We start from the raw sequence: 72,089 nt of genomic DNA, 5'->3' as shown, positions 1-72,089 counted from the left end.
AAGCCTGGTTTTCAATACTTGGAGCTTGTTTGATGGTTTTAAAAGGTCTAGTGACACTTGTAATGATCCCATAACAATCCTAGACTTGTTTGGCATGATCAAATTGATCCAAGAAACCTATATAAAGGCCATGAACTTGGGTTCTTGATTGCTCATTCACTTGTTAACTTCACAACCCACTTCTTGGAGGTTCCTGGAGCTCAAGCATCTTTCCTAGTGATCATTAGTTGTGCTTAGGACTATTGTAAGTATGCTTAACCTCCTTTAATTCAGTTTAGCTTAGTTTTTTTAGCGCTTAGTCAAACCGTCGTAATTAAGGTTTGACTTCGTCATTAATCTTAATTACTCCAGTCAAATTTCATTTTGAAAGTACCTATGAGTTGGTAATTATGTGGGCATTAAACCCTTAAAAGGTCACCCTCTGATTCCCACTCTAATTAGGTCAATTGTCGAGTCAAACTTGATTATAAAAAGTCAACAGAAAGCTAAATTTCAAATAAATGCATAATTAGCAATGTAGAAGCTATGCAACCTGTTTTGACAATAATATAACTTGGTAATTAATGTAAGAACATGTCTAAACATGTTCAACTCGACAATTTTCAGTTTAGGCTCGGTTTGGAGCCGAAAGTCGCATAGTTTGACTTATACTTTGACTTTCAGGTCTGACCCGTTTGAGCATGGTTTAGGAATGACTTAGAGCTTTAATAGGACCAAGCTGTCTATAAGTATAACCCTCTGTGATTATACAACTTGGTTCATTATTTATCCAATTTATATGCATGTTTCCGTTAATCACCTAAATGTTGACTATTATGCCCATATGACCCTAAATCATGAATTTTGAAAATGTAAAGAAGTAGAAACCTTAGGTACTGATTTATAAACTCGTACCTAGAATTTGACATCAGTTTGAGGTCTAGATTAAGAGTTACGCTCAATAGCGTAATTAGAAAGCTTTTTAGTAATTAAATGGCGTAATTAGCATATAGCCTATCTAAACCCAATTTTTGATACCAAACTTTTTACCCACTGATATAAAACAATATTTTGGGATTTTTGGAGATTTTTATTTATTTTTAGGCTGATCATAACCTAGAGTTCTAAGCTTATTTCGGTAATTGTCGGTTTTACCCTTTTAAGCTATAAAATGAGTTTTACCAAACCTTTTGACACCAAACCTTTTTCTACTGATCTAATATGATAAATAGAATATTTTAAGCCTTCTGGAATAGTAAAAATATCAGCTTTCCTTTAAGAACCCGGAAATAGCTCAAAATCGTCATTTTAAGCGTTTTTAAGCGTTTTAAACGCATAGTATGTATTAAAACCATATTAGATATATAAGACTTGATACCTTCTGATGTTTTAAGTAAATTTCTATACTTTATCAGTAAGTAAAAGTTTTGAAGTCAGATTTCCAGTTTTGACCTTTAAACCTTAGGTGAAATTACCAAAATGCCCTTAAGATGCATAGTTTGGTTTTAAGTGATAAATTTCACATATAAGTTATACCCTACTGATATAACTTAGTAAATTAAGTACTTTTACTAATTACATCAGACCCGAAACTCAGAATTATATTTAAACTCTTTTACCACCTTTTAAATGACAAAAAAATACCCTTTCGAGGCGTAATTTGAGTTTAAAATCATTTTGGGCATAATAGAAGACATCCTACTGATGTCACAACATACTTGAAGCATATTAACTTATGGAACATGTTCATGACTCTTATGATTACCCGTTAAGCATGTTTCGCGTTCGGATCGGTCTATGAAACTATTTGGATATATTAGCCGAAACGGATCAAACCATATCGTTTTTGCCTCAAAATCCAGAATGTGTTTAAGTTACCCATATTAAACAAGTATACAATCTTGTCGGGTCAAAACCACATTCTAAACCGGTCTCCGCTTTATCATGCGTTGAACCGTGTATTCCTTTTGAAAACTAACCGGTCTAAGTCTAAGCTTAATTAAAGACCCGTTAGGATTCTAATAGGTTATTAGAAACCTTCATTCCAGATTAGGAGCCCAGTAAAAGCTACGTGCACTTGTTGTATTTGATTTATACTTTGCTCAGGTAAATACTCTTAACTTATTTTCCCTATACGGGCTTGGGATACGGTACTATAAAAGTACCACTTGGTCGGGTGTATGTAGTCATTTAAATCGTATTGTGATTGATGTATTTACATAACCTTTTTAATATGTATTATTTGGTGTATAGCCCTTGGGGGTTAAATGACCATGTCTCGGATATCCTTGGCATCATTCAAAGAAATGGCCACGACCTAAGCACGGGGTGTAGGCGTACACCTGACAGATGCATTATGTAAAAACTAGTATCCCACTATAAGGAATCGACCTTGTGGGCATTATACCTGTGGCGTGTCAGTTAACTTAAGTCCGGCCTTGCAACCGGCCCTAATGGACGACAAATGAGTAAAACTGTATACAAGATTATTTTGAATAATTGTCCCAAGTTATAAAATATTTTTGCCGAAGTGCATTCAAATCAATTTTCAATCTCTTTTCAAAATGAGTCAGTTAAGTTGTATTTACCAGTGTAAACTGACGTATTTTCCAAAAAGGCTAAGTGCAGGTACTAGACGAAATAGGCTGGCTACTCCAGGCATCATTACTCAAGTCTCGCAAGCTTTAGATGTCAAAGTCTGTTGAACAGTTTCCTTTTTATTTGATCCGCCTGTGAATCTGTTTCGACTGTTTTGTGATACTTAAATATTACAATCTATTCAGTTGAAATAAATCTATCTTTTGCTTTCGCTGTGCATTTATATGTTGTGTTGTTTGACTATGATGATATCAATTACGTCACGATACTCCCCACCGGGCCCACCGGTGACACGTGGAAATTAGGGGTGTGACAGTATAAGGCCAGATTAGTGGCCAAAGGGTTTAAGAAAAGAGAAGGAATAGATTTTGGTGAAACTTTTTCACCTGTTGTGAAGATGGTAACTGTCAAAATTATTTTGAAACTAATTGTTAATAATAATTGGCTGTTGTATCAAATGGATATAAATAATGCCTTTCTATATGGTACCTTAATTGAGGATGTGTTTATGACTTTGCCTCAAGGTTATTTTACAAATGATAATACTAAAGTGTGCAAATTAGTTAAATCTTTGTACGGTCTAAAACAAGCTCCTAGACAGTGGAATGAGAAGTTAACTGCTGTGTTAGTGTCAATGGGGTTTGTTCAAAGTGTTTGTGATTATTCCTTGTTTGTGCTGTCTAAACAAGATGTGTTTATATTTCTTTTAGTCTATGTTGATGACATAGTTGTGACTGGAAATAATAAAGCTGAAATAGAAAAAATTAAAACATGTTTGAAGGAAAGTTTTCAAATTAAGGATCTTGGCATACTTAGATATTTTCTAGGTATTGAGGTGTTATATTCTGGTGGTTGTATTTGTTTATCACAGAGAAAATATTGTCTTGAATTGTTGACGAATTTGGGTATTTGAGGTGTAAACCTGTTACTACACCAATTGAGCAAAGTTTTCTTGTGACTAATAAATGTGATAAAGAACAAAAATACTTGGAAAATATAAATGGTTTTCAAAGATTAATTGGGAAATTGATATATTTGTCATTAACAAGGCCAGACATAAGTTATGATGTCCAGTTTCTAAGTCAGTATATGCATAGTCCCTGCCAAGTTCATCTAGATATAGCACTGAGGTTGTTAAGGTACTTAAAGTTATCACCTGGAAAGGGTGATAACTTTAAGAAGTCTAATAGTATGAATCTGTCAGGGTTTGTTGACTCTTACTGGGACAAATGTCTTAAAACCAAGAAATCAGTCACTGGTTTTGGTATTTTTCTTGGTGATACACTTGTTTCTTGGAAAAGTAAGAAACAAAGTCTAATATCAAGATCAACTGCAGAAGCTGAGTACAGAGATATGTGCTCAGCTACCTACAAAATAATGTGGATTTTGAATGTTTTAACCGAGTTGAAAGTTTCATATAATCTGCCGGTTAAATTATACTGTGATAGCAAGTCTGCAATTTCTATCTCTCAAAATCCTGTATTTTATGAATCTACTAAACATTTCGAGATCGATTTACATTTTCTAAGAGAAAAAATTGCAGCTTGTATCATAGAACCTGAAAAGGTTCGTTCGGATATGCAGATTGCAGACATATTCACATAGGGTTTTAGTGTGAGTCAACATCAAACTCTAAGTGAAAGTCTTGGAATGTTAGACATGTTTGCCGCAAGAATTATGGGGGCATGTCAAAATAAAATGCAACAAGTTAATTCATGTTGCAAACATAACTTGTGTAATGTGTTATAAAGTTGTTACATTTTCTGTTACACTGTTATTTCATGGAGGGTGTTAAGTGTACAGGTGTTGGAAAGTGAAGGTTCTGGGTGCAATTTCCTGAGGACTAAAGTGGAAGTTCGGGAGTCTTGAAGGGTGAAAGTGAAAGTATCTTTCACTTTCGTATATAAGAGCTTATCTTGTGTATTTTGTCATTATTCGGTTTCCATATCATTCTGTTGTCTCTCTCATTGAGCGATTAGGGTTTGTGTTCAGGTTAAAAATATAAAATTACATTTATTCAACCCATGTAAAGCACGGGTTTCTAACCTAGTATATAAATAAATTATTTATAAGTTGTGGAGATTATGTATTTTTATGAATATATCCATAAATTATTTAATTCATATTTTATGAACACATATAAGGAAATATATATTTATATATTATTATATAAATAAATGAGGAAGTATGAGAACTTGTCACGTGACATTTAGTTGAATCGTGAATTAGATTGGCCCAAACTATCTACACATTTGGTGTGTAGATAGCCAAACCCAAAAAGGTGTTTTTGTCCTATATGCACACCCTACAGTGTCGAGTTGTGGTTAAAGCGCGACGTTTTGGTCCGGTTAACCAGACAAAAACTGACGGGTGTCTGACGGGTCTGTTGACCGGACCAAAACGCCAAGCTTTGGCCATGTTTTGGTCCTGTCAACCAGACAAAAAACTGACCGGGTGTCAGTCTTTTGTCTGGTTAACGCGGCCAAAGCTCGGCGTTTTGGTCCGGTCAACAGACCCATCAGACACCTGTCAGTCTTTATCTGGTTAACCGGACCAAAACGTCGCGCTTTAGCCACAGCTCGACACTGCAGGGTGTGCATATAGGACCAAAAAACACCTTTTTGGTGTGCCAATAGGCAAATGAGTGTGTGAATAGGTACACCCATTAGATTTTAGATTAGATTTGGTCACCTAAAAACTTGAATTTTTATCTATTTTTTGTTTAAAATTATTATTATTATTATTATTATTATTATTATTATTATTATTATTATTATTATTATTATTATTATTATTATTATTATTATTATAAAACAAATGTTTATCCTTATTTAAATATTTATTTTTATCTAATAATTTTGTTTAAAATTATTACTATTATTATTTAGTATGAGAGATAAATAGGAAAATAAGGTGAGGAAGCACCAAAAAGTGACACGTGTATAAAAAAGATTTTCATTTATCAATATAGGAAGATTACTTTTTAGAGATTAAATATATGTCAAATAACACAAATTTACTAATATTTATAACAAAATACGTGAAAATGATATTCATTCTTTAATATGATAGGCATAGAAATTATGTTTTATTATTATTTAAGTCAAACTAGGCGCGAGTTGACCTACTAGATCCAATTCTGGCCGAGGTTTACCGCATTTGACCGACTCTGAGTAATTAGGCGGAATCGAAGAAAATCGGCTCAGTTATAGCGACTACTCAAAGAGTACCTGGGCTTAAAAACCTTATTTTACAACCATGCTTATCAGTCATCTCAATTTAGTAATTTACTCTACTCTTAGTTAATTTTCCATGCTATAATATAACATCCTCTGTTTTTATATCATTGTATGGGTTCTAATTTACCGTTTTATAAATTTAAATCCATTTTTCCCCTTTAAACAGTGTCCACACTTTTGTGCTTGGAAGTCACCAATTGCGACCATCATCCTTGTTAGCCCTCATCCAATCAATCATTTATGTTTGAAATCAAGCTACCAATTGTTGACTACAGCCATTTATCGTTTGATAAATATTTTAGTAAACTTCTATTTTACTCTATGTGGTTTTGTTATTTTAATGGTTTTGCTCCAATCTTTTAAAAATAACTATTTTACTCTCTGATCTATGAACCCTATCATGATTTCACTCCCCGCCCCAAACAACATCCATTTTAAATGTTAAAATTGTCACATGGATAACACATGATGGACAATTATAACCATAATTAGACCAATACATAGACTGAAACCTGACAGTTTTTAACGTTTAAAATGGATTTCGTTTGGGGCAGGGAGTGAAATCGTGACAAGCTTCATAGACCAGGGAGTAAAATGGCTATTTTTAAAGGATTTGGACAAAATCATTAAAACGATCAAACCATAGGAAGCCAAATGGAAGTTTACTCTAAATATTTAAAGTTTTTTTGGTTGGTTAATGATTTTTTAGTCTTATAATATTTTAATGATGTACAATATTAAATCGAATATGGTTCTTTTCATTTCTAAAATTAAGTAGATTTTTTTCTCGTCAAGTTACGACGAAACGAAGCAAATGATAATGTAAAACAAACTGTAATTGAACATAAAGCATGTTGTTTAGAAAGCCAAACCGTTAGTATCAGTTCAATTTATCATCATATCATTTTACGATACCAAATAAATACTTTATTTTTTAATACAAGTTAGTTTTAATAAAACTTATACTGATCGATGGTAAAAATTAAGCACAGCTACGTAATTAAGTTTTAGAAAAAAAATTAACGAACATAAGTTATTAAAGAAATATCAAATTAATTGATAAAAAAGACGTTTAAAAAAAGAAAAAAGAATTATTAAAAACAAAAATAAATGATAAATGAAATATGGTTTTAGAAAAGGAAAAGAGTAAATTGCCAGTTTAGTCCCTGATGTTTGACCAAAATTACCACTTTAGTCCAAATAGTTTTTTTTCTTGTCATTTTAGTTAAAATAGTTTTGTTTTCTGTCATTTTAGTCCCTGATTTTTGTCATTTTTTTCCATTTTCATCCAACCTACTAACTCTATTCAAAAAATTTAGTTAACTTGGGTGAATTTGGCCAAACCACACTTTTCTTTATTTTTTGCAGGTGCGATAGTATGGGGATGGTGTTGTGTCGGTTTACAGTGAAGATGATGGTGGTGGTTGTTGGTTTTACGATGATGGCGATGGTGTTGGTTGATGACGTAGGTGGCGGAAAAGTGGTCGGTGGTGGTGGAAATGGTGGGTGGTGATGGTGGTGGGGTGGGGGGTGACGGTGCAGGTAGGTGGTGGCGATGATAGAAGGTTGTGATGGAGTGGGTGGTGGGAGGTAGTGGTGATGGTCGATGAAAATGGCAAAAAATGACAAAAGTCAGTGACTAAAATGGCAGAAAACAAAATTATTTGGACTAAAATGGCAAGAAAAAAACTATTTGGACTAAAGTGACAATTTTGGTTAAACCTCAGGAACTAATATGGCAATTTACTCAAAGAAAAAAATGAAAATAAGTTAAATGCTAAAAGTAAATAGGAAAAAAATAAAAATAGATTAAAAGCTAAGAGTAAATATTAAAAATAATATATTGATATAATAATAAAAAGCTATATATTATTTTAAATTTAAATTTACTATTTATGGTCCTTCGAAAACTATATATATAAAAGTAAACAGGAAAAAATGAAAATATGTTAAAAGTCAAAAATAAGTATTAAAAATAATATACTGATATAATAAATTATTAAAAAGCAATATATTATTTTATATTTAAATTTACTATTTATGCCCTTCAAAAACTATATATATATAAAGTAAAGAGGAAAAAATGAAAATATGTTAAAAGTTAAAAATAAATATTAAAAATAATATATTGATATAATAAATTATTAAAAAGCTATATATTATTTTAAATTTAAATTTACTATTCATGGTCTTTCAAACCTATATATATATATATATATATATATATATAAAATATGTTAAATATTAAAAATAAATATTAAAATTAATTATTGACTTAATAAATTATTGAAAAACTATATATTATTTTAAATTTACTATTCATAGTACATCGAAAACTATATATATAAAATAAAATGCTTTTTCTTGACTATGACAAGACATAGTGAAAATTAAATACAATAATAATATATTTTAAATACTAACTAGTGTCAAATCATCCTTACTTCTCCCGATTTGATGCTATATGCCTCAAAGGAAGTCCTAATAAGCTTGAATCAAGTTCTCGCATGATCTATACACTGAACGAGGCAAGAACTTTACCCAAACTACCCTTCTAACCCCCTTCCAGACAGTTAACGCGCTTTATATAGACCGTAAAGACACGAATGAGTGAATCAACAAAACATGAAGAGATGATTGAATAAAGTTCACTTTCAATATAAAAAACTAGTTACTAAAGTCATAAATAAATACCCAAATAAAAAGTTACCAAAGCTTGGAAATCAAAAGTAATTATAAATAACTTGTTCTCACCAAGTGATGTAAGCGATTAGCCAAGCATGGCCTTTGTTTGACAAAAACTCTTACTATCAATTTTGGATCCCGAGATTACTACACAAACACTAAGGATGGATGATGAATGAATGTGGTGGATGATGGTAATAGTGGTGGTGGAGTGGTGGCATGTGTGAGAGAAGTGGTTTGCCAAGGGATGAGTTGCAAGTGAGCCAAGCACCTTCTTTTACAATTGAAAACGGTGAGTTTACACGACCCCGTGTCCTTCTCCTTCTCTATTTTCATTTAATGCTTTTGTCAGTCCAACTGCACACACGGCCCCGTGTGTCAACGGCACGACCCCATGGCCCTTTTACTTGTTATACGAACCCAGATTTGCAAATCTGAGAGTTGACCAAGGCCTGTGTCCCTTGTCGTGTTCTGTTTGTCTTTATCGTCAGGGAATCTTGAGTGGGGCACAACCTCGTACTTGGGTTCTGGATTGTTGTTTTTGTTCTTGGGGTGAAGCTTGGAGGGTCGATATAGTGTATCAACTTTCCTTCTTCTGTATTTATGTTGGTTTTCGCCGTTAATTTGTTCCTTTTGTTCGTTTAAGCTCCCAATATTAATACTAAAAAAGGTTGTTTTTATACCTTATTTGATACATTTTATATGTTGTATCTTGCGTATATAAAAAATCTTCGAAGCCAATGGGTTATATGTCATAGCAACGGTGATAACACCAGCACGTATATAGAAAAACTTATGCCTCCAGTCATGAAGACTTCACAGTGGCTCAAGCCCTATGGCTTTATCCCAGTGCGTGAAGAAGTACCAACTTGTTCTTACAGTCAATTTGTAAAAGACATCAAACATCCCCTATGTTTGGTTGATCCGCCGCGTTTTACAACAAAACTCAAAGTGAGTCATCTGCAACACCCCCATAGGGTTCATTTAGGATATGTGCGCCTTGTAATGGACCAACAAATTGGCGATAAAAAATTGTATAGGCAATCGGAAGTTCCGACGAGACAAAACTCCGAATATAATGCTATATTACCGGTTGGAGGCTTCGACGTCGTCCTCCCCTCGCCGGGATACTCAACCTCCCACTCCTCTGGGAATCTCAAACTTTGACCAAGTACATCGAGATCCTTAAAATAGGGATTTGATCAACAATAAGAGGTGGTGTCGTCCGGCGGCTACCTTTCTTAACTTCCGGTGCAGGATTCAAAGATGAAGCCATCTGATCAAAGAGAAAACTAGAAAGAAAACGATGAGGATCTTGGAGTTGAGATGAGAATGTGGAGAAATTGAGAAGTAATTTAAAACGATGTGGAAAAGGAAGCCCTTCCTCCTCCTTTTATACTCATTGCATTTGATGTGACGGGGAAACATACATACTTAAGTGCCACAAAGGCCTAATCGATGGATGCTATGTCAGGCGGGGAACGAAAAGGTTGGCTGAAGCGGGGCAAGTGACCCACACGCGCTTGCAAAAAGTGAAAAAGCATGCTGACGAGACGAGCGTCATGTCGCAGTACAATGTCATGCATCACATCAGTCTCACCCAACCTTATCCTAAAGGAGTTTTTAAAAAAAATTCAAACAAGCACCCGCTGCCCGCAAATAAACCACCCGCAACAAATGGATGCATAAACAAACAAGTGGATATCATGGTGGGTATCCACCCGCACAACATCACGTGGAAAATACCAAAACAAGAAAATTAGTCCTGCACTCCACCCGCACCTCTGCAAGCACAAAATAAATATTGGATTGGGGGAACTTGAAGAGATATGGTCCCAGACCCCCCGCAGGTCCGGCAAAACCCATAAAACGATCAGCTAATCTTGACAAGTCATCCGCAGGCCCCATCCGCCACGTGGAGATATGCTAGCACGAAGGAGACAAATAGTATAAGAGGAAAACGACGTGTAGCTAATGGCAGTCTCTAGATTGTTGTACACGGATACCAGGTGATCACGCTAGTGGTTATCACATAGGAGACGTGAGGTATAGGAGACAGCGACAATTGACCAATCACACGTCGCAGATTCACATCCTCCTAAACCTCCACCAATAGTTGATGTAGAAGAGACAACAAGGACATCCTAAAAGCGACATGAGGCCAATGAGAGCCCGCAGACACATACCCAGCTTTGCAAACAGTAGTTGTACGCATATAGAGGACCAAATGGATATACCTGTTATCGATGTCTCTTCCAATCATTTCTCATCCTTCCGACTATAAATACTACACTCCAGCAAGATGAAAGCATTCTATGCTCTCTACTCTCAGTCTTACTTATCATTTACTCTCTCAAGAGTTATATTTATTCTCACGACGGAGTGTGGTTATGAGAAGAACCCCCCACATCTCCTTCTAGTAACGAGTCTCATGGTGTTCTTAGTTTTGCAGATTCGTTAGCGTTACAGAGCTTGTGAAGATCGGGTCTCTTCATGTAACACCCCGTGTTTCGAAAGTCAAAGTCAACATTGAAGTCAAAGGAAGAAAAGATTGCTAATTGCGATCTGCCACTCCTTGCTCAACTGTCGTTTTGACTTCTTTGACTTGTAGATAGTCTATTTAATTGTTTACGTTAGTTGTATTATGTGGAGTACTTGTTACTAATCGATGGTTTTAATCGCATGCTTTATCGCTTTACCGCTTATCGCAATCGCACTCGCAACCCGAATTATGTGTTCTGGATATTGTTTTACGTGTGTGTGTTACTTATGTGTTACTTGTGCGTGTTTATTTATGTTATAATGTGGTGATTAATCGAAATGCAATCGAAACGCTATCGCAATCGAATCGCAAATGCTAAACGTAAGATAGAATCATCCTAAATACCTGATGATTGTATGTTAGATATAGTAGTTGGGACTAAAAGTAATTTAATGAGAAACCCTATCGCATCGCAACGCTCGACACGCGAATCGAAACCGCAAAACTCGTCGCGCCAAACACTCCAATCGAGTGGTCAGCCGATCGAGCTGCCACCCGATCAGACTGCCACCCGATCGACCAGCCACTTCCCCCACTTTCCTTTTTGGGAAACCCTATAAATACCTCCTGTCACATCAACACTTCACCTTTTGCGCTCTCTGTCCGACCAGCTTGCTCTTTGCCTCATTTCTTCACATTTCTCCAGATTCTTGTAAGTATTCAACCTAAATATTGTACTTTCTTGATCTACATGCACTCCTATACCTTTCTATCTTTTGAATCTTAACTTTTAATCGTGAAATCACTAGAGGTGTTCTAGGATGATGTCATCATGGTGTTCTTCTGAACTTCATGTTTTGGCTTCAATCCACCAAGAACAACTTCGATCTGAATGATCTCCACATGAATAGACAAAGATCTTGCATAGATCTGAACAAATTCAAAGTAAAAAGGATTGAAAGATGGTTTTCTGACTTTCTTTCAACTCTTTTACACTCAATGCACTCAAAAGCGATATAAACGGAACTTGTTCTGATCTCCTACTCGTTCTTAGTGTTGGTTGGTTTAAGATCTGGATTCTATCCACGAGAATACTGATTTCAAGTTAAACATGAACTACCATCACAAACCAGTGAATGGGTCGGGTCTGGGTGATTCCTGTCCGACCGGGTCACAAGGGTTTTAACAAAGGTATGTTGTTTAGCACGTTATCACATTGCCTCGAGAAAACCATAAACTATCACAACAACCAAGTGTAAGACGATCAGGTCGACCAGGACGGACTGCCGTCCGATCAGATTACCGCTTGATCGGGTTTCCACCCGATCGGATTGCACCTTGGGTCCCACACTCAACTTTTATTTCCACATTTGGAGTTTGAACATTGAATGGATTGCCATCCGATCGGATTACCAATCGACTATGTGATGTTTAAACTTCAACACTTAAACAATTTCCAACAGGTTCAATACAAACGGATTGTCACCCGATCGGATTGCAATCCGATCGAGTGACAAACTGCTGTGAACTTGTTCTCACTAAGTGTCCACCAATCGGATTGTCGCCCGAACGAATGGTCGTTCGATCGACCGACCTGAAAGGTAGAGATACCTCTCAGTTTTCAAAATGCTACAACAAAAACTTCAAAAGACAAGCCATCATACACAAACACATCCTTCCCAAACGAGGTAACAAGCCAATCGAATGGTCACCCGATCGGATGACCATCCGAAGGATTGTCACCCGATCGACCGGCCACCCGATCGGATTGCCACCCAATCGGATTGTCGTCCGATCCATTGACACTCTACACCGATTTACGTATCGCTTATCGTTATACTATCGTTCTGATCAGGCTAAGCTTACTCTAGCACTCCCTTCAATCCATCATCGCTGTGAGTATACTCGAACCCTTTTTGCTTTATGCACTTTTGGGTGTTACATACGTTACTTATTCTAAATCACATCAAACACACTACGCAATTACTTTAAACGCTAACCGTTACTGCATGTTATACGTGACTCAATGAATGCTTGTTTGTTAAGTATACACATGGATTGCTGTCTACCTTCCTTAGCAACGATAGTACTATAGTTTGGACTCAGCACCTGTTCATTCAGGGGTTGTTAAGGACAATTAATTACATCGGTCACAGTGGTGATCATGCATTACGAACTGCCTTAGGCAGCCGACCCGCAGTCATTGGTATTGATAGGATCATGTCGATAACTTACGTGCTTCATTTCACACTGTGTACGTGCTGGTTATGCGTAACGATTTCGAATACTATTATGCTATATCAAACTCGTATGCTCACCTTTACACTATGTGTATTGACTTTTACTTTAACGTATGTGGCAGGTGCTTAAGATGTTTAATTGCTTGGATTCCTGTTAAATCGAGGCTAGGAAAGAATCTAGAAACACAGACAATTTACTTTTATTTGTTTAAATCTGAGTTGTCGGAACATGTTTATGTTTGAAGAATAACTCTGTCTATAATAAATTTATTATCTTATGGGTCATGGTATGGGACATGATATTTAAAACTATTCGGTAATTTAGTCGTTATGGAATTTCTTTGAACAATCTGTTTCGCTCAGTGCCGCGCTCCGATGTTTCCGCCATCGGTTGGGGTGTGACAGATTGGTATCAGAGCCATAACTATAGGAAATTAGGCCAGACTCGACCTAGTCCGGGTCGACGTCTTAGAAACGACCTAGTCTATAGTTTAGGTACCAACGGACCGACTTGTGCGAATCCTGTAAGGGTTCTGCACGAGCTTACTTGTTGTTTCTCGCTCGCCATCACGCTACACTATCACAACTTCCTTTCCTAAGGTAGTCGCACTGCACTATTTTGGACAAGTGATTGGATTGAGATTAGGTGTGAAAACCGCAATTCTCGATTAAATCGCTTGTTCGACCCGCTTATTATCTATAAAACACGAGAATTTGCGTTGAATCAGGAGTGAAATCCACACTTTAATGCAGATTTTCTTTTCTATTTTATCAAAATAGGAACGAAGTTGTTAAGTTAGGGGTTTAACCCGAACCTTGACGACTTGTTCCGCATCTATTTTGGTTTTACAAAACTCTCACCAAAGTCTCAGTGGATTCCAAGGACTCGAGTGCTTGATCAACCGAAAGGATGGGTGCCATTCACCGCATGACGGTGATAGAGCACAGTCTATTAGGTCAACAAGGATTTTTGGTACATCCTTGTGAATAGTCGAACCACTTTGGGTAGTCGATGTCTACACAGCCACAGACAATCCATCCTCGATTTTTATGTGTTTCGATTCTGAGCCTGCAACTGCCGACTCTGATACTCGTCGATTTTATGTGTGTATTTACCTGTTTATATGTTTCGATTTTTGGTGATTTATTCGATTTTCGCTATTCGCTTGATTAACACACACGAACTGCACTGCACATTTACCTCTAAACGCCGACGAATCGCTGCTATTTATGGATGTTCGCTATGCTATACTATACGCTATGTACTCGCAGATGCTATTCTCGAACGCACGACCTTGAATGATAGGTTTCTGTATTCTGACTGCCTCTATGTGCTTCTATGTGTTCTATGTACTTATGTGCTTGTGTGCTTATGTGCTTCTGTGATTATATGTGCTTACGTGATTCTTTGACTTATGTGTTGAATGCCTAGACGTGTTCCTAAGCTTTAGTAATACTAGGCGTGTGAGGTGAGATTCGATTTTATTGTGTCTGAGTCCTGTGACGATGTTTGTTGCAGACAATGTCGTCAACTGGATCCCTACACTCTCGCGCCATGAAACGAAAGCAAGCTGACAAGCGACTCGCCTCTCTCGTCGCTATCCAAATCGCTAAAGTGCTTCCCCAGATCGTCAGCGAGCTCAACTTGAACGCCAGCAAATCATCTGAGGGGTCTCGAACAGATGCACCGAAGACTGTTTTTAGTTTCAAGCAGTTCAAAGCTTGTGGTCCAAAAGAGTTTACTGGCGAAGATGGCCCTACGGCTATGTTCCAATGGTTTGACTCTATCGAAGTCACTCTGCGCCAGAGTGGTTGTCCTGAAAATCTTCGTACTCTGAACGCTACCGACGTCTTCCAGTCCCGCGCATTAGACTGGTGGACGACCGAGAGGAACAAACGCGGGAATGACGCAGCCTATGAGCTGACGTGGGAAGAGTTGAAAGCCATTATGCTGGACGAATTCTGCCCTCTCCATGAACGCCAAAAGCTGGAGGACGAATTTTTGCATATCAAGCAGAAGGATGGAGAGAACGCAGCTCTGACTGCTCGCTTCAAGCAACTCAGTATCATCTGTCCCGACCAAGTCAAGACCCCCAACATAACAATCAAGAAGTACATCCGGGCTCTGCCGGATTGTGTGGCAGATTTTGTGCAAGCTCCAAGACCAGCAACAATCGAGGAGACCTATCTGCTTGCCGCTGAAATCAATGACAAACGTGTTAAGGCTGGTGTCTGGGACAAAGCCTCAAAATCTCTACACCAAGCTACCACCGCCACATCTGCTGAAACCACTGCTGCCCCACCATCATCATCATCCAAGTCCTCTCGTCGCAAGAGGAAGAATGCCAAGAAAAACTGTGTTGTTACTACCGCCGCTCCCCTCCAAGCAGTTCCAGCTCAGCAACCGCTGCACCAACAACACCGCCAAGCTGCACCAGTTACCTATGCGCCGCCTGCAAAGCGCAAGTATACTGGTCCTCATCCTGCCTGCCCGACATGCACTTATCATCACCCGGTGTGTATAGCCTGCAGATATTGTGTGCATTGCAATATGTATGGCCACTTCACCGCCAATTATCGAACCGGTCCCCGTAACACCGCAGCTCCTGCCCCTGCTAAACAAGCTCTTCTTACTGCCCCGCAGGGTCAACAAGCAGCTCCAGCACCCGCAATTCATGCCAGAGCTTGCTTCGCATGTGGCAATCCTAACCATTTCGCCAACATGTGCCCAAACAGGGTGGTCAAGCAGGAGCCCCAGCAGCAGCAGCAGCAGTAACAACAGCAGCAACAACAACAACAAGCACCACGCAGACGCACCTTCAACATCAATGTCCGCCAAGCTCAAGCCAACAACAATGTGGTTAATGGTACGTTCCTTGTGAATGGTATATATGCATCGTGTTTATTTGATACTGGAGCCGATAACTGTTTTGTATCGTTGGAATTCGAAAAGCTCCTTAACCGTATGCGCTCCCATCTACCCTCGTCATTTGATGTCGAAGTCGCCACCGGAAGAACCGTCGCCGTTAATTGTGTTCTTCGTGATTGTACTCTCGATCTCAACAATCACATCTTTCCGATCGATCTTATTCTAATGCAGCTCGGAAGTTTTGATATCATAGTAGGCATGGATTTTCTTCGTGAGAATAGTGCTGAAGTTGTGTGTTTCGATAAGATGATCCGCTTCTCGCTCTCAAATGGTGATTTATTGTGTGTTTATGGTGAAACTGCTTCGAAAGGTCTCAAGCTCATGTCATGTGTCCAAGCTAGCAAGTATCTCCTCAAGGAATACAAAGCTTTCTTGGCTAACATTGTAGTAGCGGAGAAGGAAATGAAAGGTAACCCGGGAGTTAAGGATGTCCCCGTTGTGTGTGAATTTCCGAATGTGTTCCCTGATGATCTTCCTGACCTTCCTCCGAGTCGTGATATCGATTTTCGTATCGACCTCATTCCTGGAGCAAACCCTGTTGCTAAAGCGCCTTACCGTCTTTCTCCTTCTGAAACGCCTGAACTCTCAAGTCAGCTCCAGGAATTACTTGATAAAGGCTTCATTCGCCCTAGCACCTCTCCGTGGGGCGCACCAGTCCTTTTCGTCAAAAAGAAGGATGGGTCGTTCAGGATGTGCATCGACTACAGGGAATTGAATAAGCTAACCATCAAGAATCGCTATCCCCTGCCTCGAATCGATGATTTATTTGATCAATTGCAAGGTGCCTCATGTTTTTCGAAGATCGACCTACGCTCAGCCTATCACCAATTACGCATTCAAGAGGATGACATACCCAAAACCGCTTTTCGCACCCGTTACGGCCACTATGAGTTCGTTGTTATGCCTTTTGGTTTAACCAACGCACCCGCGGTTTTCATGGATCTGATGAATCGCGTGTGTAAACCATTTCTTGACTGCTTCGTCATCGTGTTCATCGATGATATCCTGATCTATTCCAAGTCGAAAGCCGAACACGCGCAACATCGACGTTTGGTTCTCGAGCTACTCCAAGGAAATCGACTCTACGCCAAGTTCTCCAAGTGTGAATTCTGGCTAGAGGAGGTTCAATTCCTCGGTCACATTGTTAATAGTCAAAGTATTTGTGTCGATCCCGCGAAGATTGAAGCAGTTAAGAGTTGGGTTACGCCTAAGAACCCGTCTGAAGTCCGTTCTTTTCTCGGATTAGCGGGCTATTATCTTCGATTTATCGCAGGATTCTCAAAAATCGCTGTGCAGCTTACCTCTCTCACGCATAAAGACAGATCCTTTGTTTGGGGAACTGAACAGGAGTCTGCCTTCCAAACCCTCAAGCATATGCCTTGCAATGCTCCCGTACTTGCTTTACTCGACGGAAATGATGACTTTATTGTCTATTGCGATGCCTCGAACCTTGGTCTTGGTTGTGTTCTCATGCAACGGGACAAGGTTATCGCTTACGCGTCTCGTCAGCTCAAGATCCACGAGAAGAACTATACAACCCATGACCTTGAGCTAGGCGCAGTTGTTTTTGCGTTAAAGATCTGGCGACACTACCTTTACGGTACAAAGTGTACGGTCTTCACCGACCATAGGAGCCTACAACACATCTTCAACCAGAAAGAACTTAATATGCGTCAACGTCGATGGGTGGATCTTCTCAACGATTATGACTGTGAGATTCGTTATCATCCCGGCAAAGCAAATGTCGTTGCCGACGCCCTCAGCAGACGAAGCTATTTGCATAGCGCTCGTAATATTCCCGCGCAGCATCATCTCGAGTCTCTCATTCGCGAAGCCCAACATGCATGTTTTACCAATCGTACTTTGAAGAAAGAAAGGATTAATCACGATGGAGCCCAGTTAGTAAATAAGTTGAATGGGATATTCCACTATTTGGACCAAATTTGGATCCCTAAGCGGACCGATTTACGACAGATTTTAATGGACGAAGCCCACAAATCCCGATATTCTATTCACCCCGGTGCCGATAAAATGTACCAGTACCTTCGCTACAAGTATTGGTGACGGGGCATGAAGAAAGATATCGCTCTCTATGTTGGAAGGTGCCTGACTTGCTCTAAAGTCAAGGCCGAGCACCAAAGACCCTCTGGCTTGCTAGAACAACCCGTGATCCCCATGTGGAAATGGGAAAGCATAGCCATGGACTTCATAACCAAACTCCCACGTACAGCCGCAGGTCACGATAGCATCTGGGTTATCGTCGATCGCTTGACCAAATCTGCTCACTTCATGCCAATACGAGAAGACTACAAGGTGGAAAGATTAGCCCGAATCTACACAAACGAAGTTATCTATCGGCACGGTACGCCTCGCGATATCATCTCTGATCGCGATGGTCGGTTTACTTCGCGTTTGTGGGAAACGTTTCAAGCTGCTCTCTGTACTACGCTTAATCTAAGTGTCGCATTCCATCCCCAAACCGATGGTCAGACTGAAAGAACGATCCATACTTTGGAAGACATGCTTCGCTCGTGTGTCATAGACTTCGGTGGTAATTGGGACGCATACCTGCCTCTAGTCGAATTCTCGTATAATAACAGTTATCATTCCAGCGTTCAAATGGCACCGTTTGAGGCCTTATACGGAAGAAGATGTCGGTCGCCTATTGTTAGGCACGAGATCGGTCACTCGCAATTAACCGGTCCCGAACTATTACAAGAAACAACTGACAAAATCCTCCAAATAAGAGACAACCTGCTGAAAGCTCGGAGTCGTCAGAAAAGTTATGCCGATAGACGACGCAAGCCCCTTGAATTTGACGTTGGCGACCATGTACTCCTAAAGGTATCACCTGGGAAGGGTGTGGTCAGATTCGGAAAGAAAGGAAAGCTTGCGCCTCGGTTTGTTGGACCCTTTAAGATTCTGGAAAGGATCGGAAAAGTGGCCTACAGACTCGAACTACCGGAGGAACTTAACAACGTTCACCTGACTTTCCATGTGTCCAACCTCCGAAAGTGTCTTGCTGAGCATGATATCCAAGTTCCTCTTGAGGATCTTCAAGTAAACGAAACACTACACTTCATGGAGAAGCCTATCGAGATCATGGACCGCCAAACCAAGCAGCTCAGACGCTCGCGTATTCCCATTGTGAAGGTTCGATGGGAAGGCAAACTAGGCGTAGAGTTCACTTGGGAACTCGAAAGCGACATGAAGGCGAAGTACCCGCAGTTGTTTGTTACGGCTGAAGCCTAATTTCGGGACGAAATTCCCTAAACAAGGGGAGGCTGTAACACCCCGTGTTTCGAAAGTCAAAGTAAAAGTCAACATTGAAGTCAAAGGAAGAAAAGATTGCTAATTGCGATCTGTCACTCCTTACTCAACTGCTATTTTGACTTCTTTGACTTGTAGATAGTCTATTTAATTGTTTACGTGAGTTGTATTATGTGGAGTACTTGTTACTAATCGATGGTTTTAACCGCTATTTATCGCATGCTTTATCGTTTTACCGCTTATCGCAATCGCACTCGCAACCCGAATTGTGCGTTCTGGATATTGTTTTACGTGTGTGTGTTACTTATGTGTTACTTGTGCGTGTTTATTTATGTTATAATGTGGTGATTAATCGAAACGCAATCGCAATCGAATCGCAAACGCTAAACGCAAGATAGAATCATCCTAATACCTGATGATTATATGTTAGATATAGTAGTTGGGATTAAAAGTAATTTAATGAGAAACCCTATTGCATCGCAACGCTCGACACGCGAATCGAAACCGCAAAACTCGTCGCGCCAAACACTTCAATCGAGTGGTCAGCCGATCGAGCTGCCACCCAATCGGACTGCCACCCGATCGACCAGCCACTTCCCCCACTTTTCTTTTTGAGAAACCCTATAAATACCTCCTGTCACATCAACACTTCACCTTTTGCACTCTCTGTCCGACCAGCTCGCTCTTTGCCTCATTTCTTCAGATTTCTCCCGATTCTTGTAAGTATTCAACCTAAATCTTGTACTTTCTTGATCTACACGCACTCCTACACCTTTGTATCTTTTGAATCTTAACTTTTAACCGTGAAATCACTAGATTTGAGGTGTTCTAGGATGATGTCATCATGGTGTTCTTATGAACTTCATGTTTTGGCTTCAATCCACCAAGAACAACTTAGATCTGAACGATCTCCACATGAATAGACAAAGATCTTGCATAGATCTGAACAAATTCAAGGTAAAAAGGATTGAAAGATGGTTTTCTGACTTTCTTTCAACTCTTTTACACTCAATGCACTCAAAACCGATAGAAACGGAACTTGTTCTGATCTCCTACTCGTTCTTACTGTTGGTTGGTTCAAGATCTGGATTCTATCCACGAGAATACTGATTTCGGGTTAAACATGAACTACCGTCACAAACCAGTGAATGGGTCGGGTCTGGGTGATTCCTGTCCGACCAGGTCACAAGGGTTTTAACAAAGTTCTGTTGTTTAGCACGTTATCACATTGCCTCGAGAAAACCGCAAACTATCACAACAACCAAGTGTAAGATGATCAGGTCGACCAGGAAGGACTGCCGTCCGATCGGATTGGCGTTCGATCGGGTTGCCACCCGATCGGATTGCACCTTGGTTCCCACACTCAACTTTTATTTCCACATTTGGAGTTTGAACATTGAACGGATTGCCATCCGATCGGATTACCACTCGACTATGTGATGTTTAAACTTCAACACTTAAACAATTTCCAACAGGTTCAATTCAAACGGATCGTCACCCGATCGGATTGCAATCTGATCGAGTGACAAACTGCTGTGAACATGTTTTCACTAAGTGTCCACCAATCGGATTGTTGCCCGATCGAACGGTCGTTCGATCGACCGACCTGAAAGGTAGAGATACCTTTCTGTTTTCAAAATGCTACAACAAAAACTTCAAAAGACAAGCCATCATACACAAACACATCCTTCCCAAACGAGGTAACAAGCCAATCGAATGGTCACCCGATCGGATGACCATCCGAACGGGTTGTCACCCGATCGACCGGCCACCCGATCGGATTGCCACCCGATCGGATTGCCGTCCGATCCATTGACACTCTACACCGATTTACGTATCGCTTATCGTTATGCTATCGTTCTGATCAGGCTAAGCTTACTCTAGCGCTCCCTTCAATCCATCATCGATGTGAGTATACTTGAACCCTTTTTGCTTTATGCACTTTTGGGTGTTACATACGTTACTTATTCTAAATCACATTGATCACACTACGCAATTACTTTAAACGCTAACCGTTACTGCATGTTGTAGGATCGTTTGCTGACCCGAACGAGTCGTTCAGAGGTTGTCTCTTGCGTTTCAGATGCGGAATAATAAGAAATGCAAGTAGATATAGCTTGTTCTTCCTCCTAACTGCTTGTTTTATTGATTTGAAACGTTTTACAGCGCAATCGTCACACCGGCAGAGCTTCGGCGTGGAATCCGACAATCACTATATGAGGTCCGCTCAAACGACCCTATATATAGGCAGTTGGGCCCGCTTATGTGTCATATGACCATAAGAGCGGACCAGGCAAGTCCACATAAGCGGACCAACATGCCAAATGAGCGAACCTAGATCCTTATGTCCCTATGAGCGGACCTAGTACATGAAACACATACAGACTCCTGTTTTCTCGTATTACGTGCCCTATACTATACAATACGATATAGACCCGATCCTAGACACCTAGACGCAATCAACAGATGTAGTGCACTAACAGACTCCCCCTCAGATGTTGATGGAGTCGCAAATACACCCTGACAACGAAACTGTGTCTTCACATCTTTAGTCTAGATCAGTCTCTGGGCTTTCTCCTTTTTTTCAATCTTCAGACTCCCCCTCTCGATTTACTGGCATTCTTTTGTTCTTCAGTAACATCTTCAGGATCGTTGTCTGGCTTTAAAACACTCTAGTTCTCTTGATCAGATCTCTTGATTCCTTAAGTTCATCAGCATCAACAATAAACGTGATCTTCAGGATCAGAATCTGACTCTACTCATTCTTTCAGGATTAATTTCCAGAATAAAAACTTGACTCTCTTCCATCAGATATCTTCAGATATCGAAACCTGGCCACCTGCACAATCTCAACCCCAAAATAAGACTTCTTTCATACCAACACTTGACTCCCCTCAAATGCACTAAACAAACATATAACTGCAACAACTCAGACTCTCTCTCAAATATCTATGATGAACCACTTGAAGAAGGTTAGATCTAACGAAAACAGTTAGATTTACACGAACACTCCCCCTCAAATGTTGCTCATCATGTTTAGCACTCGGAATTTTGAAAATCAGTTTTCCAACATCAGTTGTCGAAAATCTTTATGACTTTTTCAAATAGCTAAAACACACTAAAATCTTTTTGGATTTTTCAAAGAAAAGAAATAAAATGCAAAGAATGAAATATTTACAAACATATTTTTGTGAGTTCGTGTAAGAGGATCATATCATTTTTGAGATAAATCACCAACACCGTTAAGCTTGATTTCATTTTAAGCTTTAAACAATTTACCTAGATTGTCAGTATATTTGTCCACTTAAATTCTCACACAGATTTCAATCGATTCGAGATACGATATTAATGTTTTAGAGACTTAAACTTAATTGTGTATCACTCCACTTGAATATACTCCTGTATCCAGATCCCACATATTCAGTCTTACAGGTGAGTATACCACAACTGATATCTGTAACGGGGTGGATGCGAAACCGTGAGAGCTCAGGTCAGAACTTCCGTTCAGCAGAGAGATGACGGCTCGACTTTTGGTGGGTCCCCTTTAGAGGATCTTTTAAATTTCAACAGCAGCGACTATCAATTTTATTGTTTCATCAGCATGCTGAGGGCGAAGCTTATGTTTCAAAGCTTTAGCAGAAAGTATTATCCGGGGACTAGGTCAGAACTTCCATTCAGCAGAAGTCCCGGGATAATACCCCAGATATCACTGAGTATAAAGACCTAGTATCTCAGAATATGGGACCTTTCAAACAAGATTTCGGGGGTTACCCATATATTCAAGAATAGTTACCCACGAATTAAGCAAATTTGAATTTAGGTTTATATCTCGTTCCAACTTACTAAATGTGCGAAAATCTACTGACACATCCGTAGTAAGATTTTTTATCACATTTTAACTTTACATTTCTTTAGCGTGTTGTGATAGTTCACTGATGTACTATCATTTCCTCTTTTCACAACGAAACTCATTTTTGAATTTTATCATGTTTTTGGCTTTTTCAAATTTTCAAATGTTTTTGGATTTTCTTAAATTTCTTACTCCCCCTAAAATGCAAACACATTTCAAAGAAAATTTGACAACTAAGACTCTTGACCCACTTGAAAAACATAGAAAACAATACAAACTGTACAGAAACTTGACAACTGACACTGAATCACATCAAATCGCCATTCACTTGACACAAACAATCAGAACTCCCCCTATCGCAAACCATTTTCTCATTTAGATTTCAAAACACTTAAGTTTGTTTAAATCGAAATGAATTTTCCGGAAAATGAGTTTGTGTTGATAAAAACCACTTGTAGATTTATCAATTTTAAGAACGGGGATGTGGTTCATCATCTTGTCTATCTTATACCCATATGTAGTAAATCAAGTACAACTTAATGTCCCTGATTTACCATATGCAATCAAGCAATCTCTAAACCAACTGAAAAAAAATAACCACTTGTAAAAACACCCAATACCACTTGTAGGAATGTTACGTCTACAATACCACGTGTAGGATGCCGATTCCTGCTTCGCACTTACTTACCTGGAAGCTCCGGCGTAGTCCTTCAACCTGCAAACATTAAACACATTTCAAAATCTTTCAAACAAATTAGAAAGATGCCGATTCCTGATCCACGATATAAACTTGGGATCTCCGGCATAGTCCTTCGACTATCATGGGAAGCAGACTTCCATCCAAGTCTTTTCAGACTTGATGGCTTTCAACTCTTGAGCCGTAGGGTTGTATGTTGCCTTTTTAGTCGCGTAAAAATCTTTTACCCCTTTAGCTCTCCCACTCAACATTTTCCCAAAAATCTTTTTAACATTCCCGTTGAATGTTTTCTCAACATCAAATTCATCCTTTTCTTTATAAAACTGATTCGAAATCTCAGTTTTTCCAACTTTCTTTTTCACTTCCGCAAACTTCAATGATGGAAACTCCTCATCATTCACAAAAATCTTCTTCTCAACCTGTGGCTCTTCTGGCTTTGTGGAACCAGATTCATCGCCGACATTCACTTCACCTTTCTTCGCAACCCACACCTGGTTGTCTTTTCCTTTCTTCTCATATTTGTTCTTCTTTGAACATTCACCAACCTCAAATTTTGAATCCTCAAAAATTTTAGGTCTATTGGTTGGTGTGTCAACATCCACAACTTTCTCTTTCAACTTCTGAGAAATTCCCTGTTTTGATTTGTCACTATTCGAACAATTCCATGCAATGTGACCAGCTTCATTGCATCTATAACAGGTTCTAGTCTCTCTTTGATAACAAATATCAGCTCCATTCTTCTTTCTCTTAGCAAGAAACTCTTTATTAGACTGTCTCCAGAACGGTTTCTGCTGTTCCTCCTCAGCACTTCCACCTGACACAAATTCAGATTTTGTTTTAAAATTTTTCATATTTTTATCATTTTCTGGTAGAACAAAACCAAGACCTTTCTTTTTGTAGCTACAATTCTGGTTAGGTCTCTTTTGAAAACCAGGACTAGAATTGTTGCTTTTTTCTTATTTAAACGTTGCTGAACTCTAGACGTGTATTTTTTAGATTTTTCAAAACTTTTCAAAACTTTTAATTCTGGAATATTAATTTCTATTAGTTTGAAAGTTTTGTTTATTAGTTCCGTTTTAATACTCATTATCGGGAACTCTTTATTGTAATATAATTTGTCCGAACCATTCAAAGTATATACAACTTCGAATGTTTCATCATTCAAATCTGCCTTTGACAATAAAAATTCTTTACTATAAGACCGTTTTTCCGACGAATTTTGACTGTTGACTCACGACTTTGACTTTCCAGACTCTGATTTCGACTCAGACTCCTCATCAGTATCCAACACCTGATCGACCACCTTTTTGATTAATTCAGACTCATGATCAGTATCAGACGAGGTATATGTGACATCAATGTTATCTGGTAAAACGTCAGTTGTGTCGGTTTTAAGCTTTATATTGACTGCTTTTTCCAATTGCTCCTCATTTGGTCTTCTAGGTGAATAACCATCCCAAATCGGAGGTGGACATTTGTTGTAACTAACAGTCGATTTCTTACCACAGTCTTTCTTGTCTTTTAGCTTCTCATCTTTGAAAGCTTCCATACCTGCAACAGTTGGGTAAATACGATCAATGAGATAATCAGAACTAGAATAACTTTGCAATAAGCGTCTAATTCTCTTATTCTCTATCTTTTCTGTCTCCAACTCTTGCTTCCACTTAGCACTCTCTTCGATGTAGAAGTTTATTGCTTTTTGTTTTGTCATTAAAACTGCATTCAACATCGTCAGTGCTTGTTCTCTCTCTGAGTTTGTCTTTTGGAGACCAGTTACTGTTTTGTTCAAAACATCGTAGGATTCTTTCACATAGTTGAGATTGAACAGTAACTGCTCCTTCTTCTTCTCATACTCAGCTATGATGTCGTCTTTAGCAGCACAATCCTTGCAAGCTTCCAAGCATTTCTCACACGGCTTGACGACCTCAACAATCTTTTTAACTTCAATTGTTTTAACAACTTCTACCACTTTTTCAACTTCAATCACCTTTTCTTCTTCTTTCACAATCTCAGTAATCTTCTCAGCAACATTCTCAGCGTTTTGAATATCACCTTCAGATTCAGATTGTTGTTCTTTAGCAGCTCATTTCTCCTTTAGTTTCTCCATTCTTTCTGCAAAATAGAAATGAAAACTTTCAGGAGAAAGATGAGTTTTTGCAATATTTATGTGTTCTTCTTCCTCATCATCACTGCTGCTGTGATCAGGTGATTGATTAAACTGTACAGATTTATCAGAATCACCATCTGATACATCAGAATCAGACAGTGTTTTATCAAAAACAACTTCTTTTTCTTGAACATTTTCATTTTGTACACTGTTATCAGAACTCTGTAAATCTTCATCAGAACTCTGTAAACCTTCATCTGTACTTTCTAACACTTCCCCAGACCTTTCTGAAAGTTTATCAGTACTGTCTGAACTTTCATCAGATGACACAGACTTTTCATCTTCACTTTTCACAGTCTCTCCAATAGATTTCATCCAAGTAGCGAACAAATCTGGCTCTCGGACAATCTTGGCAATGAAGGCTTTGAACTCTCCCTTCTCATCCACAAACATATCCCAACTGAAACCTTCTGGTAGTTTCTCATCATCTTGATCAATAATGCGTGCTGCTGTGGCTTCAGATGATATGTAATCACTCCAGCTGAAATCTACCAAACATGCTCTCTTGGGATCTTCAATCTTTCTTCCATGAGCCGTCTGTGGTTCTTGAGATTGACCAACTTGTTGATAGAAAGCTTTGCGATAGTAATCATCTTTCCCGAATGGATTCTGTGCTCCGCTAGCTTCTCTTCCTTTGCACTCCCGCTTGAAATGGCCTTTCTCCCTGCATCGAAAACAAGTAACTTTAGATTTATCAAAACCTAAAGTAGATACATGTGCATCAAGAAAGTCATTTCTCCCGGTAATGGTTTTGAACTTCTCAGCTCGTCGAAGAACACTAGCAAGACACCATTTAATATCCATGAGTTCCATTTCTTCGGCGTCTATCTGATCGTAATCCTCTTTGGTAAGCATAGGATTTCCGATCCGACCAGCAACAAGACCCTCATAGGATAACAGAACTGAACCCAGAAGTGCCATGTGGTCTTTAGCAGTGTCTTCAGAGAAGCTTTGACCTTCTGGAAGATTAAGAGCTATGTTACATTGAATTATGTATCCATTTCCGGTTTTTGTACTCTGAGACTGAAAACTCGTGTTAGTTTCTTTCGGATTCACACTTGGAAACGATGAACACCCGCTTCTGCTCTTGTTCGAATCCTGATCAGCTTTTTCAGATGAATCACCAGCACTGAATGCAGTTTGAATCTTCGGACTTCTTTCAGATTCAGTAACTGGAACACTACCCCGGTAGTACATCTTCACGTCCTGTTGACCACTCGGACTGTTCATTCTCGCGATCTTTTGCTGTTCAAGATCCTGACTCTCAATTTTCTCAATGAACTGTGAAATAGTCAGCCCGTCATACACACCAGTATTCTTTAAAATCATCAAATACGTTCCCCACTCTTTCTGAGGTAACGCGTTAGCCAATTTATCCACCCATTCCTCACGACCTTTCTCAACTCCCAACATCGATAGTGATCGCACCAAGTGACAGTATCTCTCGATTAGCTTTTTAGTATCCTCTCCCGGCAAACTGCTAAACAAATCAAACTCTTTCTTTAATAAAGCTTTCTTGCTCTTGATCATGTTTTCGCTTCCCTCGAATTTAACCCTAAGAGCATCCCATATCGACTTAGCAGTTTTGTCATGCTGTAACAAGATGAATATATCTTCTTTTATCGCCTGCTGCAACAAACTGATCATCATCTTCTCAGCTCTATACATTGCTCGTTCTTGATCGGTAAATTCGGATATCTCTTTAACAACTTGCAAATCTGTTCGAGGCAATGTGTACTTCTTCAGTATGCATTCCCATGATCTGAGATGATTTGCCTGAACCCAGTTTTCAAACCGATCCTTCCACCCATAATACTCCTCTATGCTCATCAATCTAGGAGGCTTTTGAGTCGTTCCCGTCTCATTTTCTAAATTCATTGCTTGAGCAATTGCGGCTGGAGTAGTCGATGTAGCAAAAGCATTGTAAAACTCGGAATCCATATTAACTTGGCACGTTTTTCAAAGCAAGTCACAGAAAAGCGAACCAGACGTTTACAAGAGCGAACCGTACTCTGGAGCGAACCCCTTTTGATTCTGAAAGTTGACTAAAAAGCGAACCTGAATTGTACACTCGGGCAAACCAAATGGTACTTTGGAGCGGACCTGTCTTGACAGATAAGCGGACCTGGAGTGGACTCTGGAGCGAACCAACAACACCAATTTGGAGCGAACCAGGTGAAACTTGTACCAAAAAGCGAAACAACCTCGATCAGAAAAGCGATTCCGACTGTAACCTAAGAGCGAATCTCGATGACGTCAGTACGAGCGAACCATATAACGAACATGATTTGACCCATTTTTAAGCTGTATTTTGTCCTGAAACTTTCAAGGGTTTGCCTTTGTATGATAATACACAATCTGTGAGCTTTTGAATGAAAATTGACCGTGAAATCTCCCGGAAATGAGAAAAGAAGGTGTAGAAGTGAGAAGAAATGATGAAAAACAGCTACAATCTGCAGAAAACCTCCTCCCAAGCTCTGATACCACTTGTAGGATCGCTTACTGACCCGAACGAGTCGTTCAGAGGTTGTCTCTTGCGTTTCAGATGCGAAATAATAAGAAATTCAAGTAGATATAGCTTGTTCTTCCTCCTAACTGCTTGTTTTATTGATTTGAAACGTTTTACAGCGCAATCCTCACACCGGCAGAGCTTCGGCGTGGAATCCGACAATCACTATATGAGGTCCGCTCAAACGACCCTATATATAGGCAGTTGGGTCCGCTTATGTGTCATATGACCATAAGAGCGGACCAGGCAAGTCCACATAAGCGGACCAACATGCCAAATGAGCGAACCTAGATCCTTATGTCCCTATGAGCGGACCTAGTACATGAAACACATACAGACTCCTGTTTTCTCGTATTACGTGCCCTATACTATACAATACGATATAAGACCCTATCCTAGACACCTAGACGCAATCAACAGATGTAGTGCACTAACACATGTTATACGTGACTCAATGAATGCTTGTTTGTTATGTTTCCACATGGATTGCTGTCTACCTGCCTTAGCAACGATAGTACTATAGTTTGGACTTAGCACATGTTCACTCAGGGGTTGTTAAGGACAATTAATTACATCGGTCACAGTGGTGATCATGCATTACGAACTGCCTTGGGCAGTCAACCCGCAGTCATTGGTATTGATAGGATCATGTCGATAACTTACGTGCTTCATTTCACACTGTGTACGTGCTGGTTATGCGTAACGATTTCGAACTCTATTATGCTATATCAAACTCGTATGCTCACCATTACACTATGTGTATTGACTTTTACTTTAACGTATGTGGCAGGTGCTTAAGATGTTTAATTGCTTGGATTGTTGTGAAATCGAGGCTAGGAAAGAGTCTAGAAACAAAGACAATTTACTTTTATTTGTTTAAATCTGAGTTGTCGGAACATGTTTATGTTTGAAGAATAACTTTGTCTGTAATAACTTTATTATCTTATAGGTCATGGTATGGGACATGATATTTAAAACTATTCGGTAATTTAGTCGTTATGGAATTTCTTTGAACAATCTGTTTCGCCCAGTGCCACGCCCCGATGTTTCCGCCATCGGTTAGGGTGTGACCCTTCATACCCGGTTAAGCATTTGTCTAGACTACCCGATTATATTGGTGTTTCTTTAGTAACATTAAGAGATAAGAAGAAAACTCAAAACACACTACTTAAACTTACTCTACACCTTTAGTACAAACTGATGATTCTAAGTCAATTATCTGAAATTGAAAATATGAAACAAAACATAGAAATGTGAAATGTTGTCACAAGACAACAAAACATTCATGAAAAATAAACAATTTAAAACAACGTCATCATCTTTAGATCGATAAGAATACCCAAAACATCACAAATCATTTTGCATCTCGTGATTCAACTGACAAGATTACCACAATCAAAATCAGCCATTTTAAGGAAAATACTAGGAGTGTAGCTAGAAAACCATACTTTCCTAAACAAACTCATCATCTTCCCATTGCTCTGTTGAATATACCCAACACAATATGCAACACTAATAAGACTAAAACTCCTCCATCTCCTTTCTTTCCCATATTTCTCCAAACCCTTTTTAATCCTCTCAAATTCATCATCTTCTTCACTCGCTTTCTTCAAAAACACCTCCCCGAGGCACCTACCTAGCACCACCGCATCTTCTAACGCTGCACACCCGCCTTGACCAATGTCAGGAGTCATTGGATGAAGCGCGTCCCCGGCTACACAAACGTTATCTTTCACTATATTGCCAAATAAGACATTCCATGGAGATCTGAACTTCAATTTTGCACACGATATGTTACTTAACTTTGTTCTTTCCACCACATCTTGTGCTTCTTGAGGCATCTTGTGGATACGGCTCAATACAAATTGCTTCACTTTTATTGGGTTTACTTTCCAGTCTTCTTCATCTATAACAGATGTTAAATATGCAAATTCAGTATTTTTTTCAAAGGATGTCTTTTGTTAGATTTTCAATAATTCTCTCTAATATTTTTGTTCAGATCATACAAGTTTTCCACTAATTGTTCATTTTTGTCAAACGAAAGAGGTTCCGAGGAACCCCCCAAAAAACCTCCAGGATCCGCCCCTGGTTCCCAATGATATTTCAATTAATATATTCAACTAATTATATATAGGGTTAAGTAAAATATTAGCGATTATTTTGTATTTATAAATTAAGGGGAACAAGCCACAACTAACATATTTATTTATTAATAGATTTTAACAATTTTTTATGACCTATAACATATTATTTATAAAAGAAAAAAAATGTATAGGTCGGTTTTAATCTCGGTTTGGTTATTAATTTTGTTATTCATGCACATGTAATCATAACCAAATCATAACAGTCTAGTTTTAAAGTTACAGTTATTCAGTTTTTATGCTCACATATACTTTATGTAAGATGAAAAATTTTAATGGCTTACAGGATGGAACTTGAGACGGAATGAACGTGCAAAACCAGTACACAGTGTTTTCATCAACAGGAAGAGAACCGAAGCGCACTCCGCCTCCAAACTTCACATGGAATATTGGATCAGAACACGAACCATCAGGGAACTCCACCAAACCCCGAATAGCCAATCTCCCATCACTAATTGGTCTCTCAAGACCTAACCATTTTGCCACAACTGATTTAACTCCATCACACCCTATCAACACCTACGTAGACGTTTATAACTTATATTAGAGATTAGTGGTTGGCGAAAGTAAAACCAGCTACATACCTTGGTTTTAAGAATTGAACCATCGGCTAGGCGTACCAGCTTATAGCGGCCGAGTTCATCAATGGTTGCAACCTTGGAAGAGTACCTAATGGTGTCTGGTGGCAACTCGTTTACTATTGCCTCTAGTAAATCCTTTCTCTTAACACATCGGCTTTCATAACCCTCGCTAGAATCAAAATTTAGTTGTTACTTTATCAATTTAGTTGTTAATTGTCCTATTACCTATTGCATTTTATCATATTTATCTTATTACCTATTGCATTTTATCATATTTATCATAACAATCCTATTACCTATTGCATTAATCACCAACGCTCCTCACGCCGGTGAAGATCCTTCCACCCCTTCCCCCACGGCGCCCTCCACGCCATACATGGGCCGGTGTGCCTGGCGTGGAGTGGCTTCCACGCCCACTTCGTGTAGTCTTAGTCACAACAGAAGTTTCGGCTATCTTTTCCAACAGAAATATTTTGCAACGAAATTCAATGACCAAAGGTTTGGTCTTAGCGATTGATTTAGCAGACAGGGACCATTTTCGCCACACAGTTGGTCTTATTTTAATTTTTCCTTGAATGATATTTTCAAAAAAAAAAAAAAAAAAAAAAAAAAAAAAAAAAAAAAAAACCATTACAAACGTTTTTACAACGGAATCGTTTTTTTATTTATTTCATCATGTTTCTTTTATTTAAAAACTTACCAACGGCTTAGTTATTTTTATATTATTTTAAATTAGCGATCACTTTATGTTCTTTTGCTAATTTACGACAATCTATTTTTGTAACTGTTTTTGTTGGTAGCTTTTAAATTTTAAAATGAAACTTCTATATCTATATAAGAAGTGTAAATAAATATTTAGTATGAAGGATATTATATATAGTATCTTAAAAAACAAAATTGGTGGCTTTTTACGTCATCCCACCCCAACTTTCAAACTTGTGACCACCACTCCTTTGAATTTTCACAACACCACCATCATCTTTCAAACTTGGCCAATACCACCTTTTACTTTGCTTTTCCACCATCACCCCTCAGTTTTTACACATTTACACCACCACCCCTCTACTTTTACATTTCCACCACTACTCCTTCATCTTTTACATATTTCCGCCACCACCCTTTTACTTTTACACTCCTTTTTTAGACTTTGTGTTTTTACCCTTTGCTCTATTACTTCATTTTTATACCCGCTCAACTTTGAAAAACTGGAACTGTAAGTCTGTAACCCCTAGACTACTACTCCTACTTTTGCAATGCCATCGCATTGTGTTTTACGAAATGTTTTAGGCATTGTCTTTTACACTTCGTGTTTTACACTTTTTTGTAAGTCTCTTTTACGCATTGTATTTTACATTTTTTTAATTGTCTTTTACACATTGTGTTTTACAAATAGTGTGTCTTAATACATGTTTCCACGCGCCGTGCGCCGCCGAAAACGCGCGACGGGCAAAATACTAGTTTCTTGATAAACGTAACTTCAAATTTGAATATATGTTTATAATTGACTTACAATTTTCCATCTTTATCAAGTGCTTGCTCCGAAGTAAAGAGACCAGTATCAAGAGAGGCGATCTTGAATCTGCATTCACAATATATACTAGTTTCAAATTCCGATTTAAATTGGCAAAATAGGCCTGTTTTTTTTTTTTTTTATTAATTGTAAATGACAGTTTACCCTTTAATTTGAGTGGATTTTTTTCTCAAAGTACTTCCAATCCCTACAACATCTAAGGCTCTCCAAGCATTGGTCCATAGTGAAAGGGCGTATCCGGTGATCCTCAAACTATCAGATGACTCCAACACCAAGCTCCTCAAACCTAACCTTCAAAACCATGCAATTTTAAAACAAGGTTAATTATGAAAGTATACATACTAGGAGACTCATACTTGAACTAACTCAACCCAGGCAAACCAGCAAGATAGTAGAATATTCTGACTCGTTGATAAAAAAATAAAAATGACATAACTTGGAACTTACATGACCAGACAGAAATTTAAAGAAATATAATGTGCAGGAGAATACCTGTGAAGGGATAAAGCAGTAGTGAGACCAGCTAATCCGGCACCAACAATCAGTATATCTACATCTTCTTCTTCTTCATGATTCATCTTTAGTTCGATCCTTCCTGGGATTTTGTTTCTGACCAACACGACTACTCCTCACTCACTCCATCAAAAGTGAACTACAAGACACAATTTTCATAGCAAAAGACACACAGACACTTCAATATAAACAGTGTTGTGATCGAGGTTATGTGTCCACATGAAACTTTTATTCTCAACCCTCCATATTTCATCGCCTAAAATGCCTCTTATTTCATCATCGCCACACATATATTAACATGTGTTCAGTTATGTACTATATAAAAACAAAAAAGGCTTAGCAAACTTGTTTTTTTTTTTTTTTAAACAACTAAACCTAATAGCAATATAAAGAGAAAAATAAGACAATGAGGGAATATCAATCTTATTGATACATCATACAAATACAATAGCTAGTATTTATAGAGCTTGACATTAATACAAATACATTAAAGGGATGGGAGTTAAGCATGTGGAAAGTCATAATATTATAACTCGTTTATAACACTCCCCCTTGACTATTCATATGATTATGTAAAATAACATATTATTCTTTTAATATGTTTGGTGATATATGCCGCCTCGTTAAAAACCTTGCTAGGAAAACCCATTGGGATAAAACCATAGCCAAGGGAAAAAGAGTGCAGCGCGTATTTTCTCCCTCTGCTACTTTTGGATCAGGTGTGTTGCCTCATTAAAAACCTTACTAAGAAAATCCAATGGGACAAAACTTAGTTAAGGGAAAAATAATGCAACTTGAATAAGTCTCCCCCTCATTTTAACATGTATCCTTTAAGTGACGTGTGTCCATATTCCTTAAAAGTCGAATAAAGCTTTTGTAGCGAATGATTTGTCGCTTGATCCCTTAATGTGCAATACTTTATGCTGAGCAATGTTGTATAATCTTCTAACGAGACTTTAGGTGCCTCCTTCCAAAAATTATCATATGTCCACGACTGTGTTTCGTTACATTCCTGCATCTACAAGACTAACCAAACTTGTTTTGATGGGTTAGTAAAACATAATCAAATATCGTTTATACCTGAAATATTTCTTTGAACTCATTCCAATGTCTCTTCGCTTGACAAAGGTTATATCATGACAATAAGATCAAGTGAAAGATATTATAACCATACATATCTAGCAAAACATATTAATGCACTTATGCATTTAATGATGGTACTTCTAGAATGAGAATCTCTACTTTGGTAGGATATGATAATAGGCATTTCTTATAACAAATGACTTAACAACCTTTAACATACTTTAAGGTTCATCTATGTCCGTACTAAAATATCCAAACATCATTTTCTAGATGTACTTGAGGGATTAGTAAAATATAATTACATATATACTCGAACTGCAGTTCGAGTAATAGTTAGACCGTGCCAAGGTCATTCAAAAATTCTCCCTCTAAAAGCTCGACAATTTCTCTCGATGATGCCTAGACATCATTACTGTAAATTGTGATTATAGTGAGCTTTTAAAAGTAGAATGTTCATAGAATATGGCTAATTTAATCAAACTTATATCCCTCTTTATGTGAATATCTCGAGTTGTACAACACTCGACCCAACTAGTTTAATCCATACATATTTTGTCAACTTCATATAATACGTTCTTGTGGTTTTGACATCATTAATTCTTCTAGGATTATCAATCCATGAGGGAATTCTTTCCATCTTATCCAAATATGCATGTGCTTTCACTCTTAGAAGTTTTGCTATATAAACTTGCCCTTTTAACACATAGATATATGTATCATATGCAAAAGTATCAAGAACACTTGCTTTTATCTCCAAAATCCATATTGTACCATGTTTGTACACTGTGTACATTGAGATTCCATAATAACCAGGTACACATTTTCTATGTATGTTTATTGGAGTATTGGTGCACTATAATTACATCCATAAGGTGTTTCAATTAACCTCTTAAGACTCAAATGCTTTAGGATACTCATGGGGAGTTCCAATTATATTCAATTTAATAACATATACAACATGTATATGTATTCAGATCTGAATTTATATAATAATCATAATATTCTCGAGAACTTATTTTATATGACTTAGTATCAAGTGATACATAACTTTCCTAAGACGCATGTCAATTCTCTTTTATATATTACTAGACTAATAAGATATTGGAAAGTCAATGCATCCACCACTGGAGAATACGTTTTCTCATAATCAATCATAGGTCTTTGTGAAAATTTTTGTGCCACCAATTTTGACTTATATCACTTAATTTGATTTTCACATGATTCGCGTAAAAGACACTTTTGTATCCAACATATTTTACAACTTCAGTTGTATGGACTGTTGGTCCAGAAACTTTCCATTTCATTAGAGAACTAAATTCTGCCTTATTTGCGTCTTTCTATTTTGGCCAATCATTTCTTAATATTCATTCATAGGCAGATCTTAAATCTTGATCCTTATCATTTAATCATTTTAAGCGCTACATTATATACAAAAGTACAACGACGTCGATTTTTAATTCGATTCCATACATATCTTAGACATGATACAACTTATCGAGATCTCTTTTTTTTTCAGGTACCTGAGGTTCTTCTTGAACCATCATGTCTATTATCTCTTCAGGAGATCTTATTACTATAACCTCGACTTGACCATCTTAATTACTTACTCCAATTTTCGAGGAATATTATTATTGGAATCAACTAGTCTACCACGCTTTAAAAAAAGGGTAATGCACGGTACCCCTGACCGCGGAGGGGGTAACCCCTCCCAGGCCGCCATCCGACAAGCCTGAGCCTGGCAGTAAATACCCATGCCGAGCTGACGCCTGAGGGTACTTTTTTCGCCCCAAGAATCGAACCCGGTACCTCTAGGTAAGAGGAGGGTGTCGGTGGCCAACTGGGCTACCCCAGCTGGTTCTACCATGCTTTAGGCGTGCAATAGACTCATTACAAAAATATGCGGTTGCGCTCTTAGGACACAAATATAACTGGAGCATAAGCAGTTGATTATGTGACTTACTTAGTCACTCTATTCAGGCCAGTGAACTTGTCTGGTAATTTGTTCTTTAATATTGGTAAATAAATTATACTTTAAACTTCTAATTCATAGTTTATAGTCTGAGGATCAAGATGACATGATAATTCATTTCACTTTTCACTTTTCAACTGCTTGTTATCTCCCCCTAATGTTGGGAACATTCATTCACTAAAGTGAAAACCAATGAGCCATAAACGAATTTTTCTCACTAATGGCTTTAAGTATTTAATCATAGACGATTATTTATACCCAACATATTCGCAAACTTTTTATAAGTCCTATCTTTGTGCGGTGTGGTGGATGAGTTTCAATATATGTCGCACAACCAAAATCTTTGATGGGACATCTTTGGTTCCTGACCAAAAACCAACTGTATGGGGAGAACTATAACTTATTGGCTTGATGTGAATTGATGGTCCTATATATAAAATTACATGTACCTAAATGAACTTTTGCTCCTCTCATGATCATTGGGTTTGTAACCAATAGTAGACGTTTAGTGATCATCTCAACAATAACACTTATTCCAATGATCGTTAATAACTTGGGAATCAAATTCACTATTATCAAATAAATATGCTAATCTGGATTAACATGCTTGTTATCACATTAGCTAATCCACAATCACACAAGCTTCAGGTTGTGGATTTGATAACCATTTAAACGATGCATCGATTTAAAACACTAAATGGTATAATGTTGGGATATGCATATCCTTTAATCACTTCCAAAATATTTAGGGATACACACCCTCCTTTATTTGACAAAAATAAAATTTCCCTTGAGAGCAAACAATACATGCTAATTATCAGCTTGAAGAATCTTCTAGTTCTTCATTATGTTTCACATCATCATTGACTCGGTGTGGTCTAACAGGTCATGCCAACTAACTAAATAATTATGATCCATAAACTTCTGGTTTATGATCGTATGTGTATTACTTGCTCGTATGTAATACAAAACATATGATACAAGAGAATATATTATAACTTCAAAGTTCAAACCATCATGTTATGCAGTCACTCTTTAGTTTGCCACTTTTGTGGTCCATCTCATTATTCTTAGTTTGCCACTTTTGGTGGTCCATCTCATTATTAAAATGATCATCATTACAAATTTCTCAATTATGTCCATGATCAAAACATTTTAATGATCATTATATAATCAATTTACTTCAGAGAATGGAATAACCGAAAAAGCTTCATAGTTTTCTATTATTTACTTGGTCACACGAATATAAAATCATTTCAACCTTTTCATATTCTCTTAATGATATTGCTACTTCTAGAGCATATCTCATGTGTGATAAATGATTTTTTTTCGGTTTTTCAATATAAATAATCTTCTCTTCACATAACATCACATGAGAAGTAATTTTATATATGAGTCAGATAATTTTATCAATCTAATATCTTATGACCTTATATAAACTGATAATGACATTTAGGGAGTATGACACTCGGGTGTCTTATCTAAACATATTATTCCCTTTCATGATAGTGATAAAAAAAACCACAACTTTGGTTTATGAGTTCTATTCAATAGTATCCATACTACAAGGCATACCATATAATCATATTATACAATACATGATGTTATAACATGTCACCATATAGAATTATAATAAACATCTATGATATAATATTTTTTATCATTTACAAACAACTATTTGTGTAAGTTTATTTGAAACATACACAACTATCAATTCCTCGTGATTTTTAATAACATATGATCATAAAAAGCTCTTAAACTAAATCAACTTCAATAGGTAAATCCGAAAATTAATCAACTTCAATAAGCAAATCTAAATAATAGTATATGTAGATAATATATGGAATCTTGCAAAGACCAATTTACAAATGAATACTAATGTAGTGTGCACGCGAATGTATATATTATTAACACTAAGACATGTACACAATAAATCATTTAATCACTGAATGTATTAGGTTTATTAGCATCACAACATTCACACTACCTTTACTAAATCATATATATTTTTTAGTAAAATATTAAACCAGTTAATCATGTACAAATGCACGAAAACAATATTAAAGGATATATCATAAACAAATACATTCAAATTAACATTGTTCACAAATAATATATTTGCCTTAATTTTGACATACTATCAGTAATATCAACCAATCATCATCAATATATCATTATTAACTTGGCTATCGTTATAATTTCTAATTGTTGATCTCGTTATTACAATGACTATCATTGTAATTTTCTCAATTATAATTTCTATTAAAAGGTATCATGCGTCCATCATTTTCCTTTCTTTTTCAACTTTAACCCAAAAGGTTTACTAAATTATTATCCAAGCTTGAAAATATGTTAAAACAGGATCAATAAATCTTAAATAAACTTTAACTAGAAAATTATTATAACAAGTATGTAAATACATTAATTAATATATATGCTTATATATTATCGTTTGATATCCACAAGCAACGTTTACATTGGCTAGTTTGAAAATCATAATGTAATTACACATACATAATATAATCGGTATAAATAAAATTTACACAAGTATTGTTAAACACATTTATCAATTAGAATAAGAATAGGCTCCTAAGAATATACAACACGTACACTAATGCAATTAACCCATATTTTTTTTAGGCAAACGATATATATTAGAATTATGATTTAACACATATTTGTTTTTTTAAGCAAACAATATATATTAGAATTGCGCTATACATATAAAGGAATTTATTTATAACGTGGGCTATTAATTTTTTCTTTGGGCTCAACAAACAATAACGCCTGATCCTATTTGACAAAAAAAAAACTTATTTTTTTATAATGTACAATTAGAACTCATTCACAATTCAGTAACCCTATAACTATTGTCATGAGTTTTTTTTTTTTTTTTCTATGGCTCATTTCACTGTTCAAATATAACTAAAAGCAAATCATATTATATACTTGAAATTCTATTTCGGTAACAGTGACTGTATATTAACAGGTTTGTTGTTTTCTCTTTAAACCTTGGATGAATGTATCAATAATTATTTTTTCATAATTAATTAACTATTCTAGGGGTATAAACTAGTTAAATCCGAGCTTATCTAACTTTGAAATGACCTGTATAAATAACAATCATATTATTCTAACTATTTACTTTTTCTTATTTATTTTTTTTTATTTTAAACAAACTGATTAATTATTCAAAGGTTATAAACCAAAATAGACTTGATTTAGTTTAAACTTAGAATATGATTAAACGAAGTAATAAACCACCTTGTCAAAAAACTTATATATCCAAACTGTTTGTAATGAAAACAATCGGTTACTAAAAACAAAATGGTGCAGCCATAAAGAGGCAAATAATAAAACAAAAATATGGTTTCATAAGGATGTTTTGTTTTGCTTGTCCAAGATTAATCATGCTAAGATGGAGCAATAAAATACAAGCTATAAAAGTAGATAACTTACTTGTAAGATGATGTAATCCAACTTGAAAAGCGAGCCGTGCTGATAACGTGTTGTAAAACAACTAAACCTAATAGCAATATAAAGAGAAGAATAAGACAATGAGGGAATATCAATCTTATTGATACATCATACAAATACAATAGCTAGTATTTATAGAGCTTGACATTAATACAAATACATTAAAGGGATGGGAGTTAAGCATGTGGAAAGTCACAATATTATAACTCATTTATAACAGTTTTTTTTATTTTCAGTTTTTTATTATTTTATTATTCTATTTTTAGCTTTTATGTTTTTTCTTATTTTATTTTTATAATTAATTTTAAACATATTTTTTTTCTTTTATAATACGAAATTTTATAAACTTCTGAGTCTGCCATTAAGACGTACCTATTTTTATCTACATCTCGATATAACTTATTCCCAAAACCGAGTTGTAAGTGGTAATGTATGTGTAATTGATGCAGTACATGTTATCAAAGCAACCTACGTTCGTATTTTTATCTACGTCTCGATATAGATTTTTTCAGAAACTAAGTTGTGAGTGGTAATATACACATAATTGAAGTACAAATATATTTTATCAAAGTAACCTCACATTTAGTTTTTTTTTTATTTAAATTAACACCCTTTTACCATTTTCATTAGGCTACACGGTATGCCCACGTCTTCCCTCCCGTTCCCACCCGGCGACGCCATGTACACCATACCCCCCCCCCCCCCCCCCCCCGTCCCCGTTCCTTTCGTCGATATTTGGACGTTGGCGACGGAACGAATTGTGGGCCCCCTTGATGAAAAGTTACCGTTTAAAAAAATAAATTTCCTTTTTCCAAAAAAAAACAAACGGTCATATTTTCAAATATATATATATTTCATTTCCATTTTCACCTCCATTCACAAATCTAACCCAAAATTTCATCTCTCTCAATTATTTTTTATAAATCTTCTTCCCACTTTTATAAACCTCATACTCCATCATGGAACCCTTCAACAACCAGAACAACCCGAACAATCCGAAGAACCCGAACAATCCCAACAACCCGACCCAACCTAATGTTTTCTCGGTTCCGGCATATTATCCGATGGTAGAACCGAACCACTTCTCGCAATATTCATCAAATGCGTTTGCATCATTCCAACACTCGCCAAACCAACTTGCTCAATTCTCTCGAAATCAAGCCCTTCAACAAATGATGTTGCGGGGTGCTTATAATTTCCCACCGAACCCGACACCACCCGTTCAACCCCAACCGATCCCGACGCAACCCTTTCAACAATCCGAACCCGACGACGATGTGGAGTTTGTTCCCGAAACCCAACCGGCTAAAGGAAAAGGAAAACTAAACAAAGGCAAGCAAGTGGTTGGTGAGCAATCGTCCAAACCGAAGTCGACTAAGTGGACGTCAATCGAAGAAGAAGCCTTAGCCAAGGCTTTCATAGCCACGTCTAACAACAAGACAAAAGGTTCGTATTTTTTTAAGGTTTATCTTTTTCTTTGAAGGTTTATACTTTTTTTTAAGTTTGTTTTTCTAAATTTTTTTTAACAGTTTGTAAGTTTTTAAAGTTTGTTTATTTTTTTATTTAAATTTGTTGGTTAGTTTATTTTTTTAACAGCTTATAAGTTTGTTTATTTTTTATTTAAATCGTATTTTTAAAGTTTGTTTATTTTTTTTATTTTCTTAACAGTTTTTAAGTTTTTAAAGTTTGGTTAGTTTGTTTGAAATTTTTTAATTTTTTTAACAGTTTACATATTTTAAATGTTTGTTTAATTTGTTTAACGTTAATATATTTTGTTTGTTTTATTATAGGTAATAACCAAACGGGTGACGGGTTTTGGTCCAAGGTTTTGGCAAAGTTCCTCGAACTTATGGACCAAGGCCCGTATCGTGATATCGACTCGGTGTCGTCAAAGTGGCGGAAATTGAACTCGGCCGTCAGTAGGTTTTGCGAGGAATATAATAAAATATATACAAGTGGGCGTCGTAGCGGCATGAGCGACGACGATGTTTTCAAACAAGCTTTGGACAAGTATAAGTCGAACAATGGTAATACCAACTTTGCTCACGTTCGCGCGTGGGAAATTATGAAAAAGGAACCGAAATGGTCGCCGATTCCTAACGAGGTGGAGATGGCGAAACGCCAAAAAACATCGGAAACGGGTAGTTTTAGCGCCGGTGGATCGGACGCGAGGTGTCACATAAACTTAAATGATGATGCCGACTTTGACGAAGAGGAGTACGCCGTACATGAAGCGGAGCGTCCACTGGGCCGAGACAAATCAAAGAAGGAGCGGGCCAAGGGGAAAGAAAAGGAAAAGTTGGACCCGAAGATGGAAGAGTTTATGGAAAACTTTAAAATGTACAACGAAGTCTCGGCCCAAAAGACGAAGGCGAAGGAGCGGGCCGTCGAAGAAAAAACTCGTGTAGCGGAAGAAAAGTTACGCGAGAAGGTCCGATTGTCAAATGAGAAAATCAGATTTTCGGATGAAAAAATTCGGCTCAAGGAATGGGAAATGATAACTGATGTGTGTAAAATGCAACATATAAATTACATTAAATGAGGCATAAAACTAACCTTTTTTTAGTACTAATGTTGGAAAAAGAGTGTTTTTGTCTTCCTTTTGTATTTTCAGGATTAAATGAGCTCAAATTAACAAAAGAAGCAAAAAGACAGCTAAATCTAACATAAATACAAGAAAAGGAACATAAGTGGATTGCCCGACCCCTCAACAGCATCCTCCCAAGCAAAACAGAGAAGTCAGAAGACTGAACACGCCCCGTGCTCAGCCAGCACGGGGCCGTGCCCAAGAAGCAGCAGAAAAGACAAACCTATAGAAGCTTCTATTGCCCACCACGGGGTCGTGCCCAGCGAACACGGGGGCGTGGCGAAAGTACTGCAGGCGCATTAATTGTAATTGCGAATTACAATTAATGAAGAGATAGAATGTCAGACAGGCACGGGGCCGTGCCCAGCGGACACGGGGCCGTGCCCAGCCTTCTGTTCAGCCTATAAATAGGAGTGCTTGGTTTCATTGCAACTCATCCCTTGGCACACCCCCTCTCTCACACTTCATCCACCACCCACCACCATCACAGCACCATCTGTGACAACTCGAGTTTCCGAGATTCCACTTTCGCATTTATTGCACGTTCACTGTTTGTTTAGTTGTTTACTGGCACAATTGGTTTACCTTGTAACTGTATATGTTTTGGATTCAATAAAGTGTTTTGTGATTGTGCATGGTTATGTGTTAAGTGTGACAAATACTTAAATGTGGTGATGAGATTGTAAATTGTATATCTTGTGCATGCAATATGTGATAGATAATTCTTAAGGGTGCTTAGTGCTAATAGTGAAATTCTAATCATTCTTAACCCTAATCCCTTTCACTAATCATCACCCAAGAATCAAAACACGTACTTTCACATTCTCTAATCCTCTTTGGCAATCATCATCTTCATCATTAGCAAGCTCTCAATCATCACTCTTGATTCCACACTTTATCTAGAATCAATCCAAGGTAATTGTTTATTGATTGTTTGTTATTATCAATTCTTGATTATGTGATTCATGTAAACCCTAGTTCTTCACATACTAGTTCTGTACTTACTGATTGAACTTTGATTATTGTGAGATGATGTTGATTAGTTGTGTAATCGGTTGCCTGATGTTAAGATACAAGGATTGTAGAATGATTGATTGATAATTGGATTACTGCAATACAGATGCAATGAAATTAGGGTTTCTTAATCGTGAAAACGTAACTGTTACAATTACAATGAACTTTGTATGTACGACTGATTGTTTGTATGAGTTTCATGCTTACAAGGTCCGAACTTTAATCGCTTGTTGATGTCCGACTTTTAAAGATGATAACATATAGTCCGACTTTTATATAACAACCTATAGTCCGACTCTTATAAATTAGACATGGTCCGACTTTTATATCATATATGCTAGTCCGACTTTTTGAATGACAAGGGATATGTCCGAGCTTTGATATTAAAATTGTTGTCCGAACTTTTGTGTGGTATAACATAGTCCGAATTCTTTGAATGAAATATATGAGAGTCCGAGTTTGTGCTTAATGTCATGGTCCGACTTTTTACAAAGGGGATTAAGTGTGTCCGAGTTTTAAGGGGATGGCCCTTGTCCGACTTTTACAAGAACAATGGGAGTCCGACTTTCTTGAAAGACATGAGGGTCCGAGTTTTAAGCATGATTCTTTGTCCGACTTTTCTGTTTAATATGGTTTTCCGAACTTTATAACATGGTTTGATTGTCCGAGTTTTAACTAGGAAGCTTTTCCCGAATGTTTGATGGTGTAATGTAATAGTCCGACTCTTGCTTGTTATACACATGATCCGACTATTGGTTAAGTTATTAACCTTGTTAACTCTATTAGTTGATAAACTATGTTAGATTGTAAATCCAGTTAAACATGTTAACTCCGTTATGACTGTAAAGATGTTAACTCAGTTAGACATGTAACATTGCTAGTGTGTGAATCCTGTTAAGTGTGTTAACTTGGTGAAGTATGTTAACTGCCTGTTCTTCCTATCAAGCATGAATTGTATGAAGATGATTAACTGGTTGTAATGCCTGATGTTAACTGTTACACACACTATGTGATGAACTTTGCATGCGAAACCTTACAAACATGTACTGACTGTGAACACATGCATACTCTAGGCTTTGATTGATTCCTTGTGAGCACTTAACTTAGCATACCGAGCAAACCAAGGTGAGTTCACACAGCCAAGGCATGGGATTCCCGGGTTGGGAATTGGGTTGGAAGATTTGAATTGGATAATTACTCGTACTTATGCTATTGCTAGACTATATACCATCGTCCTCAGGTTAGTCATGACACTTACGTAAAACCTACGTAAACTAGTATCTACCACTGTCTCCCGGGTCGGGAGGACACTTACGTAAAACCTACGTAAACTCATACCTACTACTGTCTTCCGGGTCGGAAGGACACTTACGTAAAACCTACGTAAACCCCACGCGTACCACTGTCCTCGGGGAAGGGCACTCACGTAAAACCTACGTGACCTTGTACGTATTCCTGTTCTCGGGTTAAGAAGAACACTCATGGTTGCAAATAGTCTAGTAAGGATAAACATGGGAAGCCCCCATTAGTAATAAATATAATCATGGGAATCCCCCACTATTAGTACATACATACATGGGAAGCCCCCATTAATGAACATACGAATTACCATTACGTACTTACTTTCTGTGAACTCACTCAACTAGTTGTTGACTCTCTGCTGCATGCCTTGCAGGATCTTAGGTACATGTGGAGCTTGCACAGGGAGGAGCAGGTCGTTGTGGAGCATGGATCGTGGATGCCATGTTAAACTTTATAACACTTGAACTTATTACATACTTTGGGTTTTCATATTATGCTTCCGCTACTAAAACTAAGTTTGGTTTGAACATCAATTGTATTGAGTTGAATTTTTATGAACTACTTTAATTATTATATGCTATGTTTAATATGATTGGTGGCTTGATCATTGTCAGTCACGCTCCGAAGCGGTGGTACTCCGCGTGTGGATTTTGGGGGTGTGACACCATCATCCACCACCATCCATTGTCCATCATAGAGTCTGTGAGTCGTCTCGGGATCCAAGATTGATCGTAAGAGTTCTTGACAATCAAGGCCATGTTTGCCTAAGTCTCTTACATCACTTGGTGAAGACAAGTGTTTAGTATAATACTTTTTATTTTTAATCTTTTGCACTTTTTATGTGGTTTTGTATTAATGACTTTAATAACTAGTTGCTTATGTTGAAGGTGATTCTTCCTTATCGTTTGTCCGTGGTGTCTTGGCATTATTTTACTGTCTATATAAAATAAAAAAAATTTTCAGCATTCATATCTCCACGGTCTATATGGAGGTATGTTGGCTACCTGGTCGGGGGTTAAGGGAACGGTTTGGTAAGGGTCTTGCCCTTGTTCAGCGTTTAGAGGTCCTGCAAGGGACCTGGGTCAAATTTAGTAGGATCTCCTTCAATGCCCATAGGTATTGGATGGCGGGGATCCAAACTCTTTGACCCCTTCATAAGTTAACTACTATTAATACTATAACCCGGCTATTTAGGACTATATCCCTGCTGACTCAGACTACTTAGTCGAGGGTAACGTCACCTCCAAAAGTGGGGCCTACCATAATTTGCATTAATAACTTAATTCATTATCTTTCAATAATCCGACCCTTTAGGATTGTATCCTTGCTGACTCAAACTACTGGGTTGAGGGTGACGTCGCCTTCAAAAGAGGGGCCTACTACAATAACTAAGATAATCTCTTAAACAAGTGCAAAAGTGCGAAAATAATCAAAGGTTATACTAATACACGAGTCGGATCCAAGAGATTCATCTTGTCTATCTGTTTTTATTTTTATTTTATTTTTCAGCATTTAGTTAGTTTTTATTTTCTTAGTTTAAAAATCTTTTGTAACATTTTGATTTGATTAGACGTTGAGGATAAACCGGTACTAAAAGCTCTTGTGTCCTTGGACGACCTCGGTATCTTACCAACACTATACTACGTCCACGATGGGTGCACTTGCCCATATGTGTGTTTAGTGTTAGTGAATATCGTGTTTTATAAATTTAAAACTTGGCTAAAAGTGTAAAAAGGGCTTAAGATATACATCTAAAATATATACACACTGACACGCATCAATAACCATGGATGTCGATCAGTATCCCGAGCCGAAACGTTCGATGTTGAAAAAACTTCAAAACGACATCATGAAGAAGCATAATATTATTTAAGTCTATGTTTGTTTTTTTTTTTTAAGTTTATGTTTTTTTTAAATTTATGTAATGTGGTTTTAATATTAATGAAAATATTTTGTTAGTTTATTTTTTAAATGTTAAAAAAATAGAAGATTAAAAAAATATAGAAGATTAAAAAAAATATATAGAAATGGTGGGGAGGACTATGACTAGGACCATCCTTTCATACCCTCTAGTTCAAGGTAATGGAGTATCTTTGGAAGGACTATGACGTGGCGCCTACGTGACGGATGGTCCTCCAAGGATGGGATGACAGTATACCTTCTAGCCTTATTGTAAGATAGTGTAATGTAATGCTTTATAAAATTTTGAGAAACCGACACATGATTTTTGGTTGTCCATAAATGAAAACTTTGTTATTATGTGTGTGAATTGTTTTGTAAATTTGAGTAGCGAAAAATGATCTGAAAAGTATTGTATATATAGGTTATTTAATTTTAAAATAAAAATTCTTTTTTTAACCTCTAATGGTCATATGGTCTTTTCTCAACAATCAGATTTCAACGACTGCACGTGGCTTCTTTTACCCTCAAACCTAATCCTTCTGCCCTACCTGGGTGACTGACCGCAGTATAGCCGTAGCGGGTAACAACCCAGAAATAAGGATGGTAATGGGTCGGTTATTTGTCGGGTAATTACCCGACAGGTATCGGGTATTCCCATTAGTTCGTTAAAAGATATACATTGTGATTTCTAAATACATTTTTTTAGTATTGTAATTATTATATTATTTTATTTATACATCAACTATTATAAATTAAAAATGTACATTACCTACATGTAAGTTTTATCATAAATTAATAACAACTTTATAATAGTTATACACTTACATGTATATACTTCACAACATACAAAATATAAATACTATTATTAAATGCAAATACTAAAAGAAAATTTATTTTTTCACATTATAAACATACAAAAATAAAACACTAATAGACAAAAGTTAATGGAAAATAAAAATAAAAATTAAAAAAATCGGGTATATGATCGGGTATATAGTTCAGGTAAATGGGGTGTGGTTTCGGGTAATCGTGTCGGGTATCAACTAATCCCATATCCAACCCATACATGTTTTGGTCAAAAATTACCGAAGCAATTAAGTGATCAAATTTAGTTTGTGAGGTAGTGTGCTATAGAGATTTGCAAAAATGTGCTAAGTTGATTAATAAATAAAACCGTTTCTGGATATAGTTTCAAGATATCAAACTATATCAATTATCAAGTAATGAACAATAAAAGTAAAGATTAACGCGGGATGTACGAGGAAAGCCCTTGATCTATCTAGATCGCTGACACAAAACCTCGGGAGCTGACAACTGCCAGCTGCTTTTGTTCTTCTCATAGATTGAAATATCAGGATACAGCTTCAGGATAATGCACGGATCAGCTCTAAGTGTTACAATGATTGTGAGATGGGAGTGAATGATTGTGAATGTAGCAAGTAATCAGTGTGTGTACGAGATTACATGTGTTTTTCTAATGATCCGGCATCCCCTTATATAGTTTTTAAATTCTAACTGAATATCCTACGATTCCGGGATACGGAGAATATCCCCTTGTGACCGTTGTAGACCTCTTCATCCGCTATCAACGTTCACTTTTCAACCACTTTGAGCGAGTCTTCAGGAAGACCTAGTCCGTGTTAACGTTGGTCCCTTGCAACTAAAGTATACAAACAAACCATTAGTAACGAGCAAGATACTTCTGCAGGATGTTACCAATATCCTGGTTCGGTATCCTGGTCGCAGATTAGAAACATAAAGTCAAGATATATTATCGAGATATAGGTTCAAAATTTCACCCATAACAATGATGAGTTATGATAATTTTCTAGCCTTTAATCTCTCTAGTTATCTTCTTATATATACACCCAAGAGGAAACCCAATTAGTTAATAAAGGTAATATGGTCCATCAACAATTACCAACTAATTATATAATAGGTTTTAATATATTTTGATGTATATAATATAAATGATTATATGGCTACAAGATTAAATATTACAATAATAATATATTTAATCTTACATTCTCCCACTTAGCCGATTAATCATTTATCATGAGTATTAGATAAGCCTGATCAGCAATTAACACTCATTTTAGCTTTAAACCAAGAACCGTAGCAGAGAAATACAGTCGTTGAATCATCATTCGACTCAGGACCCCCATTAGTCATACTATAACCTCAATCTAAAACCTAACATTTATGATCAAAATATGCACAAGCCCTTTAACATTTGATTTGTATTTATATTTGTCTATATGTCATTACACCGACAAAACATATGTTAGAAACATATACAATCTAACTGATGAAATTTTATTAATTAAAACATAAGTAAGTACAACATGCTATTAAATAAGGTCTTTAGTAAATCCCACATTGGAAACATGTTCTTCGAAAACTTTAGGTGGGAGACCTTTAGTCATCGGATACGCAAGCATATTTTTAGTACTAATATACTCAATACAAAGATTATTTTCCTCAACTCGTTCACGTACGAACAAGTACTTTGTATTGAGATAGAAACCAGCTTCAGTCAAACCGTTACTGTTCGAGAAACTAACGGCAGCTGAGTTATCACAGTAAAGCTTCAATGGTCTATAAATGGAATTAACAATTTTGAGTCCAGTAATCAGATTCCTAAGCAACATTCCATGACAGGTTGCGTTATAAACAACAATGTGTTATGCCATCATTGTGGAAGTTGTGGTTAACTATTGTTTATGACTCTTCCATGAGATGGGTCCGCCTTCTAACATAAAGATATAGCCCGAAGTAGATTTCTTGTCATCTTTGCATTTGGCAAAGTCAGAATCAGAATAGCCTACCACTTCTAAGTGATCACTTCTTCTATAAGTCAGTTTATAGTCTTTCGTCCCTTGTAGATATCGAATTACCTTCTTAGCTGCTTTCCAATGATCTAGGCCAGGATTAGTCTGATAACGGCCTAGCATTCCAGCAATATAAGCGATATCTGGGCGAGTACAGACTTGAGCATACATCAGGCTCCCGACTACTGACACATAAGGTATCTGGCCCATTTGCTCCTTTTCAACCTCTGTTTTCGGACATTGGAATGAACCGAAAACATCTTCCTTAACTACTAAAGCGACTGAGGGTTTGCATGGTTGCATGTTGTAATGTGTAAGGACACGATCTATGCAATCCTTTGAGATAATCCTAAGATCCCTTTGTGTCTATCTCGGTGAATTTCGATGCCAATGACGTAAGAAGCATCTCCGAGATCCTTCATGTCGAAGTTATGCGAGAGTAACCGCTTCGACTCATGCAACATGTCTAAACTATTACTTGCCAGTAGAATATCATCTACGTAAAGGACAAGTATAGTAAAGTTGCTCCCACTCATCTTGAGGTAGGTGCATTGATCCACTTGATTCTTTATAAAACCTTGTTTCTTCATGACTTCATCAAACTTGAGATACCATTGACGTGATACTTGTTTTAACCCGTAAATGGATTTCTTCAACTTACAGACTAGATGCTCCTGACCTTCAGGTTTAAAGCCTTCAAGTTGTTTCATGTAAACATCTTCGTATAAGTTTCCGTTAAGGAAAGCGGTTTTAACGTCCATCTGATGCAGCTCTAAATCAAAATGAGCTACTAGGGTCATAACGATCCTTAATGAATCTTTACGAGAGACAGAGGAGAACGTCTCTTGAAAATCAATTCCCTTTTTTTGAGTGTAGCCCTTTGCAACCAATCTCTCTTTGTAGCGTTCAATGTTCACATTCGGATCCACTTTTGTTTTGAATACCCATTTACATCCTATGGGTTTGAAACCGTTGGGTAATTCTACCAAATCCCAAATGTCATTTTTCTTCATGGATTCAAGCTCATCAATCATTGCTTTATTCCATTCAGAAGACTGATCACTGCTAATGGCTTCATTATAAGATATAGGATCATTGAGCTTTCTGGCATCCATTTCAGTCATATAGGTAACATAATCATCCCAATTAGTAGGCCTTATGGGCCTGGATGACCTTCTGAGTTGATTATCGGGTTCAGCGTTGTCTTGGTTTTGAGCGTTTGATGTGTCTTCGTTATGAGGTATAATGGGTTCTGTTTGTGGAAGTAAATTTGGATTTGGTGTAGTAGTTTCAGGTGCAGTTGTTGCATTGGGTACAAGAGGATAAACAGAGTAATGGTAATCAACGAGTCTCTCCCCCTCGCGTCTTGTACTTCTTGCAATTCTTCGTAAGGGTTAGTGTTGCTCCCACTGACCTTGAAATCCTCCAGGAACGTAGCACGCTTGGTTTCAATAATACGGGTGACGTGGGAAGGACAATAGAAACGATAACCTTTTAAGTGATCAGGATACTCGATAAAGAAACAGGTAACTGTTTTAGGTTCAAGTTTCCTTAGGAAAGGATTATAAAGTTTTGCTTCAGCAATGCAGCCCCATACTTTCGTATATTTAAGACTCGGTTTCCTTCATGTCCAAAGTTCATAAAGAGTTTTAGGGACAGACCTAGAAGGAATCTATAATATGAACAGCTGCTTTTAACACTTCAGTCAGAGGAATAATGGTAAATTAGTGTTGGATAACATACTACGCCCCATGTTCATAAGGGCATGGTTTCTTCGTTCAGCGACACCGTTCTGCTGAGGTGTACCAGGCATGGTGTATTGGTTTACAATCCCCTGACTCTTACAAAAATCATAAAATGGACCAGGAGCTTGACCCACATCAGTATGTCTTCCATAATATTCACCACCTCTATTAGATCTCACAACTTTAATTTAACAATCTAGTTGTTTTTCAACTTCAGCTTTATAATCTTTAAAAGTTGTAAGAGATCAGATTTTTCCTTAATGAGATACAAGTACATGTAACAAGAATAATCATCAATGAAAGTGATAAATGAAGTATGTCCAGTGATGCCAGCGATTTGGTAGGGACCACGAATGTCAGTATGAATGAGTTCTAATAAATTAGAGCTCCTAATGGCACCTTTCTTATTTGCTAATGTCATTTTACCTTTAAGACATTTGACAAATGTTCCAAAATCAGTGAAATCGAGAGGAGGTAAGACTTCGTCCTTTACGAGACGATTTAATCGTTATCTTGAGATGTGGCCTAAACATTGATGCCACAACATGGATGAAGTCTCTAAATCTCATTTCTATTTCATCTTTGTGATTGATTCATTAATATTATATGACAACAAATATTTGGAAAAATCATCATCTAGTTCTAATCTATAGAGGCCACCTTCCAGAATGCCAGTACCATAAACAACGGAATCATATAGAATAGAGAGTTTGCGATGACCATGGGAAACAACAAAACCGTCTATATCTAACTTTGGTCCTGATACAAGGTTCCAAGTCACCTCATGAACAAATAAGGTATCATAAAGTTTAATGCATAAACTAGTTTTCATAAATAATTGTAATGTTCCTATGGCATTCACTTCTAATTCCCTATCATCCCCAACTTTAAGTGTTCTTTGGTTTCTTCCCAGCTTTCGGATTGAAAGGAATCCCTGAGTAGAATTGGTTATATAAACCATAGAACCAGAATCAAACCACCAAGAATTAGCAGGAACATTTAAATTATAGGACTCAAGTATCATAAAAAAATCGTTACGTTTCTTAGCCAGCCACTCCTTAAAGTCAGGGTATTCCTTCTGCTTATGTCCTGACTTTTTACAAAACTTGCAGTAGGGTTTGCCTAAGGAGTTCGTAGAGCTAGAAGGTGCAATTGTATTAGGATTGGGCTTTTGGACCTTGGAAGCATCCCTTCTTGGATAATTGTTCTTCCTTTTCTTAGAGTTGGAGGTGGTGAAGTTTGCAACATCAGTAGTGCGATCCATCTTCATACGCTCTTCCTCCTGCAAGCACATGGCGATCAACTCACTCATCGTCCATTTGTCCTTCTGAGTGTTGTAATTGATCTTGAATGCTTCACAGGACGAAGGAAGCGAAGTAATGATGAAGTGAACAAGAAAACCATCACCGATTTCCATGTCTAATCCCTTGAGCTTATGGGCCAAGTCATTCATTATCATGATGTGTTCGCGAATGCCGCTCCTCCCATCATACTTAGTAGTCACCAGCTTGAGGATTAAAGTACTAGCGTGTGCTTTAGACGTACCCTTGAACTGCTCCTCCACAGAAACCAAGTAGGTTTTAGCATCATCAGAATCAGGAATGGCTCCTCTAATCGCATTGCTTATGGATTGCTTCATAAACATGAGAGACATGCGGTTACACCTAGTCCATTTCTCCATTGTCATCTGCTCAGCAGCAGTGCTTTGAGGAGTAAGGTCTGTCGGATTATTCTCCCTTAAAGCATAATCGAAATCCAATAATGCAAGAATAAGCATGAGAGAGTCCTTCCATGCAGCAAAGTTATCACCAATCAAGTGTGGAATCCCGCAGTTAGGTGCTGAGAGTGGAAATAAGATGAGCGAATTACGATACTAAAAAAGAAGTCTTAATGTGATCTAAGGGCATGTTATACTAAGGCAGGCATAAATAATGACCATTTTAGTTATGAAGCTGTGATATTGTCTATTACTAACATCAAATAATAGACTTAGTTAAAATTCTACTTAATGAAGACAAATCACCTTTGGGCAGAAGTGTAATCATCTAAGCATGTATGCAAAGTAATTGTGACGAATCAGCTTTGGCCAGAAATGAGACAATCACCTTAGTTATGCACTTGTTAAGTATGAATGAATTAAATCAGCTTTGGCCAGAAATAAGACATTCACGTTTGTAATGCATAATTAACATATCTTTTATAATACTTGAACAATAAATAGATGCATCAAATCACCTTTGGGCAGAAGTGATACATCGGAAGCTCATTCAAGTTAAGCTATTTGGTTTTGTGAAAAATTATCTGATTCTGATTAATTAAGTATCTACAAAACCAATTATTTAATAGCAAAATTTTAGTTCACATTAACAGTCTAATAAAGTAATGGGATTTCGGATAAATCTTGACATTTCATAAACACTTATGATTTCGAATAAGTTATATCTCGGATTCATCCGAAACGTATGATTTCGAATCATCTCGGATCTGTCCGAGATGGATGAGTTCGAATGATTTCGGATGTGTCCGAGATGTGTAAGTTCGAATGATCTCGGATCTGTACGAGATGAGTTAGTTTGAATAATATCGGATCTATCCGAGATGAGTTAGTTCAAATTGGTCTTGGATTCATCCGAGATGATAAGTTCGAAATGATCTCAGATTCATCATAGACGTGTTCTCCAAGATTCGAAATCCTTAATTTTGGCAGTTAATAAGTGATAAGGGTGAAATTCGAATTTTCAGGGATTATTAGGATTATGTTTACTGTTTTAATGTGTTTAAGTTTATCTAAATATTTTGAAAATAATTTCTATAAATAATAATAATAACAGATATCGAAAATATTTTAATTGATAAAACAGATCAAAACAAAAAAATATCCAATAATCCTTAATTCATTCCAAATTATATGAATTTATCGAATTTCCTAAGAACATCAAGAAGAACCCTAATATAATAAAACCAAATTCTGGAATCCGAAACTGTAAAGTTTAGTTCTATAAACAATTTCGGAACAGTGATGATCCGAAACACAAGGTTTTACCCATTAAATATAATATCGGAAGATTAACATATTGTCCGAAATTCAAAACATCAAATCCGAACAGTATCTCGGATGGGATTAGGTTTCAAATTTTATTAGAGTTTTCAAAAAAAATGTTTTCCAGACTTATGGATAAAAAAACAAAACTGATTTATCAGCATATGCTCTGATACCACATGTTAGACCAGTTTTATTTTAAACATAATGGAGAACATAAATAAATGATATACCTGTTACAACAGACAGGCCAGCAGAGAATCCAGTAAGAGACACAGCCATGGAATTCGACATACTTATCAAGATGATCTGGTTCCTTCTTAGGGTGTAAGTTAATGGGTGATACCAAACTCTAGGGTTTGAGTTCGTGAATAAGGAGAGAGAGAGATGGGGCGATTATGATAATTGTCTAACCTTTAATTTCTCTATATATATACACCCAAGAGTAAACCCAATTAGTTAACAAGAGTAATATTGTCCATCAACGATTACCAATTAATTATATAATAGGTTTTAATATATTTGATCTATATAATATAAATGATTATATGACTAGAAGATTAAATATTACAATAATAATATATTTAATGTTACATAATTTTCCCTTGCTCTCTTGCATAAACCCTACACAATATGCAACACTAATAAGACTAAAACTTCTCCATCTCCTTTCTTTCCCATATATCTCCAAACCCCTTTTAATCCTCTCAAATTCATCATCTTCTTCACTCGCTTTCTTAAAAAAACGCTTCCCCGAGGCACCACCGAGTCTTCTAACGCTACACACCCGCCTTGACCGATGTCGGGAGTCATGGGATGAAGCGCCAATACAAATTGTTGCCAAATAAGACATTCCATGGCAATCTAAACTTCAACTTTGCACAGGATATGTTACTAAACATTGTTCTTTCCACCACATCTTGTGCTTCTTGAGGCGTCTTGTTGATACGACCCAATACAAATTGCTTCATTTTTATTGGGTTTACTTTCCAATCTTTTTCATCTATAACATATGTATCAAACTCGGTACTGTCGTGTGGGCATGGTTCGGTTTCAGTTGTGGGCTAAAACCGAATCATAACTAATGTTCTGTTTTCTAGATTTTTCACATGCTATATTTTGGTTACAAGGGAAAATGGTTTGGTTAAATCCAATCATACATAGGGTTAAACAAAATATTAGCATTTTTTTACTTTTATAAGTTTAGGAGAATAAAAGACAACTAACATATTATTTATCAAAAGATTATAACAAAACTTTTTTTACCTATAACATATTATTTACTAAAAGGCAGAAAATGTATAGGTTGGTCTTGATCTCGGCTTAGTTAAAAATATACAATTTGTTTTTATGCTCACCTCTACTTTTTATATTCAAAGCTGATATTTAAAGGGCTTACAAGATGTAACTTGAGACGGGGTGAACGTGCAAAACCAGTAGAAGGTCTTGTCGTCGACCGGAAGATAACCAAAGCGGACACCCCCGCCAAGTTCACATGGAACATTGGATCAAAGCCCGTGCCATCGGGGAACTCCACCAAACCCCAAATAGCTAATCTCCCAACGCTTACCTACCGGTGTCTCAAGACCCAACCATTTTACCACCACTGAGTTAACTCCATCACACCCTATCAACACCTACATAGATATTTATAACTCATATTAGAGACTAAAAATGACATAACTTGGTAGACATGATGATATCTCTGTTAAAAGAAAACTGTAAAGGTAAATTAAATAAAACCGTCTGTGAAGGGACAAGGCAGTAGTGGTAAGGCCAGCTAATAATCCAGCACCCACAATAACTATCTATTATTCTACGGGTCAAGTTACTCTACAAAGACTCCTAATTGTAAGAAGTGTAAGAAGGATTTATAGAGAGACAAGTATCCAATAACCTAAAATTAAACCCACTACATCACCACCCAAAACCTAAACACCCACCCCCACCCCACCACCACCCAAAAACCTAAACCCCCCCCCCACCCCCACGGCAAAAATATATATATATATATATATATATATATATATACATATATATATATATATATATATATATATATATATATACCTCACCAAAAAAAACCCCAAAAAACCTAACATCCCCACCCCACCCCCCAAAAACCTAAAAAAAACCTAAACCCCCCCACCCCACCCCACCCCTCAAAAACCTAAAAAAACCTAACCCCCCCCCACCACCCCCCAAAAACCTAAACCTCCACCCCTTCAGCAAAAAAAAAAAAAAAAAAAAAAAAAAAAAAAAAAAAAAAAAAAAATTGGGGGGTGGGTGATGGGGGTGGGGGTTTAGGTTTTTGGTGGTGGTGGATGTTTAAGTTTTTTTTTGTAATGGATTTTTTTAGAAACCTTTGTACCCTTCCTACAATTAGGATCCTTTGTATTTGATCCTAATCCCTCTATATCTACATCTTCCTCATTCATTTTTGGACTTTCTTTGTTTCTGGAAATATTACAGTGACCAATTTCAACAAGGTGGCTCCTCACTCCCATCAAAAGTCAAGAGGACTAAAAAGGCAGGCAAATACACCAGTACAAACAAACATAGTAGAAATCAAATATTATTAATTACGTGTGGAAATAATAATATTTGCTTGGATTTAATTTCACCTGATCACAATGTAGATGGACTATACATACTTCTCTGGATATCTCATTAGTTAGATCTATATACAGAATACTATTATGGTATTGTTATTTTCTGTTCTATTACTATTTATTAATAGATTTAAAAATACATTAACGCTTCATTTTTATAAATTAAAAGCTCTATCTTAAACTGAAAACAAAAATTACAGCAAATTATTTTTCTGAAACAATAAAGTAACATTAATTAAGAAATAAGAAGAAAACTCAAAACTCACTACTTAAACTTAGTCTACACCTTTAGTACAAACTGATGATCCTAAGTCAATTATCTCAAACTGAAAAAATCAAACAAAACATAGAGAGATGCTGCAACCAAACATTCATGAAAAACACTTCAAACCACCAAGAGAAAACTTCACTCGTTGCCTTCTGCCCCCTGGTTTGCCCTGTTCGATCTGAACCCACCACGACCCCTTCCACGAGTTCCCCTCCCACGACCACGCCCTACATATCAAACACACAAAAAAAAATAAAAAAAATTCAACCTTTGACTTCCGTTTGTCAAACAACGCGCTTGAATAAAATTGTACCTCGCCCTTGCATAGGAAATTCTTGATTGTAACCTCTGGCATCTTGTTGAGTATCCATATACGGTTCGTTATTATAACCACCCCTTCCACGACCACGGAAATTACGACCCCTACCCCTGGGAGATTCTTGGTTGTAACCCCCAACGTCTTGCTGATTATCCATGTAAGATCCATTGTTGTAACCTCCCCTTCCACGACCACGGAAATTACGACCCCTGCCCCTAGGAGATTCTTGATTGTATCCTCCCGTATCTTGCTGACCATCCATGTAAGGGGCGTTGTTGTAATTTCCCCTTCCACGGCCACGGAAGCTGCGGCCTCTTCCTCGACCTCTTCCACGTGGATAACCACCAGGGCCATCCCAACCGCCATCATCATACTCCTCTTGTGCATAACCGTTTCCTGTAATTATAAATAATTCCTGTTAGTAACACTTATAAATGTTATAAAGAAGATTTATAGTTGAAAAAAAAAGATACCTGGAGCGGGCCGAGACCTACCCCTTCCGCGCCCCCTGCCGCCACGACCCCTACCCCTTGCAGTTGGTGATCCCTCTGCAAATAAATAAAGTGTTTAAATAAAACTATCAAAGAATGAATAAATACGACGTATGTAGGAAATTAATAAAATTATACCTCCTTCATATTCAAATTCAGTGGACACCTTCACCTGGTCAGCTGGTAATGGCGGCTGATACCTGACAAAACATTTCATTTATCATGTTGGATCTATGCTGATGACATCATAAGCCACATATCATTCAAATCTTCATATTCAAACTCACCCGATAGATGATGTGTTTAACTCCTCCTTGGAGAGAGTAATAGTGATCATCGAAACATGTCTCGTCGTCTCCAAGCTGAAACAAAATAAATAGCATACTAAGACAAAACACTGACTTCCTAAAACGCACACGTAATACCAAAGTTATCTTACGGGAGTAATCCTTCTTCTAAAGGTTCCCATGTGTCAGTTATGTCTGTGGATCCGATGGAGGTATTTTGATGGAGACCAACTATTCGCCTCTACAATAAAAATGTAGAGAAGAGTTCTAAACGTGATTAAAAAATGGTGACAGAAATTAAAGAACAAAAACGTATGATATAATGTATATATGATGGCAAACCTTTATTAGTTCGACAATTGTGACAGTCTTGTTGATAGCTCTACCCATAGCTTTGAACACAATCTCTGATGAGCCTTTTTCCTAAAGAGCAATAAATAGTGCAATCAGATACTATATCAAGCACTTAAATCATAGAATTAGTAGTATGCATCAATACCTATTGGTTAACAAAATGAAGTTGAGTGAATGAAGACAGATTCAAATACCTCATTAGGCGACAATTTACAACACTTGAAAAAAAACAATATTGTAATATAGAAGCAAAATATTTACCTGAAGCAAAGTCATGGCATATGTGATATAGCTTCGCATTCTCCCCTGGCTGGTAATACGTATCTCGTTCTCATTAATGGGTTGCTCTGCTCTAGGCTTCTCAACTTTCTGGTACCGATCCATCTATCATAATAAAAAGTCAAGCATTAAACCAAAAACAAACATAAATAAATAGTGTCTCCCAGAACAATATGCAACTACAAACAGAAAACCTAAGTAGTTAATGCGGCAAAATTTTGGATATCGGTCAAGGACTGATATTTGAGATATCGGTTATCGCAGTGGGATATCGGTGGGATATCGGTAATTTTAATATCATGCAAAATTTATATATATAGCAATTTAACGCTAACAATTGTAACAAGTAAGAACTAAGACTTAAAACACTAACATTTAACAGTAACAACCAACAATTTAGACTTAAAACACTGATAGCAGCAATAAGAAGAAAAATGAATGGTAGAAATAAGAATGGTACTGATATCGGGAAAATCGGTGATTTACCGATCAAATATCGGTCCTATATCGGTCAAATATCGGACAATATCGTTGATATTATCGGTACCGATATTCTGACCAATATTTTGTACCGTTATCTCGGCAGGGGACCGATAACCGATATATCACTGATATATCGGTTGATATATCGGGATATTAACTACATAGCAGAAAACAACAATCTGTTTCAATTAAATCCCAAATAAAGCAAATACAAAAAATCATATAACATCAGTTATTAAAGCATTTGAAAATCACCAGCTATACACAGGCACTACTAAATCTAGTATCTTTCTCAAGCTACAAAGCACAAAACAACAAAAGATTGTTAAGAAGCAAACAATAAAACCAAATGCAGTGCATGCATTTATCAATTAGTGTAAACACAAATACAATCCAGAAAACATGTACATATACACTCTATCACTCACTTTACAAACCTAAAATCAAAGCAGTCACCACAAAAATTAGGGTTTTCTCATAGCAACAAAATAATGACAAAAAATAACAGCTTTTAATCAAAACATAGCGAGAATATGAAAAGAAACAATATAGAGCAATGAATCTGCAAATAGAAGAATAAAAACGTGTGTTTGAGGAATTAATGATACCGTTTATTGATTGAGGATTTGGATAAGACAGTACAGGTGTGAAGAGCCCTCTTCTCCGGCTTCAATTTTCTTCGTTTAAGCCCTAAAAACCGTATGGCTATGGAGTTTTCGCTTTTTATATTACCTGTGCCCTAACTAAACTCTCTATCCAAACCGTTGAACCGGGTTTCCTTGTTTTCTTTGTTGGGCCGGGCTTTAATTCTCATTTTGGGCTACGCTTAGATACGCATCCGGTCCAGTTGGTTTAGGGCTTCGCTTCATATGTATCCATCAAGTAAAGTACTGGTTTTTTTAAACTATATACAACGGTGTGTCTAACTTAACTTACAGTGGTGCCTTTAGGTTTTGACGAATGAATGGCTTATGCAATTAGCGCTTGTAGTTAGTTATACGAAAACAATACCCCTCCCTTAAATTAGGGGTGTCAATCATGCTTGGTTGGTGGATTGAAAGTGTTAAAAAATGAGAATTAATTCTCATTCATATGTTTTATTTATTGGGGTTATTGTATAGCTTGTTCTGTTTGTATTTTGGCCTGTTACTCTTTTGGGCTTATGTTGTGTGGACTGATTGGTATATCAGTTCACGTATATTGTTGTTTGTTATAATAGTCTAATGTTTGTTGTAAGTTGTTAAATACAGCTGGAAGTCTAAGGGGGTGTTATGAAACTTTGGAGGGATTCCGATCATCTCGTCGCATACTTTTGGGCTAATGTGTAACATTTTGTGCTGGAAGTATAAAAGGCATGTTTTTGTGTAGAGATCGTTTATTCCCCTAGTTTCACTCTTATACTCTCTCTCATACTGTTACGCATACCAGCTTCAAGTTCATCTGTTCTTCTTCTTCGATTGTATCTTTTGTATCAGTTGTTATAAGATCTTTGATAGATCTTGTGATTGCATGTGATCACTATTTCTGGTCATCTGATTGTTTGTATCAGTTGATCGTTACTTTATATTTGTTCTTAGATCTTACTATTTGTAAGATCTAGGGTTTTGGAGGGAGTTTTTTGGTTTGGGTAAATAATAAAGTTTTGTCGTTTGTTTTTTCGCTATTTTGTGTGTTTATCAGTTATATTCATACCATTTGACAGAAAGACTTTGGGTTGATAGTTTGATAACACGAAGTTGATGAATATATGTATTAGTGTCATAAACATCAACCATAAGCTAACAAATAATGGTCATGTTTTGGTCAACTCATTTAGTGTCAACCCATTTACGAATATGAGTGATACATGGTAGGAGCAGTTTAAACAATAATCGTTAACTAGATGTTAAATAAAAATTACTGGCCACTTAACTATCACACGTCTCTCTTTGGTATCATGCCAAAGCATAAAAGTGACATTTGAAAGCTCACGCAAACCACCACAATAGTCTGGTCTCCTAAATGGCCGGCTATCAATATATATGTTTATCGTGTTTGCGGTGGTGTACAACGTCATGCAACAACAAAAGTACATCCACGTAAGTAACAATAGTACATGCACAGACAAATATTGGAAATTAAGGGAGTTTGACTTTTATAGACTTATTTATGCACTGAAATAAGTATTTATTTATTTATTTATTTCAAACCAGAACTAATGGGAAAATTTATTGAAACATGAACTATAATAGTCAAACTCCAAATTTAGTTTAAAGAATGTTTATCCAATTCTGAATCGGTATATAAACACGTGTAATCGACCAAATGATGTAAAAAAGTTGTATCGTATATTCATTATATACACAAAAACAATGTTACAATAAAAAGCAAATTTACTTTAGTAATATCTTATCTTACTCATATTCAATGTGTGACTAATCTATAAAGGTGTTATTATACTTCTTGTATGATTAAATTAAGATCTCTCGTTCTTGTATGATTAAATTAAGATCATACTGAGTCTTCAGGCAGCGGGTTTTCTTCGGAACTGAAGATGGCTGGCATGGACTACTCAGTTTCGTCTACGATCGCGGGTGTATGGAGTTGTTTTTTGCCATTGGGTTACCTTGAGTAGCCAGACTTTTACGTTGACTGTTAAAAAAAGTGAAGTTACTATTCATTCAAACTTACAAATGTTATTATAAGAATAGAATAGAATAGAATAGAATAGAATAGAATAGAATAGAATGTACGAGATAAGATGATGGAAATCGGGAGTTTGTCGAAAGAGTATTTAAAAATTATGTCAAGCATAGTAAATAGCAACCATCAAGCCTTTTTTATGTTTTAAAGTGGAAGTTTTATTCATTTTAACATCAAGATAAATAATCTTTTAAATATCAATATACCTAATCTTTTAATTTTGTTATGATGTAACTGTCCCTGACTATATATCATAACCATCTAACATATAAATTTGAGTTAAGTACAATTTTTGAACCTGTGGTTTACACCCGTTCTTACATATAGATCATATTTGAAAAAAAAAATGGTCATTCTAGTCTCTGTGGTTGTCAATTAGAATCAATAATGTCCTTGTTCACAAAATTTGTTGATCAACCGTTAGTTGACCAGGGCAATATTGTCTTTTCAAGTTGATCATTAAGGGTATACTTGTCTTTTGCCATATGATTATTATTATCCATCCATAATTTAGCAAAAATGGTTCGTGAGTGATTTTTACTATTCATTTTTCTTACATATTTGCCTCTCAACTTTCATTTGTATACACATCAATCCCTTTAGTTCTTATTTTTAACCTCTTCAATTTTCATCTTTTACAAATTTGTCGTTTTACGTTTCGGTCTAAATCTTGCGAGTAAACATGTTGCAACGTGCATGTTAGGTGCAACATTTTTACGTCTATATTTTGGTAGTTTAACGACCCCGTGAAGTAATGTAAATTACACTTGTTGCCATGTATAGTTTGTATAATAATTCGAGTCGTTTTGTGTCGTTTTACCATTGGTTTTGTATATTATAGTGTCTTGTGTGTTTTGCAGGGTTCCGGAAGTAAAAACGAGCTAAAACGTTAAAGAAATGAGCACACAAGAGAAGGGTTAGGCTTAGTAAAGGATTCTCATAGAATGGAAATAGATATTTAAGAAGATGGGATGATAGAAAATTGAATTAAAAACACATAGGCGAAAATGGTGAAGAAAACGAAGTTGAAACGAAGAAGTTAGGACGAACACGGTTTTCTCAGTACAGATGCTCGTCGCGCCGAGCGGCGACAAAACCTGATCATACCCGCGCAACACGAGGATGAGTCTGTTCAACGCGAAAAAACTTCAGTTTTGATCCTATTTAATCCCACAATAAACCCTAATCATAACACAGACAACCCTAGACAAACCAAGAAGTTGAAAACAAAGATTTTAAAGATCAAGAGAGCTCGGGAGTGAAGAATTGAAGCGTGGGATCGAATCTTTCGGGTGTTAAGCATCTTATTACCCGATTCTTTCGTTTATATTCTTTTTACCATGTTTGCTAAACTCTAGAAGATGATTGTCCTTGATTTCATGACAATGTTAGGTTAGTTTTATTATCACTATCTAGGTCATATGATGAATACGTTTGTTTGATCTTGTTTTTATTCGGTTTTGGACATGAATTGTGGATTTGATTAATAATGTTAATAACTTTGGTTTCAGTGTTCTAATGTATATGCATACTTAATCTTGTTTAAACCCTTATTATATGTTTCACTTGCGTTCTTGTAGGGATGTCTTCTATGTCTGAATGCTTGTTAGGTCGTGGACTGTGTGTTAGTCGCTAGTTTACGGTTAATAGTATACGATTTCCCATAGAAACTATGATTAGGGTTTGAATAGTAATAAATGTTCTACCAATCTCAATAGCCATGAGGTGAGAGGTTATTGGCTAGTATCGAGTGATTAGGTTTCTAGGTTAGATTCTTCGTGAGAAGATCCCCTAGTTCACGGTCTTTGTCAGCTAGCTGAGTTAGATTATAAACCACAGTTTCCCTAGATTTTCGTGTCGTGAGGTAGAGTGTCTAAGGGTGCTTTGTTATCACACTAGGAAAGTTTGTGAAGGAGTCCGTTAAACCGGTAGTTAAACAGCCTAATAGGTTGCTATAGGTGTCTTCTCGAGAAGGGTCGAGGTACCTATTCGGTTACTCTTTAGGTTTAGTATATGTTGGTGCATCCATTTGTCGACTTCGTCTTGTATCGAGTCTAGAGTAGAATAGGTTAGTTCAGGGCACGAGAATCAAGAATTCATGTAAAGATGATTTCGCTCAAATGACCTGTGGTCATTAGAGCGAAACTGTCACACCCCAACCAATGGCGGAAACATCGGGATGAGACGAAGTGTGAAGATTGCTCGAGACATCATAACGCTATTTGTGACGATAATTTAATAATCCCATTTCATTTCCAAAATAAATTGTCAAAACATTTCAAGAATAGCAAATAACAACATTGTTCAACATAACATAAACAAAATTGATACAACACTTTAAACCTAAACGTCTAAGTGAGTATCTAGGCATCTTTGCTATCCGTTTTCATCTCATTATCATCAACCTGTAACATGTTTAAAAATACAATTCAATGCCAAAGCAAAGGCGAGTATACAAGTTTGGTACGTACATAGCATAAGATAAAAAGTGTGAACAATTCCTCATGGCAAGCATATGATTCAAGATAAACATTAAATATGGCATGTGTCTAACATATCAAACCAAGAAAACGCAATATGCTCATGACATAACCTCAAGTTTACGGGCGGGTCGTTAATCCTATAGCGCTACATATGTCAAGGTTTGGCTCGTACGAAGTTAATGATAAGTTCAACACATAAGAATAACCCAAGTTTAAAGTATCAAGCCATCATGTATACAAGCATGTTGTGGGAACGTTCATGTGTTTAACAAAGTGTTCATGTGTAAGTTTTCAATAGGTAAACATGTTACACCCCAAAGTGGTAAAAGTAAAAAGGGGAAATACGAGTATACTCACGGTTTACAAGTCGTGACTTGAAGTTCCGAGAGCAAGTTGGTGGTTGGATCAGTGTGGAGCACCTTGTCCTTCTACACGGGAAAGCAAAGGTGTGTGAGTTTGGGCATTCGGAGGATTTAGAGATTTTAGGAAGTTAAAACACAAGAATGTATATATTCGAAAGTAATCATCCTTCAACATTAAGTACTTGTTCTTGACACTATGAAACCTCAAGGGTTAATGTTTTCATGAGTAGTATACTCATTAGAATCGTAACAAGTCTTGTGTTTTAGATGATGTATTCTAATACCATGACGAATGAACACAAGTCCATCATCAAGAGTTCGAATAGTAAATATATGTATAAGTATTATATGGATCATTTAGTCTAATATTCAAGCATGAGGTAGAAGATAAATCTTCATTTAGGCACCTCTATTGTGTCATAGAATTCATGTAGGAGGTAGGAAGAACAAGCTTCCATTTAGGTACCTCTTATGGTTCACCACTACACTTGATGTAAAAACATACAAGGAGGGTCATGAACTAATATCAATACAAGAATAATAAACATCTACACTATGAGAAATCATCAAGTAATGTGGGGATTTTACGTTGGACAACCCAAGTTAGTCCACAATCACACCTTTATCAAGCTTGAAGCTTGAACACTACTTGTGGGTCAAAAACCCTAAACAAAACATAAAGTATTTGAGGATTAACCTCTGATTTTGTATGTCTCAGCCCCGTTTTTAAGCTTAACTAACCATAGAAGTGGTTATAAGCATAAGGACGTGGGTTTGAGTGAGTTAGACTCATGTTCAAACAAAGATTAATGAAAACAAACTTGAACAGTGGACTTTGAAGCCTTTTTGCCGGAGTTCCAGGGACTTGTTTGCTGTGAAACACCCCTAGAATCGAAGCCAAGGTCAAGCCAAGCGCTCTGGAAAAAGAATGGGCTAAAACGGATGAGAAATGAAGAAGTTATGCTCACTTTAGTGGAGCTTGCTGAATCTGGCCGAAAATGCACTTTCAGCTACGAATTTGGGGAGTTTGAGAGAGTTTTGAGAGTGAGATTAGAGTTAGTAAAGTGGAAAAGTGGCTGGGATTAGGGTGGTATTTATAGGGAATGATTAGGGTTTAAGTTGGTTGGTATTTAATATGTGTAGTTGGGTGTTAAACAAATTAAAAAAAATTACAATTAAACAAAACCAAAATCTGCCTTATTACTTGCGGTCGCAGATTCATGTACACATCCTCTTAATATATTTTTTTTTATTTATTTTGACAAGATTAAGGAGGCTAGTTATAGATTAAAATAAAACTAAGTTGGAAATATGTATTATTATGAAATGAATAGGTAGGTACAATTAAAGAAACAAAAACAACTTCAACACCACATGTTGTGGTCGTTGACAGTATATACATATTATTTATTTATTTTTTTTTTTTTTTACATATAAGATATGTATTTGTTGTTTACTAAAGTGTCACAAGTTGTTTACTATATACAGTATCAAGATCTACAATGTGTAAGTAACATGTTTTGATTACCCAATGTAATAAAATAAGGGGGTGTAACATACCCAATGTAACAAGTGTAAATGATTTATATTTAGATATCAATCAAACGAAAGACATATAACTTAATCTTAGAATCAAATAACCACGTGCTTAATATATGGAAGGTTTAAGAATTACAAATACACGATCATCGTTTATGAGTTTAACTTACGTTTGAGCGAATTACGAATCATGAATGCACGCATCAATGTATAAGATGTATAAACAAAGTTTATTTCACATAAAAAAGTTCAATCTTTTTATTATGATCGAAGTCTCGGATTTAGAACGATTACAACGAAAAGACGATTACAAGGAACACAAGACTTCCAAAAATAGAAATACAACAAGACCTTATAAATATGGAAAGTACAAAAAAAGCAGGGCGTTACAGTCTCCCCTCCTTTAGGAAATTTCGTCCCGAAATTTAAGAAGACGTAGGGAAAAGGTGAGGATATTTCGACTTCATTTCGCTTTCGAGCTCCCAAGTAAATTCAGTGCCACGTTTTCCTTCCCATCGAACCTTGACGATAGGAATTCGACTGCGCCTCAATTGCTTGGCTCCTCGGTCCATGATTTCGACCGGTTTTTCCACAAAGTGAAGCGTTTCGTTGACTTGCAAGTCTTCGAGAGGAACGTGGAGTCCTTCGTCAGCTAGACATTTCTTTAAGTTGGACACGTGGAAGACAGGGTGTACATTGTTGAGTTCTTCGGGCAGGTCCAGTCTATACGCAACCTCGCCAATCCTCTCGAGAATTTTGAAGGGACCAACGTAGCGAGGTGCGAGTTTCCCTTTCTTGCCAAATCAAACCACGCCCTTCCAAGGGGATACCTTGAGAAGCACGAAGTCACCTGTGTCGAATTCCATCGGTTTGCGTCCTTTGTCAGCGTAACTCTTTTGTCGGTTCCTGGCTTTCAATAGGTTGTCTCGGACTTGTAAAATCTTGTCCGTCGTCTCTTGTATAAGCTCGGGACCGGTAAGTTGAGCTTGACCAATCTCGTGCCAACAAATAGGCGAACGGCACTTGCGACCATACAATGCTTCGAAAGGCGCCATCTGAATACTCGCGTGATAACTGTTATTGTACGAGAATTCGACTAAGGGCAAGTGTGAATCCCAGTTGCCACCAAAATCTATTACGCATGAACGAAGCATATCCTCTAAGGTTTGGATAGTACGCTCGGTTTGACCGTCAGTCTGAGGATGGAAGGCAGTGCTAAGGTTAAGTTTAGTACCCATAGCAGATTGAAAAGTTTGCCAGAGACGAGACGTAAAGCGAGCATCACGATCAGAAATGATGTCGATGGGAATACCATGACGACAGATTATCTCCTTCATGTAGACCTTAGCCAATTTCTCGACTTTGAAATCTTCACGAATGGGAAGGAAGTGAGCTGACTTGGTCAATCGATCAACGATTACCCAAATGCTGTCATAACCAGCCGTAGTGCGAGGAAGCTTAGTGATAAAATCCATGGCAATGCTCTCCCACTTCCAGATAGGAATCCGTGGTTGTTCGAGTAAGCCAGAGGGACGTTGATGTTCAGCTTTCACTTTGGAACATGTGAGACATTTTGAGACGAAAGTGGCTATATCCTTCTTCATTCCAGGCCACCAATAGGATGTACGCATATCATGGTACATCTTGTCGGCACCAGGGTGAATAGAATACTTCGTGTTATGGGCCTCCTTCATCAGGAATTTGCGAAGATCATCACGGTCAGGAATCCAGATACGATTGAGATAGTATAAAATGCCATCAGATTTGGACTCGAGACTATTTTCAGCACCACATTGCATCTCGTTGTAGAGGTTACCCTCATTAACAGACGTGTATTGAGCGTTACGTATGCGATTTTGAAGATCGTGGACGAGTTGGAAACAACGAATACTTTTGACATGAGTTTTACGACTAAGAGCGTCGGCTACTACATTCGCTTTACCTGGATGGTATTTGATTTCGCAATCGTAGTCGTTTAACAATTCCACCCAACGACGTTGACGCATATTCAGTTCTTTTTGGTTGAAGATGTGTTGAAGGCTCTTATGGTCGGTGAAGACCACACATTTAGTACCATAAAGGTAGTGTCGCCAAATCTTCAATGCAAAAACGACTGCACCAAGTTCAAGGTCGTGGGTAGTATAGTTTTTCTCATGAATCTTGAGTTGTCTTGATGCGTAAGCGATAACCTTGTCACGTTGCATGAGGACACAACCAAGACCAAGGTTGGAAGCGTCGCAATACACGACAAAATCATCGTTACCATCAGGAAGCGTTAGGATAGGAGCATTGCAAAGCATGTCCTTGAGCGTTTGAAAAGATTCCTCTTGTTCGGGACCCCAAACAAAAGGTCTCTCTTTTTGAGTCAAGGAGGTCAAAGGAACAGCGATTTTTGAAAAGTTGGAGATGAAACGACGATAGTAACCAGCAAGACCAAGAAACGAACGGATTTCGGACGGAGATTTAGGTGCGACCCAATTTTTCACAGCTTCGATTTTTGCGGGATCAACGTGAATACCAAGTTTGTTGACAGTGTGACCAAGGAATTGAACCTCTTGTAACCAAAATTCACACTTGGAGAATTTGGCATATAAGTGTTCAGTACGAAGGAGTTCAAGAATAAGGCGCAAGTGTCGCTCATGCTCTGCTTGCGTCTTGGAATAGATGAGGATATCGTCGATGAAGACGATCACAAAACGGTCCAAGTAGGCTTTGCACACGCGGTTCATTAAGTCCATAAAGACAGCAGGTGCGTTGGTCAAACCAAAGGGCATGACCACGAACTCATAATGACCATAACGCGTACGAAAGGCGGTTTTAGGCACGTCTTCTTCGAGTACTCGAAGTTGATGATACCCAGAACGAAGATCAATCTTTGAAAAGCAGGTTGCGCCTTGCAATTGATCGAAGAGGTCATCGATGCGAGGAAGAGGGTATCGATTTTTGATAGTAAGCTTGTTGAGCTCACGATAGTCAATACACATACGAAAGGATCCATCTTTCTTCTTGACGAACAACACGGGAGCGCCCCAAGGAGAAGTACTAGGGCGTATGAAGCCTTTGTTAAGAAGCTCTTGAAGTTGACTCGAGAGCTCTTGCATCTCAGAGGGTGCTAAACGATAGGGGGACTTAGCGACAGGCATAGCGCCAGGAACTAAATCGATGCGAAAATCGACAGAACGAGCAGGAGGAGGACCAGGAAGGTCTTCGGGAAATACATCCGGAAAGTCACGTACAACAGGAACGTCACTTATGCTTGGGCCTTTATCCTTCTTTTCCACGATGTGGGCGAGAAAGGCGAAGGTACCCTTGCGTAAGCACTTGTTTGCCTTGGTACACGACATGAGTTTAAGACCTTGAGAAGGCTTTTCACCATAGACGTGTAGAGAATCACCATTTGGAAGAGGCAGACGAATAAACTTCTCAGAACAGACAACTTCAGCACGAACTCGCCCAAGCCAGTCCATACCTACTATGACGTCGAAACTACCCATTTGCATAGGTATGAGATCGATTGAGAACGTATGATCGTTAAGGATTAGAGAACAATTGGAGAGAACGGAATTGACATTGACGGTTTTACCATTAGCAACTTCGACAGCGAAAGATTTTGGCAACTTAGAGCGTTTACACTTGAGCAAGGACTCGAATTCTAACGACACAAAACTTTTATCGGCACCAGTATCAAATAGGCATGAAGCATAGATATGGTTAATGAGAAACGTACCAGTGATGACGTCGTTTGCATCTTGAGCCTGAGCTGTGGTGAGAAGGAAAGCTCGACCCCTAGCGGGTTCTTGAATCTGTTGTTGTTGTTGGGGTTGTGGCTGTGATTGTTGCTGTCGAGGTTGTTGTGGTTGATATCGTTGGGGACACACATTGGCCATGTGGTTGGTATCACCACATGTGAAGCATGCTCGCACAGGAGCGACTTGATTCGGAGCCAAAAGAGCTTGGTTTTGGTAGGCCTGTGGGGGGATACGACAGTATGGCGAGAGATGCCCATACCGGCCACACTTGTCACACTTTCGACAATGCGCGTTAGGAGGGTGATGATATCGGCATTTGTCACACTTTGGGTGCGTTCCAGTATAAACCTTGCGCTCACCATTGGAAGCAGGCACAGTTTGAAGGGGTTGTGGGTTTGGCGGAGTGACGACTGCGCAGTTTTGGCTTGAAGCCTTCCGCTTCTTGCCTTGGTTTCTCTTAGATTGCTGGGAGGGTTTAGACTCATTAGGAAAGTCAATGGTGGCTTGGTGTGCATTCTTTGTTGAAACCTTGTCAAAGGTTCCATGAAGAACACAATTGTTGTTAAGTTCGGTAGCTATGCGGTACGCGTCTTCAATGGTTTGAGGATTGGCAGATGCAAGATGGTTTGTTAAGGAAGGTGCAACACAACGAATGAATTTGGCCACGGTTTTGGGGGCGGTTTCTACTTGACCAGGGCATAGAACGCTAAGCTGTTTGAAGCGTGTAATCAAACCATCCATGTCACTCCCTTTTTGCGTGAGGTTCCAGAATTCATTTTCCAACTTTTGGAGTTCGTGAGGGGGACAAAAGTGATCCTTCATAAGGTGTTTGAGATCGTCCCACGGCATAGCGTGTGCGACCTCGTTTCCTCTCTTGTTACGCTCCGTTGTCCACCACTCAAGTGCCTTTTCACGAAACACACCGGTTGCATTCAATGTTCTCAACTCGTCAGGGCAACCACTTTGTAAGAAGGTAAGCTCGATGGAGTCAAACCAATTCATCATGGCGGTAGCGCCATTCTTGCCGGTAAATTCTAAAGGTTTGCAAGCCATGAATTGCTTGAATTGGAAGGTGGCTTTGGGTTTGTCGGCCTTGGAGTCGACCGAACCATGTGGTGAATCGGTTTGGATCTTGCTAACAATGTCGGGTAGGACCTTTGCAAATTGTTTAGCCATAAACTTCATACAATCCTTTTGGGACATGGCGGAGGAGGTCGAACCCTTCCTTGACCTTCGTCTCTTGGATGAACTAGAAGACATCTAAAAGATTTGAAAGAGAAGGGAAAGGATGAGACTTTGATCATTAATTGAAAACAAGGTTTGTGTATGTAAAGGCGAGTAAATGTTCAAGTACCAAGTAAAGTTCACATAAAGCATAAGTTTCCAACATACATTCAACAAGAATATTACATAAGTTGCGTAAAGGGTATAAATTTAGTTTGTTCACGAGGATTATTATTGTTTGTGATTGCGTTACGTGCGAAATGATTAAAACGACATTTCGAAACGAATGAACGTTCAAGTATAAAATCACATATAAATTGAGATACATAAAAGAGAGGCTCAATAAAACATAGGAATGTTTCGGGTAGAGAAACGTCGACAATTCCAAAGTGGGTCGAAAGTCCTTTCGTTTTAGGGATATTGTGCTTTGGCCTATAAGTAAGATACTCTCGTCGAGAAGCGATTAACGGTATCTTACCCTTCCGGTTACTACACATCTCTAAATGATTGGAACATTCGGGACTTTGGCGAGAATAAAAATCAAGGAATGGGACTTAATCGACAAGATGCGGGTTTCACCCCTAACTTGACGATTT

The 72,089-nt window shown here is 37.4% G+C and overlaps 2 protein-coding genes across 3 annotated transcripts; both read right to left on the bottom strand.

The window, feature by feature from the left end:
* Positions 1-29,865: 29,865 nt before the first annotated feature.
* LOC110897312 (monooxygenase 2) lies at positions 29,866-33,693 on the bottom strand. 2 transcript variants are annotated; one of them, XM_022144065.2, is made up of 6 exons: positions 33,391-33,693; positions 33,043-33,189; positions 32,878-32,946; positions 31,371-31,536; positions 31,071-31,305; positions 29,866-30,551 (listed from the first exon to the last, which is right to left on the bottom strand). In XM_022144065.2, the coding sequence occupies exons 1-6, from the start codon at positions 33,474-33,476 to the stop codon at positions 30,019-30,021; spliced, it is 1,236 nt and encodes a 411-aa protein (XP_021999757.1). In that variant the 5' UTR covers positions 33,477-33,693; the 3' UTR covers positions 29,866-30,018. The 2 variants fall into 2 exon arrangements, with proteins under 2 accessions (XP_021999757.1, XP_021999758.1); XM_022144066.2 differs by having other exon boundaries at positions 31,407-31,536; positions 33,391-33,687.
* A 23,474-nt stretch (positions 33,694-57,167) lies between these two features.
* On the bottom strand, positions 57,168-60,195 carry LOC110897313 (glycine-rich cell wall structural protein 2). The gene is made up of 9 exons (XM_022144067.2): positions 60,063-60,195; positions 58,954-59,076; positions 58,681-58,761; positions 58,491-58,579; positions 58,339-58,413; positions 58,190-58,251; positions 58,034-58,108; positions 57,555-57,956; positions 57,168-57,468 (listed from the first exon to the last, which is right to left on the bottom strand). The coding sequence occupies exons 2-9, from the start codon at positions 59,074-59,076 to the stop codon at positions 57,380-57,382; spliced, it is 996 nt and encodes a 331-aa protein (XP_021999759.1). The 5' UTR covers positions 60,063-60,195; the 3' UTR covers positions 57,168-57,379.
* Positions 60,196-72,089: the final 11,894 nt, after the last annotated feature.

Source organism: Helianthus annuus, chromosome 13 (genome assembly GCF_002127325.2).
Source record: "Helianthus annuus cultivar XRQ/B chromosome 13, HanXRQr2.0-SUNRISE, whole genome shotgun sequence".
Taxonomy (NCBI): domain Eukaryota; kingdom Viridiplantae; phylum Streptophyta; class Magnoliopsida; order Asterales; family Asteraceae; genus Helianthus; species Helianthus annuus.
The sequence above is the reverse complement of the archived record's forward strand: the minus strand, read 5'-3'. Positions and strand labels throughout refer to the sequence as shown.

Coding starts and splice junctions, on each gene's coding strand:
- LOC110897312 (XM_022144065.2), bottom strand. CDS start 33,476: ATGAATCATGAAGAAGAAGAAGATGTAGATATACTGATTGTTGGTGCC. Junction 31,306..31,370: donor GTTCAATTCTTAAAACCAAG/GTATGTAGCTGG, acceptor ACGTCTACGTAG/GTGTTGATAGGGTGTGATGG. Junction 30,552..31,070: donor TCCGTCTCAAGTTCCATCCT/GTAAGCCATTAA, acceptor CATCTGTTATAG/ATGAAGAAGACTGGAAAGTA.
- LOC110897313 (XM_022144067.2), bottom strand. CDS start 59,076: ATGGATCGGTACCAGAAAGTTGAGAAGCCTAGAGCAGAGCAACCCATT. Junction 58,762..58,953: donor ATGCCATGACTTTGCTTCAG/GTAAATATTTTG, acceptor ATTGCTCTTTAG/GAAAAAGGCTCATCAGAGAT. Junction 58,252..58,338: donor TTAAACACATCATCTATCGG/GTGAGTTTGAAT, acceptor ATGTTTTGTCAG/GTATCAGCCGCCATTACCAG.